We start from the raw sequence: 70773 nt of genomic DNA on the forward strand, positions 1-70773 counted from the left end.
TCTACTGTTGGGAAGTATCTGCAGAAGAAGACTACTGCTTTCAGACCTTCTCTGGGAACCTTCCAGACAAATCTAGGTGTCCACTGTAATAAAATAAAAAAGATGGAGGTTTAAATAATTTGGTGAGACCTGAACTCAATAATATTCAAGTGAGTTGTTCACATGTTCAACTGTGAGTTTAAAAAATATTATTTATCATGCCTAAATAAATGTCATAAAGGGGCTAAACCAAGGATGTCCATCCTTGGCAATTTGAAGACTTGTGGGCTTCAAAACTCCCAGAATTCCCCAGACAGCATGCATGGCCTGACAAATACATTATCTGAAAATTCAGTTACAAGGCAATTTACCTGAGACTCTTGAGTCAAACTGAATTTTCAGACTAAATCTACATCTGCATTTGAATTCTCCCAATTAAATCCCTTCAAATCAATTTGGAGGTTTCCACTTGTATACCAGACAGCTTTTCCAGAATTGACCCAGCAATCCAAATTCAGCTGACTTAGTTCAGTAATTCAGTGTAAATTCAGTAATTTACAGTAATTCAGGCTGAATTAGATTAGGGTTTCAAATTCCCTTTCATTGTTGGACATGATTGATTTGCAAACGAACCGCATAATTCAGACTTAGATTTTCCATGATTTGCACATAGTGTTCAGACTACATGTGAATGTACATCAGCTACTCATTTCTCTTAAATATTTCAAGAGCCCTAATAGAACTGAATGCATACTGTATATTTTTCAGAGAGGATGGAAAATATCTATATTCAAAAATGGACATTTCTGAATAGCCATGATGTTGACATAAGAAGCAGTTACTATTGTGAAGCAATGTAGCTTGCAGCAAAAACAACGCAGAGATCAGGCTGTTCCTTGCAAAAAAAGATAAATTATAACCTTGTATAATTTAGCTTTTCTACTTTGGACAGGTTAAGTATAGAGATTTAAACTTTTATTTTGATAACATGAAAGAGTTTTACCACTGGCTTTCTAGAGAGGAAATAAATAATACCTAAGAATATAGCATATAATTTCAACACAACTGCTGATGGTTATGTACCTGGATTTAAAAATCACCTTCTTTGGATATTCTGTGTCCCTCTAAATAGTAGTTAGTATGCAGTGGTCAAGTGTAAACATTTGAAGTAACGTTCTTCAAGACACGAGGAATATTTCAGAAATGCCCCCCTCCAAATTGATACCCAGTTGTTGAGCTGTGGTTAATCGGTTGGCTGGTTTGCTTTTCTGATATTTTTGCTTTGTTTTCAGTGCTTTCTCCTTGGAGGGAAAAAAAACACACACACACAAAAATCTCTAAATCTGATGGCATTGCATGCATGCTTGTAATTACCATTTTTCATGTCTGGACCAGTGTTACATTTGTGCATGAAGAATCCAAAGCTTTCTTGATTATGATATTGAGCATAGATTCATCAGCAACCACCTGATACAATTTTTCCAGAGATTCTTTTCCTATAGTGTTGAAGTGAGAAAATATCAGAAAAACACAGCACAAAAGGGCCTTTGCTGAAAACCTACGGATTTCCAACAGAATGGTTGTTAGTGTGCTTTGTTTAATGTTTTTACATGGGCTAGAAAGCAAAAGAACCTCAGGGAGGGAGGGAGATGATAGATATATGGTAGAAAATCAGTGTTTTTCAACCTTGACAATTTTAAGGCATGTGGACTTCACCTCCCAGAATTCCACAGCCAGCATTGCTGGCTGTGGAATTCTGGGAGCTGAAGTCCACATGCCTTAAAATTGTCAAGGTTGAGAAACACTGTGTAGATTGATAAATAAATGATGGTTGGCTGGAAAGAGAGAGACAGAGACAGAGACAGAGAGAGACAGACAGAGTTAGACAGACAGACAGACAGACAGACAGACAGACAGACAGACAGACAGACAGAACAGAAATACATGATAAAGCATTAGGGCACATATACAACTCTGACAACTTACAGCTGAATGGGCAAACTAATTCCACTGCAAATTACAATGTTCAGTTGGCCGTGCAATGTTGCAGCCATTAAATAATCAGACTGTATGTCCAAAACTGTCTTGAAGTAGTGAATCATTGGAAGAAGAAGGAATGTTGATTTTTTATTTAAAAAAAAAAAAGGCAAATGCTTTAGTTTGTTCAAGAACATCTGGCAAAAACTATTTAATAAAAAGTTTTGTAATTTAGTCATTTCATTATTAAAGGAAATACTTAGCAATTGGGGGAAATTGTTGATCCTGGAGCAAAAGAAAAAGGAAAAAGAAAAAAGGTGACGTTTGAATCTCACTCTGTTTCTCTTTGACCCGTTGTGTTGCTGAAGTCAGTCTTTCGAGGAACATTTCTTCAGATGAAAGATTCAGGCCCAGAGTTTATGTTAAAAGGTTTTGCCTTCAAAACATTGCCTGACAAGTACCTAATAAATCTTCAAAGCACTTCGTAAGTGGCAAAGAAGTTGTTATCAGGTGAACTGTGTCATGATAAAGGAGGATTAAGGCTCAACCTAACACGAAGATCAAGAAACTCCAGCTCATTCACGAACTTTGCGGCCTCTGGCTTTCTGAAATATGTACTTCTCATCTGTTGCTTTGAGATGAATGAGCGTCTTCGGAAATGAAGGCTACATAGATCTTTCTGACCTGAGGACCGCCATTTTGTCTGGGAAAGGCAAATTGTTATGTTTCTAAGGGATGTTTTTACATGAAGAAAAAGATGAGACCGGAAGACTCTTACACAAATCAAGTCATCAGTCTCTCTAGCTACATTATTGGGCGAGACGTTTAACTAACTAAGGTGACCAACTGTCCTCCTTTAGGGAGGACAGTCCTCCTTTTGTAAGTTCTGTCCTCCCTCGAAAAGTGTCCTCCTGCAGATCCTCCTTTTCAATATTTATTTATTTATTTATTTATTTATTTATTTATTTATTTATGAGACTTATATACCGCTTTAAGTGCAAGCACTCTCTAAGCGGTGCACACCAGTAAGCAATGTATATCTATATATTTACATTGCCCCCAACAATCTGGGTCCTCATTTTACCTACCCCAGAAGGATGGAAGGCTGAGTCAACCTTGATCCAGTGAGATTTGAACCGCTGACCTGCTGAACACAGTCAGCTAAAGTGGCCTGCAGTACTGCACTCTAACTGCTGCGCCACCTCCACTCATTTGAAGACTAATCTGCAGGGCTTTTTTTTTTTTCCTCATAGAATGCTCAGAATGGCATTCCGGCACCTTTTTTTTGATGGTTTTTTTTTCAACTTTTGCATGAGCTGTGCTACTCCCCCTATTGGCTTTCGAAAGCCAATAGGAATTGCTGCTGAGCGCACCAAAACACCCGGCTGGCAAACTTTGCACATGCAAGTTAAGTTGTCTGTATTATTGTTGCAATGAATAAAATGTTTCTTTTATTTATGATATTTTTTCCTTTGATTTATTTGTGTCCTCCTTTTCATTGTAAAAAAGTTTGGTCACCTTAGTTTAACAGAAGAAACACTGCATATATCCTTTTTTACCTTTAGTGTGTGTGTGTGTGTGTGTGTATGTGTATGTAATAAAGGTAAAAAAGGATATATGCAGTATTATCTTCATTTTAGATGTCAGAAGGGTCTCTGTCTCTCTGTGTGTGTCTCTCTCTTTCTCTCTCTCTCCCCCCCCCCCTCTCTCCAATCTTCTGCCCACCTGGCAAGCTGGCTTCCAGCTGTTCTCCAACAGGGTTAGGCAACCTCGGCTCTTTTATGACTCATGGACTTCAACTCCCAGAATTCCTGAGTCAGCACAGCTGGGCTAGCTAGCTCTCTCCTGCCCTTCCTGCTTCCTGCTTCCTGCAGAGATGCAGCAAAGGGAGGAGCTCAGCCCAATAAGCTTTTCAGCTCTTCGGAGAACACTGTGAGTCCACTCTCTTTTTTACACACAAACACACACAAACACCCACACACACACACACACACACACAGAGAGAGAGAGAGAGAGAGAGAGAGAGAGAGAGAGAGAAGCGCAATTGCCTCTCTCTGTCTCTCTCTGCAAAATGGCAGAGGAGGCTGGGAGCCGCAGGGGAAGGCTCAAAGAGCCACATTGCGGCTCCGGAGCCGCAGGTTGCCGACCTGTAGGCTAGGCCATTCTGAGAAAGTTCCTCCCTTCCAGAAGCTCAATTGTCAGGTCTTAAGAGAAGGTCTTTCTTCTGAGCGTCTTCCAGTCACTGGAAGGTGGTATTTAAGAAGGTGGTGAAACTATAGCTCATGGACCAAATTATTCTTAATGGCTGGTTTTCATGTTAGCTTAGCTCAGTGGTTCTCAACCTTTTTAATGCCGCGACCCCCAACTGGTCGTAAGTTGAGGACTACTCAACCGGTCATAAGTCGAGGACGACTCAACGGGTGCAGCACCGTTTGCAGAATGGGACTTTTGGCGGGCTCAGCAGGGCAGAGACAGCCTGGACAATTCCTATTGGCTTTTGAAAGCCAATAGAATTAGAATCTATTCAAGAGAGTCTATTCTATTGGCTTTCAAAAGCCAATAGAATAAAAGGGAGTAGCACAGCTAAGGAAAAGGGGGAAAAAAATGGTGGACTGCGTTGTTTGGCGACCCCCGTGAAATGGTCGTTCGACCCCAAATGGGGTCCCGACCCACAGGTAGAGAATCACTGGCTTAGATGTTAATGAGAGTTGGAATTAATGTTAGAATTAACAGAAAGGCAGCCTATAAATTGAATAATATATTACACGAAGGAGATTTGTCCATTACGGAGAAGGTTTTCAGATTGCCCTGTTGCTGATAAACTGGAAGGGTGACTTTTCCAATATTCTCCAGCTCAGACGGAGGAACACAAACAGCTTAGTCCTGCATAAATAGCAGAGACTTAGTGCATGTTCCAAGGGAGATAATGGTAAAGTATTTTGCCTTTGGGCTAGAAGTGAGTTATGGGGTGGGGGGGGGAGGAGAAGGAGAGGGAGGGGAAAAAAGGAGGGGAAGTTTGCAAAACGATATAGAAATATTTTCTTCAAAGGTCTCTTTAGCCCCCAGGAGTCTGCGACGTTCAGCTAGGTCTTGTTTCACCAACATAATATCAATTTATGAATAGCTAGAGGGCAGATCGCAAATGTACTCGTTTAAGCCAGGGAAGAGATGCTTAATAGCCATTGAAACCACAAACAGCTTGACAACTGTTTGATCAATCAAGATGTCACCTGGAGAGATTAAATGATGCAATTTGTCTTCAAAAAGGACTAGATCATCCAAGAACAATGTGTCTCATTTCATTGTTGAGTTGAGTATTTGGGGAGAAGAAATATTTCCAAGAAGAGATTTCTGGATCTTTCATGGCCACATTTATTAGGCCTGTTGTTGTTTTGTTAGGGGACATTGTGTGAATGCCACGCTCTCCTCTGTTGTATATCTTATAGCCTGGACTTTTGGGCCAACACAGATAGCTTGAAACTCATCTCTACCTTTTATCTGAGAAGCAACCTAGAACTAAGGAGAAATTCCCTGACAGTTAGAACAATTAACCAGTGGAACCACCTGCCTCCAGAAGCAGTGAATGCTCCAACACTGGAGATTTTTAAGAAGAGACTGGACAGCCATTTGTCTGAAATGGTATAGGGTTACCTGCCTGAGCAGGGGGTTGGACTAGAGGACCTCCAAGGTCCCTTCCAACTTTATTATTATTATAACATGGCAACTTCATCAGTTCCCAATCCTAATTATTTGGCCAATGGCGGGGAGGCAGGAAGGAATTCAGCTTCTGCTCCTGATAGTTATCTGCTAAATTAGGCATGAAATACACAACGCCCAATGCCTATTTTTGATTTAGCAATCTGGAGCAAGACCCTCCATTATTATACATCATTATGTTGTTTTTGCTTATACTAGGAGTATCTGTAAAAGAATCTAGAAGGTCAGGATGGAGTCACAGCCCTGTGATTAAAACCATCCCTTTTTTAATGTCTGTTGTTGCACATTTAAAAATGGCCTTTAATTTCGTGGTCACAGCCCTGGCATCTACCAATTTTCTCAGAACTGACTTTATTCAAATTGGAGTAGGGGCTACCATATTGGGCTTCCGTGTGGTCATGATCAAAACTGATCAGTCTATTCCAGGATGAATAATTATTCTCAATTTCCAGAAGGTAAACCAAGAATCTCCTTTGGTTCTTCCTTCTCGCAGGCATTGTCTGCTGCAACTCGAGAGAAAAGGACATCACCCCAAACAGAAAATTAGAGTTTTGATCCTCTGCCAAGCATTTTGTTCTGCCTTTAATCAGGATGCCATCTTTTATCTTCGAATGTCACTATTTGTTATTATTGTTGTTTTAATCCTGTATCAAAACTTTGAACTCTGAGGTGAATTAAGCCTATCAATCATTTAAACGTTCAAGAACGCTTCAAAGACTTGCAAATGAGTGAGAGTCATTTATATTAAATATTATAGCTAGAGCCTGAAAGAGAAAAAGTCGTCAGAGTGACATAGTTAATAAGCTTGAAAACAACAAAGCAATTAAGGGTAAAGAAATATGCGGGCTAGGTCTTTTGAATTGTATAAAGCCAATGCCAAAATCATACATTATTACTGTTTTTGGCCACTCAGCCAGATGTTTAGCCTGGACTGGACATATTGAGTCTTTCCAAAGGATCTGGATAGGCAGATGTTGTTTGGTGCTGTTAAAGGTGTCATTGTAGGATGCAAGCGCTTCCAAGTAAAGCTGCCTTTTGCAACTGACTGATGATGGTTTGGTCAAGGCTGATGGTGTTCAAGTGATGCTCCAGATGTTTTGGTTCTGTTATTATCGTAGTTGGTCGCAGAGTCCACCATGTCTTTAGATTGGATTTGGCAGTTTTGTCCAACCATCTTTCCCAAGGACCTGGACTAGGCAGATGTTGTGTGATGGTTGTTAAAGGTACAATCGTCACACGATGTAAGCGGTTAACATTTTCGCACACTCTTTTTCTATTTTGAACTGTTTGACTCTTCTCACAACAGGAGAAAAAAATATCCTTTTAATCAATAGGCACACGCAACATAAAGAACCGATGATGATACCAATCGTCATTTTCACTACCGCCGGTCTACAGTCTTTGGCAATCTGCATTCCTTGTCTCAAATAAAAGCAAACATATATGAACATCCCAAAGGTGCTTTTTCACAAGACAACTGGACTTGTTTTTTTTCTTTGAAGACGTTTTGCTTCTCACCCGAGAAGCTTCTTCAGCTCTGACTGGATGGTGGGGGAATGGAAAGATTTATACTCCTTGCAGACAGCTGGTCATTTGCCTTATTTTAGAGCAGGGGTAGGCAACCTCGGCTCTTTTATGACTCGTGGACTTCAACTCCCAGAATTCCTGAGCCAGCCATGCTGAGGGAAAAGGGAGAGGTTTCCAAGCTGAGCCATGCTGGCTCAGGAATTCTGGGAGTTGAAGTCCACGAGTCATAAAAGAACCAAGGTTGCCTACCCCTGTTTTAGAGAGTCATTGAGGCCACTTGGATGTTTGTCTGTATCATCGGAAGCTTCTGGATGAGAAGCGAAATGCCTTCAAAGAAAAACAAGAAAGTCCAATTGCCTCGCAAAAAAACATCTTTGGGATAACTATGACCTGGATGACTGGGAATCTCCAGAGACATATATATGGACATTCTTTTTTTCCACTAATAATAATAATAATTGGATGTAGATGTGATGTATCTTTAGGAAGTTTACATAAAATAGTATTATAGAAAATTACTAGAGAAAGTAAAATTTAGAAACATTATACACAATATTAGCATAAAACAAGAAAGGAGGAATTATTATATCTGTCAAAAATAAAATTAAATAAATATACTTGGATGAAAAGGGGTGAATTTTAATGTTGGAAATAGTATTAGAGTAAAAACAGTATTTGCACTAAATAACATGAGAATATTTGTATGATCACCAAGCTTAGCTGGAATTCCGGTCGAGTCTTATAAAAAATATGAGTGTTACTACAATGAATAATGTTGGATTCCTAGTAAGTAGTAGAATATGAAAGAAGGAAAATGTAAATAAGAAACAATGGGGCAATAAGGACAAATATTTCAAAGAAGAAAGAGGGGGGAAATGTAAACAATAGAAGAGTACTGTTACAAACTGCTGTTAACAAAAAAGGATATATTACGTGTGTATGTGTGTAATGTTTGTTGTGTTTTGTTTTGTTTTGTTGGTCTAAAATAATAATAATAATAATAATAATGGCTCTGGCTACAGAATAGGCCATATGTTCTTTTTTTTCCTCCTGCTTCACACCTTTGTGCCCTTTCCTGTTGCCAGGAATATCCACAGAGTATGATCAAGATGGCAACCAAAATGGTGTATTTATAATTCCACCCTTTTTTAAATGTGCGTTTTACCCGTGAGGTGTTCCAATCACCCCCATTGTGACTTCTTGGGTTTGCTGACCATCCCCTGGAAACACTTCTGCCTTAGTTTCCCTCTCCTTCCTGGGACATCACTAAGAGCTCTAACAGGCATTCGTCTCTTTCTATTTTTCTCAGAAAAAACTAAGTTGCTTTCCAAGCCTGAGTTAAGAGAATCATTTGATTTCCTAACCCAGTTAGGAAGTTAACTGAAAGAGCTGCTGTTATCACTGTTAGGTAAGATACATCTGGCATTTTACAGTATTATTTGATGTTCCGCTTGAGCGGTGTGGTAGCCTAGTGGTGAACACACTCGCCTCCTACTCAGAAGGTTGAGAGTTCAATCTTAGGTAGTCGCAAATATTTCTCTCCTAAATCACAAAGAAAAAATATCTACTGTGAACTCCCTATGGGCATCAGGAAGGGTATCTGGCCAGTAAATGCTCAGCTCCATCCTGCCTCTACCCCAAATTAAGGAATTACGTGGCCTTAAAAAGGAACTTTTTAAAAAAAATTAGGTATTGCATTCATGAACCAGCTTCTTCTTCTTTGTCTATCAAAGTACAAATTCTTTTTTTTAAATTATGAAACAAAATTGAAGCGGCCATCAAAAAGGTGCTAAAATTCATGTCTAAGTCAAAGCAATTTATTTTTTTATTTTATTGATGTATTGAATGTATTAACCGCCCAACTCCGATGGGTTTAGGTGGTCCGCATTCATATGTGAAAGGTCTGCGAAGTGAGCAAACCTTTATTTTTCAGGCAAAATACACACGTTTTTCATCTTACCACCTAACCACAACCTCCTCCACCCACACAGTACCAGTCCCCCCCCCCCATGCCATTACTCCTCACCTCTGAACTGGGAAAAACTTAACAGGGTGTCATAATTTAGCAAATCACTTCCTCAAAAGAAGGTCAGAGATTTTATCATTCGATCAATAAGAAGCAACTCACAAATCGTGCCCAATTGATCATTGTAATGTTTCAGGGGAATGTAAGACAGTCAGTAAAACTACATGCACTTAGTCTTAATTGCCCACATTAAAGCAATTATACCCCAAAACTGTCATTGTCTAAGGTTGCAGGAACCATTCTGTCGCATACATCTTTATAAACGTGCATGTAAAAATCATAAGGCCTTAAAATATTGCCAGGCTTATGGAAATAGGACAGGGGCCTCTTTTCCACAAAAAGGAAGAATGTTGAGGGTGTAATCCCAGGAAGAAAGGAAGAACAGAGCAGCCAGACACATAAAATGGACACTTTGGAATAAATCTTCCTTCCTTCCATCAGATAAAAAAAAAAATCACCAGTTCCACAGTATTCAGAACAGGTTTATAACCAGGAATTCTTTTCACAGATTGCAAAAATGCTAATTCTCTTATTTCATTGATGTTCCTTTCTATTTTTCAGTGTCTTGGTCAGCAGTCATTTTTCTGACATGCGTGCCCAGACACTAAAATTCACAAGAATATGCGCTAAATATCAATTAATTTGTCTCTGATCATCCCTTAGCAACTATCTTTCCAAGATTTAAAAAGAATATCCCATATTGCTTGGGGGGGTCATTCTAAAATGTTTTGATTGAGGTGTTAATAATAATAACAATAACAACAATAACAACAACAATAATAATAAAGTTGGAAGAGACCTTGGAGGTCATCTAGTCCAACCCCCTGCTCAGGCAGGAAACCCTACACCATTTTGGACAAATGGCTGTCCAGTTTCTTCTTGAAAACTTCCAGTGTTGGAGCACCCACAACTTCTGGAGGCAAGTTGTTCCATCGGTTAATTGTTCTGTCAGGAAGTTTCTCTTTAGTTCCAGGTTGCTTCTTTCCTTGATTAGTTTCCATTCGTTGCTTCTTGTCCTGCCTTCTGGTGCTTTGGAGAATAGCTTGACTCCCTCTTTTTTGTGGCAGCCCCTGAAATATTGGAACACTGCTATCCTGTCCCCCCTCGTCCTTCTCTTCATTAAACTAGACATACCCAATTCCAGCAACCGTTCCTTGTATGCTTTAGCCTCCAGCCTCCTAATCATCTTTGTTGCTCTTCTCTGCACTCTTTCTAGAGTCTCAGCATCTTTTTTACATTGGGGTGACCAAAACTAGATGCAGTATTCCAAGTGTGGCTTTACCAAGGCATTGTAAAGTGGTATTTAACACTTGATCTGTTAAAGATCAATATTTGCTTATGAGTTTTCAGCATAGAAAGGAACTCGGTTTATTCAATAAAAATATGCTTTTTGTTGCTTATTCTTGCAAATATTGTCTGGGAAGCAAGAGGAGGCATTTTCTGCAGGCAGGTGACAGAAGAATTTTTTCCCCCTTCGCACTTATTTTTGGGTAGAACCATCTTGAGCACAATTTCACCATGTTTGCTATGGATAACAAACTTATTCCAAAAGTTAAAAAAGAAGGAAGGAAGGAAGGAAGGAAGGAAGGAAGGAAGGAAGGAAGGAAGGAAGGAAGGAAGGAAGGAAGGAAAGAGAAGGAAGGAAGGAAGGAAGAAAGGAAGGAAGGAAGGAAGGAAGAGAGGAAGGAAGAAAGGAAGAAAGAAAGAAAGAAAGAAAGAAAGAAAGGAGAGGGAGGGAGGGAAGGAAGGAAGGAAGGAAGAAAGAAGGAAGGAAGAAAGGAAGGAAAGAAAGAGAAAGAAAGAAAAAGAAAGAAGAAGGAAGGAAGGAAGGAAGGAAGGAAGGGAGGATGGAAGGAAGGAAGGAAGGAAGGAAGGAAGGAAGGAAGGAAGGAAGGAAGGAAGGAAGGAAGGAAGGAAGGAAGAAAGATTTGGTCTTAGCTCTTTCCCTAAAGCTCCTGGAGCTGATGTCCAATGGAGAGCAGATATACCAGTCCCCGTTTTTGATAAGCAATGGGCCAATAAATGCATTCATCATCATTTTATGCCTCATCAAACCTTCCCCGGTCCCTCCATGGGACTTATACAAATTAGCCCAGGAAAAAAGGCCCTCGTTTTAGTTTCGCTAGGTAAGTGTTTTCTGATTGCCTTCCTCAACAATAGTTCCCCTGACAAGCTAATAAATCAGGCTTTTCGGGAAGCCGGGGTAGCTTGGCACGAACAAAGATTTCACGGGGTCTTTGCGAGCCGATTTGGTCCAGGGAGGGTCTTCACACCCTCCCCCTCTCCCCCCCCTCTGCTGAAGAGGATGGTCTGAGGACCCCAGACTTTGACTTGATTGCCAGGCAAAAGGAAGGGTTTCAAAGGAGGAACGTTAGGAGGGAGTACCTGTGTGTTTGTGTGGTGTCTGTGTGGTGTCCGTGTGTCTGTGTGTGTTGATGGGCCTCGCCAGGGAGGGGACAAAGAGGTCTCCAGTGCTAGAGAGGACATCCCACGAGGTTCAAAAAGCGTCAGAGAAGGGAGGAAGGAGAGTGTGTTTCTACAGGCAGTCCTCGACTCACCACAGTTTGTTTAGTGACCGTTCCAAGTTACAACTTCGAAGCTGGGGAAAAAAAGGGACTCGTGACCGTTTTACGACCCTTACAGCATCCCCCGTGGTCAGGTGATCAAAATATGGATGCTGGGCCACTGGTGGTCGCGGTGTCCCTGGGGAGGTCATGGGATCCCCTTGTGTCACCTTCTGATCAGCAACGTCAATGGCAGGGGTCTTCCAACTTCGCCCTTTGATGACCGGTGGACTTCAACTCCCAGAATTCCTCAGCCAGGCCTGCGTTATCAAAGGGCCAAGTTAGAAGACCTCTGGTCAATGGGGAAGCCAGATTCACTTAACAACTGTGGCAAGGAAGGTCATAAAATGGAGCAAGACTCACTTAACAAATGTCTCGCTTAGCAACAGAAATTTTGGGACCAGTTGTGGTCATAAGTCAAGCGCTACCTGTCTTTACCCATCCAATACACAAATCCTGTTATTAAATAGGTACTTGAGGCAAAGACTGTCTTTCCCATATATTGTTTCTTCTTCTCCTCTTTCCTTCCTTCTTTCCTTCTCCCCTCCTCCTCCTGCTCCTCCTGCTCCTTGTTTCCTTCCTTCTTTCGTTTCCTCCATCCATTCTTCCTCCATCCTTCCTCCTCCTCTCCCTTCCTTCTTTCCTCCTCCTGCTCCTCCTCTCCTTTCCTTCCTTCCTTCCTTCCTTCCTTCCTTCCTTCCTTCCTTTCCTCCATCCATCCTTCCTCCTCCTCTCCTTTCCTTCCTTCCTTCCTTCCCTTTCCTCCATCCATCCTTCCTCCTCCTCTCCCCTTCCTTCCTTCTTTCCTCCTCCTGCTCCTCCTCTCCTTCTTTCCTTCCTTCCTTCCTTCCTTCCTTTCCTCCATCCATCCTTCCTCCATCCTTCCTCCTCCTGTCCATTCCTTCTTTCCTCCTCCTCCTCCTCCTCCTCCTCTCCTTTCCTTCCTTCCTTCCTTCCCTTTCCTCCATCCATCCTTCCTCCTCCTCTCCCCTTCCTTCCTTCTTTCCTCCTCCTGCTCCTCCTCTCCTTCCTTCCTTCCTTCCTTCCTCCTGGGGTGGGAGATGTTGTCATGAATTGAATGTGGAAGCTTCCACAAAGTAAAGCTTGCAAGTGAATCCAGTTTTCCCCATTGACTTTGCTAGCCAGGGGATGGTTGGGGAGGTCACAGGACCCCTGGGGTGCTACAACTCTCTCGTAAATACATGCCAGTTGCCAAGCAACCGAAGTTGATCACGTGACCTTGAAGCCGTTGCAATGGTCATCGGTATGAGTCAGTTGCCAGGCCTTTGAATGTTGATCACGTGACCATGGGGATGCTGCCAGGGTCCTGAGTGTCAAAAAAAACCGGTCCTCAGTCACTTTTGTTCAGTGCCATCGTAGAGTAACTTCTAATGGTGACTCAACACAAATTGAGGACTACCTCTAATAGAGTTGGAAGGGACCTTGGCGGTCATCTAGTCCAACCCCCTGCTCAGGCAGGAAACCCTATCCCATTTCAGACAAACGGTTGGCCAATCTCTTCTTAAAAACTTCCAGTGTTGGAGCGTTCACAACTTCTGGAGGCAGATCCTTCCACTGGCTAATTGTTCTCGCCTTCAGGAAAGTTCTTCTTAGTTCTAGTTGTAAGTACCTCTTGTGGGGCCCATTGTAACTTGCCACACTTACTTGGACACAGGTCCCGTAGTGTCTTCCGTCACATCTCTAAGGCCTTGCTGGGGCACAAGGTTGTCAGTTGAACAAAACCTGGACAATGTCTTTCCTTATTGATGCTCCACCCACAGCTCTTGTGGCCCCATCCTCCACTCACTCCTCGGAGCCCAAGGCTGCCCAGCCTTCTGGGCTGTGACCTGTTGTGGTCCCTCTGCTTGCTCTTTGTGCCAATTCTGGGGCAGGGGGGGCAAGGACGGAACATTGCTTTGCCTAGCAACCTCTCCCAATTGCCCCCTCCAACTCATTTCAGCGGGGTGGGTGGGGTGGTGGGGAGAGCAGGAGAGGGCTCCCCCCCCCCCCAGCAAGCAGCACCTCAGCCAATTTTCTACAGCCGCTGCTGCGCTGTGAAATATACCCAGGGTTAGCCATGTGGACAGGTGAGGGGCACTTACATAAATCTAGAGGCTGCTATTGTCAGAAGTAACAGATTACCAGGCCAAGTCATAATAGAGACTGTATTTAATCTGTGATCAATTGATTGCTGCCCTGTTCCCGGCTGTTTTAGAATGGAGTTTTTACATTTTCCTTGGCTGGTTTCCGCAGGGGGGGGGGAAGCCTCCAGAGGTTGGGGCTGTTCTTATTGGTCTCCCCAAAATTGTTGCCTTTTAAACAAGATCTTCCCTTCCTCTTCTTTGATGGCGGGGGGGGTCGGGGGTCGGTAAGAGAGGAGGGGAGGGAGAAGCAACTTAGCCGTAAATCATGGCCCTTAATCAGCTGCCACCAGCCCAACACGCAGGCTTTGGCATTCAGCCGGCAAATATTGGCCGGGTCTAGGGCTGGGAGGGGGCGACGAGCGGGGTGGGGGGGGGGAGAGAGAGAGAGACTGGCTGAGCAGTCGAAATGGAGTTTTGTATCAATCACCATCTGTTCGGGTTTTCCAACACCAGAATGTACAACATGGAAGAGCAAGGTTGGGGGGGAGATGAGAATTAATTAGAGGGGGGAGGGGGGCAGGAGAGGGATGGGAGTGGGTAGATTGAGCAGGGAAGTCCAATAAAACAGCCGTCCTCTCCCCCCCCCCGGAGTCGCTGCATTAACTAGAGGGCCGTTGGCCAAAGAGGCGGGGGGGGGAGAAGGGGGGGTTGGGAAGAGACCCCGGCCGTCTGGATTTTGCAAGAGCTGCTGGTTTTTTCCTGCCCCGGGATATATCTTTTTAAAGGGGGGGGGGAGGAGAGAAGGAGGATAGTGAGAATTAGGGTGCAAATCCAAAAGCTCTCTTGGAAGGGTCCCCGGGTGGAAACTCTTAAAAAGGGTCAGCCGGCCCGTGGGGGTTTACTCCCGGTGTCAACCCTGCCGCGTTCACGGAGTGTACACTAGCTGGAAATCCGCGTTGGGTCCCGGATAAGCAGAGGAGAATTCCAGCCAGCATGTTGGGGGAATGGCAGAGAAATATCTATCGGATGGTCCGCGAGCGAGCGGGCGGGCGTCGGTATGACAGAGGTGCGATTTACAGGTACCCCCATCTGTAATGCCTGCCCCAAAGCCCTCGTTCTCTGTTGGCTTGGGTGTGGCCCTCGCTTTATCCAGAGGTCAGCTTTAAGCCGCGCGGCCTCTCCGGACGGGGGAGAGTTTTCGGTTTTATTTCCGGACCCGTTGAGAAAAGTGGACGTTTATATTGGCATTTGGCCGAGGCGGGAAGGTGGAGAGAGAACGCAGGGGAGGGAGGGAAGGAAGGAAGGAAGGAAGGAAGGAGGGAGGGAAGAAGGAAAGGAAGGAAGGTCTTCATAAGGAAAGGAAGAAAGGAAGGAGAGAAAGAGAGAGAGGGAGAGGAAGAAAGGAAGGAGGGAGAGAGAGAGAGAGAAAGAGAGGAAGGAAGCAGGGAGGGAGGGAAGAAGGAAAGGAAGGAAGGTCTTCATAAGGAAAGGAAGGAAGAAAGGAAGGAGAGAAAGAGAGAGAGAGAGGAAGGAAGAAAGGAAGGAGGGAGGGAGAGAGAGAGAAAGAGAGGAAGGAAGGAAGGAAGGAAGCAGGGAGGGAGGGAGGGAAGAAGGAAAGGAAGGAAGGAAGGAGGAAGAGAGAGAGAGAAAGGAAGGAAGTAGGGAGGGAGGGAGGGAAGAAAGAAGGAAGGAGAGAAAGGGAGAGAGGAAGGAAGGAAGGCGGGGGGGGGAGAGAGAGAGAAAGAGAGGAAGGAAGGAAGCAGGGAGAGAGGGAGGGAAGAAGGAAAGGAAGGAAGGTCTTCATAAGGAAAGGAAGGAAGGAGGGAGAGAAAGAGAGAGAGAAAGGAAGGAAGGAAGGAAGGAAGGAAGGAAGGAAGGAAGGAAGGAAGGAAGGAAGGAAGGAAGGAAGGAAGGAATTCCGCTGGATTTGGGCCCATTCTCAGTTCAGTTGTCCTACATATGTATGGACCCACAGGTTCCCTCATTTTCAGCTCCTGGCCAATGCTGTTTCCAAAATATTTGGACATCCCCAAAACATTGGGAAATACTACTATATACCTCCACTTTCTTACTCCCCCTCCACCCCTCTTTTCTTCCACCCCTCGCCCCGCCACCTCGTTTCTCTAGCAAAGGAGAAAAGGGGAGTGGAAGAGGAGGAGGAGGGGGACCGTCAAGAGCCCCCTAAACTGAGGCTAAAAGTTCTTTCGGCGGTGAGCGGATAAACCAGGCGCTGAGCGCTCTTCTGCCGCCGCCGCCGCAATTCGCCTTCTGGAAACTCAGCGCTGGAGACCAGCCTGAACACTAAACTAATAATAACCGATGAGTAAGTGGGTAGATGGGTCAGTGGAATGGGGGCGGGGCGGAGTTTCTGTTACAAGAGGAAGGGGGGGCTGCGTCGGAGCCACGACTCAGAAAGCACTTTGTGGTTATTAGGTTTATTATCGGTATCAATGCAATGATTTTCCCAAAGACATTCCCGGGTGTGGCTCCGAATTTCGCCTTTTTCTCGCCCCCACCACCACCTTTCCTTTTTCGCGCACTGGTTTCTCTTACTCCGGAGTCTGATCGATCCATTGACTGAACGATTGATTAAACTTCTGCGCCGCCCGCCTCGCCCAAGCGGCTCTCCAGGCGACTTACAGCCGCCAGTCAATGCAATGATGAATAATAGCTGGGGGGTTTGGTCCGTTCAAAGCCCCATCAGGCCTGGCAGTTCCAGAAGAGTCAAGTTCTGCAGATTGGGGCCCGGGGGGGGGGGAAGGGAGTCACCAGATACTGCTGGACTACAAAGCCCATCGCTCCACCCATTCTCCACAAAAGGGACGAGAAGAGAGTTTCCATCCAGTAACGGACTGGGCCCAAGAAGTGACATTTCCAATTTAGCCAGGCGTGAGATTCTGGGACTGTTCAGTCTGGACCATACATAATTCTGGGAGTAGGATTTATTTCTGGTAGAAGATGGCCAGGAAGTGGGTAAATTCGTGAGGCGGCTACTATTTCATCTGCTATTACTACAACTCGAAGGAGTCTTTAAGGAGAAGTTTGGGATTGCAGTTTGCTTCGAGCTAAGTTCTCGGAAAGAAAGTCGGTTTGGGGAGAAGATTGGGTTGTCACTGGAGAGAAAGTCGGTGTCAACGCGCGGCCGTTTCCAATTCTGCCTGTCCACGAATTCCTCTCGAAACGGGAACGAAGACTGAAAGGAGGAGAACGGAACAGCTGCGAAACGGCGCGAGAATCCACCTTTGCTTTCCTGTAAGTCAGGGGTTCTCAACCTTGGCAACTTTAAGACTTGTGGACTTCAACTCCCAGAATTCCTCAGCTAAGGAATTCTGGGAGTTGAAGTCCACAAGTCTTAAAGTTGCCAAGGTTGAGAACCCCTGCTGTAAGTGATAGCAGGACAGACCCCTTCGCAAAGGGATGCGCGTCTCTCTAAAGAAACATCCCGACGAGCACGGAATGCTAGCAAAGAAAAATAGCTCCTTTTTTTTTTTTTTTTTTTTGCTGGAGTCTGGGGGTTCTCCCGGGTTTTGTAGCCCGGATCTGCTATTCCTAACAAACCCGACTTTCTGTTCTGGAGATGTTTGTACGTCTTGTCGGGTCGGAACGATTGCAACGCTGCGCTTCCTTACTCGGAAATAAATCCGGATGAAAAGGAGCGTAGTCGGGACGGAAGCGTTGCGTTTCGGGAAAAGGGGGAATCATCTGTGAAGCCGTGGTTCCCCCCCCCCCGGGACGGAGATTTGTAGGCTGCCTTCTAAAAGCACCACCCTCCCCCCCGGGGGGGGGTTTCTTTGCCATCCGGAATTCCTCATCCGCGCAGTTTTAAGAATTTTGAAGCGACTTTTAACTTTTTTATTTTTCCGGGCCCATGGAAAGAAATAAATAAACCATAGTATTCCCCCCCCCTTCGTCTCTTAAAAGCAGGAGAGAAAATGTGTGGGGTTACTCCAGAGTAAAAACGCAGTTCAGGAGACTGCCCGGTCCTGCAAACCCCCCCCCCTTCTAGAATTAAACAAAATGACCGACTGGTATTTATACAAAGATCTACTCCGGATTTCACCCCTTCAACTTCCAGTGGCGCCGACTCCTCGGAAAAGGGGTGTAAAATTGCCATTTGAAGGATTTTTGCAACCAGTTAAGAGCTGCTGCTGGTTCGGCACGGGGTCCTCCCTCCCGTCAAAGGTCGGGAAAGGATTTAAAAAAAAATTAAAATTCATTTACAGTTTTAAAGGAAGTTCGGGGGAACTTGGAAGCGAACATTTGCTAGGCCTGGGTTTGTTTTCCTGTAATGGATTAGAGGAAAGAGACTCCCTTGGGGTCCTTGTCGGGGTGCGGGGGCTAGGCACCCCCCTAGCCGTTCAATTTTTCTGGATGCTGGGGAGCCCAGTGGTCGCGGCAAATCCTACGGGTTAGGTGCGCTCGGCAGACGAATGCGGGGTTGCTTCTGCGTGCCGTGGGAACTGGACACTGCACGCTCGCTCTCTCTGCCTCTCGGAGGCCGAAGGCAGGCAGCCGTTTATTAATAGACCAGGTCTGGCTAGAGGGAAAAGTTTTTGTCCTGACCACGGGGTCTTCCAGCTCATGCCCACCCCCCACTCCCCACCCACCCCCTTCCCAGGCAGCTGCAAGAGTCATATGTTTCTCTCTCCTGCAGGGCGTGATTTTATGTTTGTTTTAAGGCTTAGTTCCTGGCTGGCGTTGTTTAAGGCAAGGCTGGGACTCTAATCTGGGGTTGAAAGTGGAGGGGGAAGAGACAAAGCGGCAGTGCTGCGTTCTTCCAGCTTGGCAGGTCGAAGATTTGCGGACTTCAAGCCATCCCCACGTTGGCTGGACCATTCCCCCCTCCTACGCTGGCTGAGAAATGGTGGGAGTTGAAGTCCAGGCACCTTAAAAGTCGCCAAGCGTAAAGAACACGGGGGGGGGGGGAGAGAGGACAACAGCACAAATGGGGAAGGAAGTCCCACTGAGTTGAACTGGGTTTCAAGACAGCTTGTTCTGTCTAGGACAGGGGTAGGCAACCTTGGCTCTTTTATGAGAGCCAAGGTTGCCTACCCCTGGTCTAGGAGATAGTAATCGGGCTAGTCTAGCTGGGAAGCTAGGCAGGAATGGGCTTAAAGGAGTCAACGCATCTTAATGAGAGATCAGTAGCAAACGTTGAGGTTGTCCACCAGGCTAGGAAGTCAAGAAAACGTTGTGGATAAAAGGAACAGCAAAACTCTTTGTGCAGTCTCCATGAAATTACCAGGAACTGTCATGCATGAAAGTTCAGGTCCACACGTGCAGGTTCAATTAAACTGGTTTATTGTCACTTGTGCCTATGCCTGGGAATCTTCTCAACTAACAGTTAGCACCTGCTTGGAGTTAGATAAAGAATACAAGGGAGATTGGACTTAATCCACTTTTGGCTACGCAGGGATTCTAGGCTGATCGCTCTTTTAACGCCGCCCCCAGGTTCAGCCACTCCTGCAGGAGATGAGCTGACAAGGCTGTCCACAGGATGAGTCAAAATGGCCCCGCCATTATATGATCAAAGCTCCACCCCTTTTTAATGAGTGTGGCTATAGAAAAAGATGGGGCCTTTGGTTGCATGGATGCGCCTGGCTGCCATCTCAACTTTTTCTACTGTTCCTTGGGAACAACTCTCTGAGCTTGACTGGAAGACTCCTGGGAACTCAGGCTGTCACGTGAAGCCACAATATGAGTCATTTTCTGAAGCTTGGCTTGTTCATATGAATGTCTTGAGTTGTGTTTCTTAAAACCAGGCCTGGTCTTTTGTGTGAACACCACCTTCCGTGCCATGGATCAGCTCACCCACTTTTAACCTATAGAAATATAGCATAGTGATTAATGTATTGGCTTAGAATAGTGTGTGGACCCAGAAGCTTGGGCTGAGTTAACTGTAGTTTAGGCAGACATGGAGAAAGTTATCAGAATCCAGCCTCTGCATCGTTGATTGGATGGAACGACAGGAAACAATATCTCCAGGGGGATGGATGGATTCCCACCAGCTAAAGAGACAAGTCTTTAATAGCTGGCTTCATATAAACTAAGCCATATTGTGGTTGGTTTGTTTTAGCCCGCTGTGGGAGTCCAGCCTATATTTGGACCAAAATAAAAGAAGTCTGCCAAATCTGAAGTGGCAGAGGATCCCTGAGTTACTTGGGAAACCACCAAACTTACCGATCCAAAAAAAGTTCTCAAAAGTGGCCTTTTGATTTGTGTAGAGAGGGGTGAAATAGAGACAATGAAAGCTCAGGCTTGGTTTCCACATTCTTTTATTTTATTCATTTTTAAACCACTGGAGCACAGGTTGCCTTTTCAAAACAAAAAACGATGAAGCCACTTACAGAAGAGGGAGGGAGGGAAGGAAGGAAGGAAGGAAGGAAGGAAGGAAGGAAGGAAGGAAGGAAGGAAGGAAGGAAGGAAGGAGAGAAGGGGAGGATAGAGGAAGGAAGGAAAAGAGGAGGGAGGGAGGGAGGGAGGGAAGAAGGAAAGAGAGAAGGGGGATGACAGAGGAGGGGAAGGAGAAAGGAAGGAAGGAAGGAAGGGAGGGAAGGAGGAAGGAAGGAAGGAAGGAAGGAAGGAAGGAAGGAGAGAAGGGGAGGATAGAGAAAGGAAGGAAAAGAGGAGGGAGGGAGGGAAGAAGGAAAGAGGAGAGAAGGGGGATGACAGAGGAAGGGAAGGAGGAAGGAAGGAAGGAAGGAAGGAAGGAAGGAAGGAAGGAAGGAAGGAAGGAAGGAAGGAAGGAAGGAAGGAAGGATCTAAAATTTAAAAACAATTTTACAATCAGTGGTGGAGGAAAACATTCCTAGGACTGCCATTTTAAGCATTCTGGGTTGCATTGAAATGGGGCTCAAATTGAAGATTGGCGTTGACTGACAGCTCTCACCTGGAAATGTGGCAAGCAGGTTTACTGTAAATTTGGACTCTTTCATTTTCTCCTCACCAGGAAATAATTGTCCCCGCACCCCCCCCCCCAGTTAAGTCTCACTGTCCCGATTTTCATTTAATTTCTCTGTCCCCCCTTCCTTCCAGCTGATGCAATCTCCTTGGCACTGCAGGAGTATTAAACTAGTTAAGTGGAGTCCGCAGATGGCAGTTTTCTGGCTGACTTGCTGTGGCTCAAAAACAAAATCAAATCAGACCTGGTTGGGGCTTGGACAGAGGAGTCCCCCCCCCCAAAAAAAGAACCCCAGCAGTGTAAGCTAGAGGCAAGCTTTGAAAACTATCCCGGACGCTTACAGACAGTCCATAAAACCAGGTGTGGGAATGGAATTGCGAGGACCTTACAAAGTGGGAAAGCACAGGCTGGTACATTACTGTCGGAGCATGTATAGCTGACTTTTTGCACACTCGGGGTTCCTGGGAGTGCTCCCCTTTCTTTTACTGTGCAAACCTTGTTCTCTAATTTTATTTTTCTTCTCTCTGCCCCTCAAGTCAGGCCAATCTTTAACCAGTTCTCCATCCGTTTCCCTCCCTTCCTTTCCATGCAAAAGTAAAGTAAAAAAGCTGCCTGCCAGTTAACCAAACAATCTACCTTCCTTCCTTCCTTCTTTCCTCCCTCCCTCCCTCCCTCCCTCCCTCCCTCCCTTCCTTCCTTCCTTCCTTCCTTCCTTCCTTCCTCTTTTCTCCCTTTCTTTCACTATTTCTTTCTCTCTTTCCTCCTTTCTTTCTTTCTCTCTTTCCTCCTTTCCTCCTTTCTTTCTTTCTTTTTCCTGGGGGAGGCCACAAAGGCTGAAACATGCTGAGTGCCCTAGAGAAAAGGGGAAGGGTCGCTCTTGGGAGTAACACTCCAAAAGAAAACAGCTGGGCTGAATTTCTAGCACCCAAAATTAATTAACCGCCCCATTGTGGGATTTGGTGGCTCAATGCAAGCCCCTCTTGCTTACTCCCCCCTCTGCGTCTAGCTGGGGCGCTTTCTCCTTCCTTCCTTCCTTCCTTCCTTCCTTCCTTCCTTCCTTCCTTCCTTCCTTCCTTCCTTCCTTCCTTCCTTTCATACATTGTCAATTTATTTCCTTTGCAACGGGAAGAGGGAGAAGGGCTGATAGAACAGATTCGGTCTCCTAAACGTGCGTATTTAGGGCTTGAGAAGAAGCGCGTCTAAGCCCCCTCGTCTCCAAAGGGTGAATAACTTTATCTGATTCTTCTCCTGACCAACCACTTTTTCTCCCTTGCAGGGTGTTTGTGCCAAAGTTTTCTGAAAAATTAAAAAAAAAAAAGGGGGGGGGGAGGAGCCGTGGAGAAAAGGGGTCAATTGGATCAGACGTTAACCCAAAAGAAAGAAGGGCAGACGGCCCACCAGATGTCCTTGCTAAAAAAAAAGGGGGGGGGCAGATAAACGGAGATTTGGGAGCGTGTGGAAGTCCTTTCCGTGTCTTGAGACAATTTAGGTTGGTTCCAGGGACCTCCCGTTTGGGGGGGGGGGACTGGTGTGTGTGTGTGTGTGTGTGTGTTAAGGAAAAGGACAGAAAAGGCTCGAGAAAGTTTCTCTCCCCCCCCCATCAGTTTCTTAATTCGAATTAAACTAGATTGGTTTTCCTCTAGGCCGCCCACTGCGTGACGCCACCGCAACTGATGCCTGCAACCGGTGGGTTAATTGCCGCACAACAAGACACCCACATACACACCCTTTTGTGATTTCAACAACCCCACCCGGGAGAACGGGAAGTTTTCTTGGGGTAGCTTTCCTGGAGGCGGGGGAGGAGGGGAACAAGCGGGTGGCTGCGCGCTGACTCTACGCGAGCCGGCCCAATCCAAAGAAAGCCCCAAGTGTTGCGTTCACACGAGACGAGACCACCCTCCCCAGCCCCGTCCGTCCGACCCCTGAGCCAACAGCGTCTGAGCCACGCTTGGGTCAGCAGGAAGGAAAGGGGTGGGATGTAAAAAGAAGTCGTTGGGTTACTTTATACTTGGGAACAGACCACACCGGATTCTTCCTCCTGCAGGGTTAACACCCTTCTCCCCTGCTGAGGAAGCCTCTCTTCCTGGAAAACATTGCCTCGTTCACACAACGCCCAAGATCCTCTTGAATGGATCCGTTTGGGACGCTCTGCAGACTGGGCAGCAAGCTTCAGCCCCATCAAGGCTGGGCCTGAGCAGGTTTAGCCAGAGAGAGAACAGAGATGGTGGGCTGCTCGTAACTTGGTTAAGCAGGTTGTGTGAAGCTTTGGGGATTCTAGGTTATTAAACCTGGTTCATCTGGTGTGAGAGAGCCAATTTGGTGTACTGGTTGAAGCCTGTTAGAAACTGGGAGCCCCGTGTAGTAACTTCCTTGGTTCGAATGCCAGAGATTCTGCTTGTTAAAAGAAAGCATTTCACTCCTTACTTACTGTAAGGCTCTGAGCATGCTGTGTACACGTGTGTCACCCGGACACGGAAGGATGTTTAGGAGATCGTGGGTACCAATTCACTCACCTCCTGAAGCGAGAAGAAGTTCCTTCTGTCGCTCCAGTGTTAGAGAATCCACCTGGAAACTAACTCAGACCTGTGGGAACTCAGAAAATTGAGCCAACTGAATCCCAGATTAAGCCATGTTATCAATGAACACCTTTTGGGAAGAGAGACGCTGACCCACTGAATCACACACAACACTCCAACCCATTTTTCAATTGGCGTCTGGTGTGAATTAGTAGCAGATCGGCCCTTGAATTCTCCGGATTAAATTTTCTTTTCTCAGAGAAGAAAGATGGAAAAAGGGAGGGAGGGAGGAACAGGAAGGAAGGAAAGAAAGGGAGTGAAAATGTCTGTACAGATTGCTTGGTTTTAAAGGCATCTAAAAGCCAAATAGGATTATATAACTCACTTTTTCTTCCCTTTCCCACTAACGTCCCCCCTAAAGCTGCCATTTTAATTGATTCCTTTCTTAAAACGTGTTATCAATCCTCATGAACTCAAAGGATCAAGAATTTTTGCTCTGCCATGCCTGAAGGAGGGTGTTTGGGGTTTTTTTAAGGCTGGTGTGCATTTCTGATTGGCTGTGTGATTGTTCAAGAAGTTTACAGTTGTCGTTTGCCCAGTTCTTCCTGAAGCCAAGAACAGCATTTTCATGCCAATGCTTTTCCACACCCAAAGGCAAACACGGTCTTCAGAAAGAGTTGCAAAAGCAGGTTGCTCTGTTACTTTTTTGTTCCAGGAAAGAACTACTAGAAGATTCTTTTTCTTGTATTATCCTAGTTGGTTTCAAGATTGCAGCAATAGCCAAGGATGTTTGCATTGGCTAGGCATACTTGTCCAGCAATCCCTCTTGTTCAAATTCATGAAAGGTGTGATCAAAACCCAGCCTTTACATCTCTAAACATCTGCCTAAGCTTTAAATGGCAAATTAATACAAATTCCCAAACTCAAGCATCTTACTCTGGCAATTTATTTGATTTATTTTTTTAAATGAAAACTGTGATGGGAAGAGGGTCCCCATAAGCCTAAAACAGATTGGGCAAATCCTTTTTTTTCAATTCAAAGGGGCTGTGCGGTCAACTCTTCCCTGAAAGTAACATGTGAGTAAAACTTGGGGAGAATCAGAGGAAAGTGACCCATGCTATCAGCATGACCCAGGCCTGCTGACACTATATATATATAGAAGAGAGAGTTAAGAAACTCAAAATAGCTATTCCAGTTCTCCCTTTATTCTTCCTTAGCAATCTAATATATATATATATATGTGTGTAGGTCTTTGGTTATTCGGGTTTTCTCCCGCGTAAAATTGGAGGTGTCTTGGCTTCCCTTCTTGCCTCAGCAACTTTTGAGTTTTCTTCCACTTCTTCTTCTTCTTCTTTTTTTTTGGTATGCTTAAAACTTTTTCCCTTCTGCCCCGCTGCTTGTGCATTTGAGAAAGATAAAACGAAGTTTTCAGCTTCGTGCTTCGAGTGCTTCGTGCTCCCTCCTCGAAGCACGAAGCTGAAAACACCAGCCTGAAGAATTTTACGCGGGAGAAATATATATATATTGTGTATTCTGTTGGGAAAGCAAAATTGTGCCCTTTAAAGGAATGTATTCCCCTTTGTCTGCCATCCTCCAGGATAGAAGGAATTAACACCAGCTCACAATAATTGCACAAAACGTAGCTAGTCCTTCATTTACATCCATTTGTTTAGTGACTGAAGTTATAAGGACACTGGAAAATGTGACTAAAGTGGTGGTTTTTCACACTTACAATTGCTGCAGCGTCCCCATGGTCACCTGATCAAAATTTGTGCTAGCAACTGGCATGTACTTGCGACGGTTGCAGTGTCCTGTGGTCCTGTGACCATTTTTTGCTGAAAGAAAAGTCGTAAAATGGGGCAAAACTCACTTAAGCACTGTCTCCCTTAGCAATCGAAATTTGGGGACGTAAATCAGTTGTGGGCGTAAGTCGAGGACTCCCTGTAATATAATAATGCCTTAGTAACTCCCAGTTGTCTTCCTGTTCTCAGCCTCAGTGACCCCTGTCAGCAAACCGGAGTGACTTCAGATTTGAGATTCAGTGAAGCTCACCCTGAGGAGCATTGATTCGGATGGGATCCAACTTCCTGCTGATTTCCCAATGGACTTTGCTTGTTGGAAGCTGACTGGACGTTGCAAGTTGTGGAGGTTAGTCTTTACTTAACAACAGATCCAGATCCCAGCCAGGCCTGTTTGTGAGTAACCAATCCCAAATGTTGCCTTTTAGAGTTAGGTCCATGTGCCCTTAGGGAACGTTTGGGGATCTTGTGATCTTACTAAGGATGTCGCTTCCATCCTCCTCGACCTGCTGGCTGGGCCTGGTGGGGGTTGGAGTCCCAGCAGGTTTTCCCTTGTAAAAACCCCTCGGTGCTTTCCCCAATTCTAGGAAAACTCTGCTCGGATAGTCTATCTTTCTCTGCAGACTGAAATCTCCCCCCCCCCCAACACACACAAAAAGAAACTCTCAGGCAGCAAGGTCAGTCACCATGGATTATGGGAGTCAAGGTCCAAAGTAACAGCAGGGCGGCTAGTTTGTTGGGACTGCAGCTCCCATCATCCCTTGCCATTACATCGGTCATTTTGGAAAAGGTAATCCAATCAGAAGAGGCTGTGTTGCTAAGAGACGGGGGACTTGTGAGCCTTTTCAAACCCTAACAGCCATGGCAGTCATTTGATCCCCTCTCATATCAAGGGGTCTCTCCAGAGCAGCCTACCTCCCCGGGACGTTGTGAAGATGGCCTGGTCAATGGAGGGGACAAAGAGCATGCAAGAACCACAACGATTGAAAGTGGAGCTGTGTGCAACCAGATCTGGAGCTTTTTATCCAGAAATCCCTCCCACAAATTCTCTCAGATCCATTGCTGTTATGTTAAAAAAAAAAAAAAATGACCTCCCCACTCCAGGTTTTACCCGGGAGCCGTGATCTGCCACCCTCTCATTCCAGGGCGATCCTTCCACCTTCTCTAGAACTTGTCAACAAGCAACTTTCCTCTGGCATCTAAACTCTGTTGGGCCAGAGAACCCTCAGTGCATTTGCAGTCAACTCCCAGGCTAGTTGTGCCTAGCCTGAGAGCAATCCCTGCCCCTGTGGTTAAATGGTGGCTTAGTGAGCTGTGCAGTCCCAGCAAATGGAATGTTGTACAATATCTGGTTTATGAAAGATTATCCAGAGAGAGAGAGAGGGAGGGAGGGAGGAAGGAAGGAAGGAAGGAAGGAAGGAAGGAATAAAAGAGGAAAGGAGGGAGGGAGGGAGGGAGGAATGAAGGAAGAAAGGGGAAGCGATGAAGAGAAGGAGGGTGAAACGACAGGGAAGAGATGAAGAAAGGGGAAAAAGGAGGGAGGGAGGGAGGGAGGGAGAGAGAGAGGAAGGAAGGAAGGAAGGGGAAGGGATGAAGAAAGGAGGGAAGGAGGGAGGGAGGGAGGAAGGAAGGAAGGAAGGGGAAGGGATGAAGAGAAGGAGGGTGAAAGGATGGGGAAGGAAGGAAGGAAGGAAGGAAGGAAGGAAGGAAGGAAGGAAGGAAGGAAGGAAGGAAGGAAGGAAGTCTTCTTAAAGGTTGGGGAAGGGGCAGGATAATCAATCCAGTAAGAGTTACTATGCTCAGAACAACAGATCTTGCTTTTTCTCACCTGAAGCAAACCACAACCCGGGCCTTCATTTACTCGAGAGTAAGAGTCTGACCAGTTACCAAGTCAAGGCATTTGCTTGCTTCAAAGAAAGCAGCCAACATAAACTCCCCTCTGCTCTCCCCAAGACCGGCATCCAAAAACACTCCCAAGCAGCGCCATTTCCATCCTATCCCAAAGGCCCGGCTGGCCTAAAGTCAGGCTGAGCCTATTCAAAGGTGCAAGTTGGACAGGATCCAAAACAGCCCTTGACTCGGATGTCAAATCCACTGCACCCAACTCCAGAGCATGAGTCCTCCATCCTAAACCCCTTCCACAGATTACTTTAGGCATCCCCATCCCGTGTTGCCACCCACCCCAAGAAGGCAGCGGCTGGAAAAGTAGATTGGACCACTTTTTTACATGAAAGTCCCATTCAAGTTCCATAAAGTAAATAAAACAGACCTAGAAAAAGCCTCACACTCTTTGGGGGGTGGTTAAGTGGAACTCTTGGGATGCGAACCTCACCATTAAAGAGAAAAATCAACTCGTACATGACTTTCGTTTATGGGAAACTCCCAACTTGTCCTAGAAACGCTTCAAACCCAGGAGTTTGAGCTGAACGGGTTCCATTTTCTGGACTGGATTTCTTTGATTTTAAAACTAAACAGAACCCTTTGTCCCAGATCAGATGGGTTTGGAAGCTGACATCAAAATGAGTCAGTCTCCCCTGCCTCTGACCCCACCGCTTCCTCTACCTTTTGGCAAAGAAAGGAGAGTCCGTCTGTCTTTTTCCCCTTCTCTCTCTCTTTCTCTCTCTCTTTTTAAAAAAGCATATTTCAACTGCCCTCTCCCGAGTTAAGGAAAGAGGCCAGGAGCCATTGGGGAAGCTGCACAAGTCACCCAAGCGGGTCTAACCTGCAAGGCCTCCTTGCCTTCCTTTAAAAAAAAAAGAGAAGAAACTGACAGGTAGTCCTTGATTTACGACCACAACGGAGCCACAATTTCTGTCACTAAGCGAGACCTCAGCTCAGTGAGTTTTTGCCCCATTTTAAGGCCTTTCTTGCCCCAGTTGTTAAGCAAATCGCCACAATTAAGTTAGTCACACGGTTGCTAAGCGGGATCTGGCTTGACTGCTAAGTGGGATCTAGCTTGGTTGCTGAGCGGGATCTGGCTTGGTTGCTAAGGAGGATCTGGCTTGGTTGCTAAGGAGGATCTGGCTTGGTTGCTGGGTGGGATCTGGCTTGGTTGCTAAGGGGGATCTGGCTTGGTTGCTAAGGGGGATCTGGCTTGGTTGCTGGGTGGGATCTGGCTTGGTTGCTGGGTGGAATCTGGCTTGGTTGCTAAGGGGGATCTGGCTTGGTTGCTAAGGGGGATCTGGCTTGGCTGTTAAGGAGGATCTGGCTTGGTTGCTTGGAGGATCTGGCTTGGTTGCTTGGAGGATCTGGCTTGGTTGCTGGGTGGGATCTGGCTTGGTTGCTAAGGGAGATCTGGCTTGGTTGCTGAGTGGGATCTGGCTTGGCTGTTAAGGAGGATCTGGCTTGGTTGCTTGGAGGATCTGGCTTGGTTGTTAAGTGGGATCTAGCTTGGTTGCTGAGCGGGATGTGGCTTGGTTGCTAAGTAGGATCTGGCTTCCCCATTGACATGGTTTCTCAGAAGGTCGCCAAAGGAGATCACGTGACTCCCCCAGGACACTGCAGTCATCATAAAAAGGAGCCAGTTGTCTGAATGCAGATCATGTGACCGGAGGGGGCTGGTCACATGATCCTTAAGTATGGAAAACAGTCATGAGTGACTTATTTTCAGTGCCGTTGTAACTTTGAACGGTCACTAAACAAACTGTTGTAAGTCAAGGACTAGTATTATATGCATAGGGCTTGTTGTTGTTGTTGTTTTTGGCAGGCTTTCAAACCATTTGATCCAGAGCCTACATGCACGCGCGCACGTGTGTGCACACACACACACACAGAGAGTTTGGAAACCGACTTCTTTCATGGTCTGATGAAGCTCAGGAAAAGCTCCGCAGATGTTGGGTTGGAAATCCATAAACAGCAACAATCTGGGGAATCCCCGGATAGAGAATTAAAGCTTTAAAAACTGTAGAAAACCCTGAATTTCAAACTGCGGAAAGTCACAAAAAGAGGGGCTGGAACAAAACTTCATTTTGCCTGGAAAAATGTCTATGGAGAGTCTCCGTCATCCAGGTCAGTGTTGTCCCAAAGCTGCTTCCCCCCCCCCCGCAACTGGACTTTCTTGTTTTTCTTTGAAGACGTTTCGCTTCTCCTCCAAGAAGCTTCTCCCGCTCTGACTGGGGAAGGAGGATGCAAGGAGTCCAAATCTTGCCGTTCCCCACCATCCAGTCGGAGCGGAAGAAGCTTCGTGAAGGAGAAGCGAAACGGGAACGATTCAGAAATCTTTGTATTGCCGTTTCGGAAAACGTCGCTGCGCCGCTTCTTTCTGCCCAGGGACGGAAGGCCCATAGGCGGCGGTGTTGCCTTCCTAAACTGGATTTCAGGCCCTTTGCTCCGGGTTTTCAGCCCTTTTCTAAACGTTGGGAAACCCGAGCCGTGATGTCAACCGCTAAAGGAGAATTTCTGCAGCTCAGGGTTGAAATGAGGGGGTCCGCGATGGTCTCTGAGCCTGCTGCTTTTCTTGCAGACGTTTCATGACCCAAACCGAGTAACTTCAACAGGGCACCGGCGTGTGAAATGCCACCTCGTTTGGGTCAAGAACTTGACAACCAACTTACTTGGAGGTAAATTGAAGCCCCAAGGAACCTCCAAAAGTCATCGCCTCCGAGGTTGCGAGCACTGGGCCCCCGAAATGTCGTTCTGGGGTGCCCGAACCGTTTCGCCCTTTCTAATTTGCCCCGTCTAAATTCGGATTGGAGTTCGCTTATTGCGAAGGGACCCACTTTGCGTCTCTTTGCGGATACTGTGCCGATATGCTCAAGGTGGGCTTTTTTTGTAGCCCCCTCCCCGCGTCTTAATCCCGTCGCTCCCTTTTCGTAAAGCCTTCCTTTCTTTTTAACCCAATCTGCGGTTTTTTTCCCCCGTTTGAAAAATCAACTTGCCTGGCTCTTTGGCGCCGAATCAAACCTTATAAACGTCTTTATCCCGTTTTAGACTCGAGTGCTGGGTTAAGAAAGGAGAAAAGGTTGGACAGCTATTTGTCCGAGGTGGTGCAAAGATTCTTTCCTTGGGCAACGGGTTGGACTAGTGGATCTCCGAGGTCCCTTTCAACCCTACGGTTCTCTGTCTATATTTAGTGGCTTCTGCCCGACGAAGACGCTAAAATGTAAGCAGTGCAGTTTGTAGTTTTGCCTGCTTACCAACCCAGGGTCAGTGCTAGCAGGTGGCACGAACTTCACGCTTACTTCTTTATTTTCCCGTGGATCAGAAGTGAAACATAGCGTGTCTGTCAAGTCGCCTCGCCAACGGTGACTTCTTAACCCGTGTTCAGGTTGACGTGTACGGTGGGAATCTTTCCAATTAGTACGTCTCTCTCCTGATATTGTTCACTGCTTGTAAAGGCCAAAACTTCAAGCCTCACCCATCCTCACAGGTCCAAAATGTTGAAACAGCCTCGCCGCCTTTTAAAACTATTCTGCTCTGCGATAAACTCCACTAAATCTACTTTTTCCCCCTGGTTTTATAATGAAAGGACATTTTCTTCTTCGGCTCCTGGGTCCTGCGTTCACACGTCGCGTCTGCCACTCGAGAGACTGTCTCGCTTTGTGACAATCGCGCCCCAATTTCATCCGGACCAAACTTAACCGCCCCGGTGATTTATTAGAAATTTTCTGAAGATTTGCTTTCGGGAGACCCCGAGGCGCTCCAAAGCATTTCAACAGGGAAGCAAAACTCTTCAGAAAAACCTAAATTGCAGGGGGGGGGGGAGAAGCAGATCCTAATTTGATAGATTTTGGGCGGTTTCAGGCCAAGAGGAGAAATGCGATCGGCGGGATGAAGTGTCCCCGTATTTTTACGCACTACAAAACCCATCTCCAAAAGATCAGTAATCTCCCCAAAACACTTAATGCGGTTGTTAGATGTAGGCAAGGGGGCGTCGTGCTAATTAAGTTTTCATTGGGGGAGGAAGTCCATAAGAGGGAGATAATAAATCCTTTGCAGCAATTCTTGTGAAGCTTCGATTAAACAAAGCGGACCCAGGCCACGAAGACCAGAAAGGAAGTGAGTTTATTGCCATAGAAAGACGGCGCATTTAAGAGACAATTTGGTCTAGTAGTAGTTTAAGGCATCAGTCTAGAAAGCGGGAGATCCTGGATTCGAGTCTCGCTTTAGCCATGAAAGCCAGCTGGGGGAATCTTGGGCCAGTCACTCTCGCTCTGCCCAACTCCCCTCCCAAGGGTTGTTGTGGCGGGGAAAACAGGAGGAGGAGGAGAAGGGTGTGTTGGATAGTTCAACGCCTTGAGTTATTTGTAAAAATAATGATACAGGCGTGATACAAATCAAAACACACATTCAACGCAGACGGCTAATAGGAGCTATTTAATACCCATCTTATTGTATGCAAAAGCGTCCTCGGCTTTCCTGACTATCTCCAATCTTGCCCTCCGGGCTTTGGAATAGTTTTTCCCCGAATTTGGAAAGGAAGGGTACACCCACTCCATTCCATACCGGGACAAGCAACCGCGAAGTTAAACGAGCTTCCTTTTGCAACAGCCTTCGCATTCAAACGCGCGCCGGTATTCTCTCTCTCTCTATATATATATTAAATTTATTTTAAACAGCTTGACTTTGGGCTCCCAAGGTGTTCGTCTGAATTGCCACTGGACGCAGGTCACCCCCCCCCCCTCGTTCCTTCGGAGAAAGGCGGCGTTTCCCTCCTTTAAACGAAGAAAGCAAAGCCATCCGATTCGTTTGGGACGAAACCGAATTCTGTATGTTTCCTTTGGCTACTGACTCCCCCCTCCCCTCCCCCCGCGTCTTTTCTCAACTTTTTAGACAACCGATTTGGCCCTCGCTTTGCGGTCCTTCTTTAAATTTTTATAAACAGATCAGAATGATCTGGACAACGCCGCTCCTGTGCAGCTCCAACTAGTGTAAAATTTCTTTAAAAGCCGGTTTGCAGGGTTGAAATCGCTCTGCGTTCCCACACTACTTTAACTCGGGGTTCACTGAATCCCGGTTGACTCAGATCGTCCGAGGAAGAGGAGGAGCTGGACCCGAACGTAACCTTCAGCGCTTCGGCCCCACAACGTTTGAGGTTGAACCTGGGGGTGGGGGTGGGGGGAGGGAATTGCAAGTCCCTGCGTCGTGGGAACCCGACCCGGCGTTGTGCTGGTGTGACAAATGGCTTCACAGCCACCCTGAGAGTCAGGGAAAGAGCGGGTGGGACGCATGGGGTAGTTTGAACAGTTGAATAGCCGAGGCTCAGCTAATTAACAGCTCATTAGGCGGGTCGGGGGGAACCGTTTGAAGCCACCGCGGAGCATTTACCCGTCTAAGATAAGCGCGCAAACGCCAAGTCGACGCGCGAAGGATCTCAACTAGCCAAGGGACCTCCGTGCTCCCCAGAAACGCCCCAGAGCTACGAAAGGGGCGACTAAAGTTGCCAGGAACTAACAACCGCCCAACCCTCCTTGCACAAGAGCGGCCGTTGCTTCCTGGGTCACTTTTTTTTTGGGGGGGGGGGTGCGGAAATCCATTGTGGATCCTAAAGCAGGGAGGCGGGGACGAAGGCCCGAAGGCACCCGATCCTCTGCTTCTTTACTCCAAGGGAACGGGGGTTATTTTACACGCGCGCCACACTCACACGCCAGGAGTCGCGCTAACCTAAGCTAGGACCATTTAGACAGCTAACCGCGACGGCGTTCGGACGTATTTTCCACAGCGAGGGTGTTGCCTCGTCTCCTTCTACACGCGAACCCAAGACAAACTTCAGACCCGGCCGCCAGGCGTTCAATGGAGGTTTACTCGCAAGTAAAGCGGCGTCTCTCAGGCCCCCGCCTTAAGGGAAAGAAGCACAGTTCTATTGCCTTAAGAATAGATCCCAGTAGAATTAACCGAGGCTGGGATCAGCCTCTACTGGGATCTATTTGCAAGGGCCATGATTCCTCTTCCTTCTGTTTCTTTGGGGCCCCAGCCGGACGCCTTAATACACAAGATCACCCCATCTTCTGAAAGAAAATCTTCTTTTCCTTTCTCCCCCCCCTCTCTCCTTCCTTCCTTCCTTCCTTCCTTCCTTCCTTCCTTCCTTCCTTCCTTCCTTCCTTCCTTCCTTCCCTTTTTCTCTTGTTTCCAGGAAAAGAACGAATGGTTTTCAGCCTTCCTTCTAAACTCAGGAAGGAGGAAGCATTTGTGGTCTCCAAGAAACATTTGCTATTTAAATGGTCTGCGGGGGAGGCGGACGGGGAGGAAAACAGGCCCACAAATAGAGGAGTCAAACCAGGCCATAAAACAACCCGGACTTCATTTTTGATCACCTCTCAACATAATATTCGATATTGTAAAGACGGTCGTCCAGGCTTGCGTTTGGTCTTTTTCCTTCCCTTCAGTGAAATAAATAGATAAAGCCTCTGAGAAGGCCTGGGGATTGCCCTCAAAGGGGTTTTGGGGAGGGGCCGCATAAAGCCTGGAGGTTCCGACCTGCGCCCCTCTCAGAAAAAAAAAAGGGAGCCGAAGAGCCGAAAGGCAACTGGGGGCCTCAGATGATCTTGCACTGTGTGTGTGTGTGTGTGTGTGTGAGAGAGAGAGAGTTTAAATAAGAACCGAAGGGGTTAATGTTTGCCCTGTTCAAAACGATTAAATAAATCGGAGATTTATCTTTCGGATCTTCCAGTCTCAACCTGCCGTTGGAGAGAACTGGATGGCAAAGGCGCTTCTTTTTAGTTCCATTATTTCGGGGGCAGGGGACATTTGTGTGTGTGTGTGTGTGTGTGTGTGTGTGTGTGTGTGTGTGTGTGTGTGTGTGTGTGTGTGTAACCTGGGCTCTGTCTCCCTTGCACGGAGTCGGAAGGGCTCCGTTTGAAATTCGGTACAAGTCTGACACCTACCTGTGAATTTGGGAAGCGGTCCAAGGCGACCCTACTCACCCTCCATTTGCTCGCACTCATCTGCGCGCCCCCCCCCCCGCAGAAGTCCCCGTCCGCGCCTGGGGCGGAATGGAGCTAATGGGGCGGAGGGCGCAATCGTTTTAGCCTCTCCCCCCCCCCCGATTTTGCAAAGTTGAGCCGGACCCCAGAGGGGGAAAGAAAGAGAGAGAAGGCCGCCCCGAGCAAGGAAAGGAACGGCGCTCCAGCCCACGCGGGCACCGATTCACACAACCTCGCGGCTCCTCCGTGTATTCTAGCGCAGGGAAACCACTCGAGAGAAATCGGCTGTAAAATCGAATCTCCTTCGCGGGCAAAAGGCTCCTCAGAAGCGGCGGCTTCTTTCGTTTTTAGCCCCTCTTACAGCGCTTCTTTCCTCTCCCCCCCAACCCCCCCAACGACCCCCAAATTTAGGCAGGGGGCCGGCGTCCCGAAGCGAGCACCCCCGTCGGTTCCCAAGAAGCGATTCACCCTCAAAATCTTGCCCAGATCGTATCAGAAGTCGAAATCTGAGGCTGGGCCACCGCGTTCACACGACCAAAACGGTAGTAGCCCCCAGGCCGTTTCAAATGATGCGGCTTTTTTTTGGGGGGGGGGCTATCATTTCAAATTGAAATCAGCACAATTTGAAGAGTCCTTTGGCCTGTGTAAAATCCGCCCAGGTGAAATATCTCTCAAAACCGTCACTGGCCCCTTACACGCATACACCCCCCCACACACACCCCCAAAAATCCATTACTTGGGCAACTTTCCCCAAATCTGGGACTACAAACACCCCCAACTTTACTTTCCGGCTACTGGCAATAATGATAATTTTTCGCGTTCTCATCGTGAACAAGGTGGAAGAATTCATTAGAATATTTTCTTTATTCGTTCCCCCCCCCTTTTTTTTTTCTTTCTTTGTTGCATTCGGATTGCCACCACCACCCCCCCAATGGTCGGTATTTCTTTTCAAAATGTATTTTTTTTCCTCCATTTTAATGCATATAAAAATAAATCTATGGTTTGACTTCACACTGGACTGAGGGGCGTCTGTGATTTATATACCCCATAGCACAGCCTGACTAGCTTTCCGCATGGAAAGCTATTAATTTCAGATAATATTCGGCTACTAATAATTCAATATGCAGATAGATACACAAACACACAGGCGCGTATATAAAACAATTCGGGAGAAGTCACCAACGCAACGTGTGTGTGTGTGTGTATGTGTATATATCTATATTTATAGATAACTATATTATAGAGGACCAAAAAGCGACATGGTGGCTGTACAAGTGGTTGCATTTCATAATTTACTTCAAAGATACCGTATAACCGATTTAAATACAAAAAAAGCTACATTAAATATACAGAATAAGATTTCATACAAATAGTCTCTGGTTTCTCCCCCCCCCCCGCGTGCGAGAGTTTCTCCACATACCCATCACGTCTTGCAAGTTCTGTGTAAGACTTCTAAAAGCTGCGTTTTCAAATAAATTATAAAGCTGATTGGGAAACCGGCCAGAACTTTCTCTTTTTTATATTCTTTCTTTCTTTCTTTCTTTCTTTCTTTCTTTCTTTCTTTCTTTCTTTCTTTCTTTCTTTCTTTCTTTCTTTCTTTCTTTCTTTCTCTTTCTTTCTTTCTTTCTTTCTTTCTTTCTCACACTCTCTTTCGTTCGCTCTCTCTCTCTTTCACCCTTTCTTCCCCCTCCCCCATTTTGGCAGTGGATGGAGGGCAAAAAAGAAAAAAAAAAACACCCAATCAAGACCGGGGTCGATTGGAAAGAAACGTCGAAAAATCGCCCCCGATTTTTTAAAAAAAGAAAAAAAAATGGAAAGGGAAAAAAAAAGAAGAAATCGCCGAAAGAGCGGCGGAAAGGGGTGGGGGGCGGTGGGGGCGAATGGGGGTGCAACTTTCTCTCCCCTCGAATCCAGGGCGGGCCCGACCCCCCCCCCCCAAAGTCCCCAAAAGTCCCGGAGCTGAGCTCAAGCCGGAGATTAAATGTGCGACGTACCTTTTTTGAGTTCGTAAGGCGACTCTTTGCTGAGCTCGTAGTGGCTCTGGCTTCGGAGCACTTTCGCGTCTTTCGCCAAGCTTTCGGCTCTGTTCAAAAGGCTCTGGTTTAATCCGTTAAAGTGGGGGCCGGGGGCGCCGGCCGGGGGGGCCGCCGCGTTGCCGTGAAGGTGTCCGAAGGAAGCGTAGTTCGTGTAGCCGGGGTAAAAGGGGCTGGTGGCGTAGTAAAGGGGTCGCGGGAGCACCGAGGCGGCGCCGTTGGGGAAGGGGCAGGGGGGGCCGGCGGCGGCAGAAGAAGAAGAAGGCGAGCGCGCCGTCGGGGACTGGGCCGCCGGCCCGCTGAAGCCCGAAGGCGTTTGCGGGGGGGTCTCGCCGCTGCCCCCCGCTTCCTTGCCTTTGTCCACGGAGGTGGCGATCTCCGCCAGGGACCACAGCTTGGGCTTGGAAAGAGCCCCCGGGCCGGCCGCCTGCGGAGGCGCCTGGGGCGTGTGGATGACCGAGGTGGCGTGGCTGGGGGGCAGGTCCGTCGAAGGGGGTCTGTACTGGGCGGGAGGAGGAAGAGGAGGAGGAGGAGGAGGAGGAGGAGGAGGAGGGGGCGGCGGGGGGTCCTCGGCCCCGGCCTGCAAGAGCTGCTGGTGGTGAGCCTGGAGAAGCAGCCGGCCGGCCGAGCCGCAGTGCGCCAAAGGCGGTGAAGCGGCGCCGGCGGCTTCTTTCCGAAGCGTCTGCTCGGGGCTTTCTTTACAATCCGAGTCGCTGGAGGTCCCGTCGGCTTCTTTGCCCCCTCCGACGCCTTTCGAGTCTGCGGAGGAGAAAAATCCGGAGAAACGGCCCGGAGCCGTCCTCAGTCTGCGGCTTCAGTGCTTCGCCTTCACACAACCCCTGAACCTGACACCTGAAGACGGGCCTCTTGTCTGCTTCCCTCCCTCTCCCCCACATCCTCCCCCCCACCCCCCACCCAGCAGACCGGCCGAGAAAGGTTGATCCCCCCCCCCCCAGAGGCCGGGTTGGCAGAACCGGCTAAGCCGTCTAAGTTATCTCCCCTGGGAAAAAAAAAAACAAACCCAAGTTTCTCAACCCCAAGTTTCTCGGTCGTGTGAATGAGGCCCCTCACTCGACCTGCTGGAGCGGACCGTGAGAATACAGAAAGCCCCCAGGCCTCTTTCCTGGGCTTACTAAAAGCTGTTCCAGGACAGGCCTTGCGCCTTTCAAGGGACCAGAGGCCTAGCATTCTCAGCCCCCTCCAGAGGACCCCGACCACTAAGTGGGGAGACCCACCACCCCACGCTTCTATACACACGCACACACACGCGCACACACACAGGTCCCCACCTTGGAGAGGAAACGGTCCTCTCCAAGGCCTCCAAGCGCGGAAACCAACCCAGCTGCGTTTGGGGTCAGGGGCAGAGGGTGGCGTCTCTTACCGTGCTGGCCCGTCTCGGGGTCGCCCTTCTCCTCCAGTTTGGTGGGGTCTTCGACGTCGTTCTTCTCCAGATCGATGTTCTCCTCTTCCTCCTCGTCCTCGCTGCGGTTCCTCGGCGTCCAGGTCATCTTGTTCTCCTTCTTGAGGCGGCGGCGGGCGTTGGCGAACCAGGTGGAGACCTGGGTGAGGGTCATCTTGGTGATGATGGCCAGCATGATCTTCTCGCCCTTGGTCGGGTAGGGGTTCTTGCGGTGCTCGCTCAGCCAGGCCTTCAGCGTGGCCGTGGCGTCCCGCGTGGCGTTCTTGCGGTAAGCCGGGTCCCCGTAAGGGTAGGAGCCCAGGGGGGCGGCGTAGGGGTGGTACCCCAAGGACCCCGCCATGCCGGGGCTGTGGTCGTAGGGCGAGGCCTGCAAGAAACGAGAAGGAGAAGGGAGGAAGAGGAGCAGAAGCAAGGCCGAGGAGGGAGAAGGGGTTTTCCCCCCCCCCGCGCCTTGCCCCAAAGCCCCACCGCTTGGGATGGATAATATTACGACCTCTGTTTTTAAGGGACCTTTTCTCCTGCCCACCACCCACCCTCCCCTTCCACTCCAATAATAACAATAACTATAACAACGACCCACACGGGAAATAATAATAGCAACTCAGAAACCGGCCTAAAAGGAAACAAAACACACAAAAAAAACCTTGATAAGGTCCATCACGCGGGTCGCCGGAACGTCTGAACGCAGGCAGAGAAGAGCCCGCTCGCCCCTAACAGCATTTTTGACACCTTTGCTACAGCTTTCCTGACCCCCGCCCCCCCCCACACAAACTCACCCGCCGCCCCGACTTCCCTCTACGCCGGATTATCCGCCTGTAAACAGCAACAAATTACACCCCGCCTCTCCCCCCCCTTTAATTAAAGGCACCCTTTCGCCCAAACTCTCCCGTCCAGGTTTTGTTTTCATTTACCCCCCCCACCACCAACCCACCACCACTGGGGAGCTGGTGGCAATCAAGTGGAAAGGGGGGGGGGGCGAAAAGGAATCCTTGCAGAAGAAAAAGGACGAAGAGGAAAAAGTCCGGGCTCAGCTACGTCTGGTTTGAAAGCCCAGCTAAATCGGATTCAAACGGAGTGGGGGTTCGCTCCCCCCCCCCCGAGGCCTAAGGCGGTTGCCTTAAAAAATGGATTTGGGTTGTGCGCAGCCCAGGAAAGGCAGGCAGCGCCGGAGGCAGGTCCGCAGGGCGAAGAGAAACGCGGGGGGGTTTTTTTTTTTTTTTTTTTTTTTTTTTTTTTTTTTTTTGCTTTATTTCTCTGTCTTCGTCTCGTGCAAAAAAAAAAAAAAAATTCCCGGGTACACTTCGGCAGTGACCCCCTAACTCAGAGCAGTATAAGTGGCTTCGCAAATCTCCCCCCACACACACCTTTTAAAAAAAACCACTATATTTTAATACGAGTGAGGCGGTGCTGATTTGTTTACCGACCTGATGCTGCGGGAATCTTGGATTTAACAGCAGCAGAAGCTGAGAAAGGGCGAGGGGCGAAATCTGACCGGTTCCCCCCCCCCTCCGCCGCCTCCCCCCCCTCGTCCCCTTCTCGGCAGCCAAACTGATGGGCATCTAAACTGCTTGACCTGACTTGAATTCAAAGGAGGTCAGGGGGATGGGAGCGGGTGGTGGGAGCGCCGTGTTCCGACGTGCACGTACAAAAAATAAAGTGATGGGGTGGGAATCTCTGAAAAGCTAACCAGGCGGCACCCTAAATTTAATTTCTTTCTTTCTTTCTCTCGCTTTCTCTCTCTCTCTCTCTTTCCATTTTTTTCTTTCTCTTTCTCCATTTCTTTCTCTCTCTATCTCCACTTTCTTTTTCTCTTTTTCTTTTTCTTTCTCTTTTTTCTTTCTCTTTCTTTCTCTCTCCACTTTCTCTTTCTTTCTTTTTTCTTTCTTTTTCTCTTCTTTCTTTCTTTCGTTCTTTATTTATTTTTCTCTTCTTTCTTTCTTTCTCTTTCTTTTTCTCCGATTTGCCAAAAAACCCCTTCCCCCCCTTCCCCCTTTAGCTTCTAACCCGACCGAGCCGGGCGCTCAGCTTCTCAACCCAGCCGACCCGCTTCGCCTACGGGTTCCCCTCGTACTCTCGAATAAACGGGCTGATGCAGCCAAGAACTGCTTAGGCTTTTGCGGGAGGCGAACCGGCAGCATTTTCCCCCTTGAGGGGGTCTCCCGTTAAGGGGAGAATTGCCCCCATTTGAGACGAAGCAGGACCGGACGCCCCTTGTCTTCGGCTATTAGAAGCCGGTGGGCCCGAGACTTCGTAAGGAAAGGCCCGGAGCCTCCAGACTGCCGGCTTGCCTTCTCTCCGTTCCCGGCGTCCTTTCCCTGCAGCCAGAGCCGTTTCTGCAAGGCCCCCAAGGAAAGCCCGAGCTCCGGGCGTCTTCTCCGCCTCCCCTTGGCTCCTGACTCCGGGGGTCCCTTCTCGCCCAAGCCCCCTGCCCACTCCTGCCTCCTTCCAGCCTGCGCCGAGGAAGGAAGGAAGGAAGGAAGGAAGGAAGGAAGGAAGGAAGGAAGGAAGGAAGGAAGGAAGGAAGGAAGGAAGGAAGGAAGAAGAAAGAAAGAAAGGAAGGAAGAAAGAAAGGAAGGAAAGAAGGAAGGAAAGAAGGAAGGAAAAAAGGAAGGAAGGAAGGAAGGAAGGGAAGGAAGGGAACGAAGGAAGGAAGGAGGAATAAAGGAAGAGAGAAAGAAAGGAAGGAAGGAGGAAGAGAGAAAGGAAGGAAGGAAGGAAGGAAGGAAGGAAGGAAGGAAGGAAGGAAGGAAGGAAGGAAGGAAGGAAGGAAGGAAGGAAGGAGCGGGCGTTCTTACCACGTAGGAGGAGAAGGCAGCCGCGGCCGCCGCCGCCGCCGCCGGGTCTGTGCCGTACTGGAGGTGCGAGTTGTAGCCGGGCGAGGGAGCGCTGAAGGCGGTGGAGCCGGCGTAGGGGGAAAAAGCCGAGCCGGACGGCGATCTGCCCAGCTCATCCGTCCGCGGACCGGAGATCACGCTGGTGCTGTAGGCAGGGCAAGAGTAGAGGGCCAGCGAGGCGGACGGCTGGTACAAGTAACCCTGAGGATACGACATGGCCGGAAGCTGCTGGCAGAGCTCCGCCGGCCAGCCAGCCCCAGCCAGCCCCAGCCAGCCCCGCAGCAGCCGCCGCCGCCGCCAAAGCGCAGCGCCGCTCCGAGCTTCGGGTCTTGGGCGCTCGGGTCTTGGGCTCTCTGCGGAGCGCGTCGTCGGCGGGCGCCTCTGCCAACGGGGGGCGGACGGGCGGAGAAGCCCCTCTTCGCCGCCGCCCCTTCGCAGCGGCTCTGGCTGGAGTCTCCGGCGCGCGGCACCTTTCGCCCCCCCCTCGCCCCCGTTCTCCTCCTCTTCCTCCTCCTCCTCTTCCTCCTCCTCCTCCTCCTTTGCAGGCGTCTTCTTCTCCTCGCTCCCTCCGCTGGACGAGGAAAGGGGCGCTTTCTCCTCTCGGGCTCCCGGCTCGCTCCTTCTCTCTCTCGCCTGGCTGCTTGACCGCCCACCCGCCGCCCCCCTTCCCTGTGCGCGCTCCGCCAAAGGTCCTGCCAAGACGCGAAGTTGGAAACTGAGGATTCTGACGCCTCCGACGCAACGCGCCCGGGCTCCGCCTTCCGCGGGGGGGGGATGTTGGTGGAGCGAGAGACGGCGATGGGGGGGGGGAAGAGAAGGAAAGAGGGAGGGAGAGGCGGGGAGTGGAGGTGGAGAAGAAGGGAAGGGAGAAGAAAAAGTAAAAGAAACCCGAAGGGGCTGATTGGAGCTGGGCTGGCCAAAGCCAAGCAGCTAAACGCCCCCTTCCCCTCTTCTCTCTCTCCCCCTCCCCCCCTCTCTTCTCTCTCTCTCTCTCTCTCTCTCTCTCTCTCTGTCTCCCGCCCCCCCCTCTTCTCTTTCCGGCTCAATTGCGCCGGCCTCTGGCAATCAACAGCCAAGCTGTTTAGCAAAGATCACCTCCAACTTTCTTCATTTGCTAAATACACCATCAGCGCAATTTCTCTTTTGATTTATGGCAAGGCGCTTGCAGGCTGGGTCCTCGCTCGCTCGCTCGCTCGCTAGCTCGCTCTCGCAGGCTGGCCTGCCCTGGAATGCGAATGCGCTCGCTTGATGAAAAAGACTTAGAGGAAGGAAGGAAGGAAGGAAGGAAGGAAGGAAGGAAGGAAGGAAGGAAGGAAGGAAGGAAGGAAGGAAGGAAGGAAGGAAGGAAGGGAAGGAAGGAAGGAAGGAAGGAAGGAAAAAGAAGAAAGGAAGGAAGGAAAGAAGGAAGGAGGAGGGAGGGGGGAAGGAGGGGGAAAGGAGGAAGGAAAAGGAGGGAGGGAGGAAAGAAGGAAGGAAGGAAGGAAGGAAGGAAGGAAAAAGAAGAAAGGAAGGAAGGAAAGAAAGAAGGAAGGAAGGAAGGAAAAAGAAGAAAGGAAGGAAGGAAAGAAAGAAGGAAAGAAGGAAGGAGAAGGAGGGAGGGAGGAAGGAGGGAGGAAAGAAGGAAGGAAAAGGAGGGAGGGAGGAAGGAAGGAGGGAGGAAAGAAGGAAGGAGAAGGAGAGAGGAAGGAAGGGAGGGAGGAGGGAGGAAAGAAGGAAGGAAGAAGACGAAGGGAGGAAGGAAATTTCGAATAAGCAAATCTGAGAATAAGGAAGTTAAAAAGAAGTCCAAATAAATCAAAAGCCATCTGTCGAAGAAGAGGTGGGGAAAAAAAAGAGTTTTTCTAAACTTGGCATTGCTTTGCTGTCCTACCTGCCTCACAGCTTCTTACTAATGTCTGTTATTGTTGTTATTATCATTATAGATATTTTCCCACGAAACATTTTCCCCCTCCATAAATGATCCGCCTGTAGGGCGGTAAGAAAGGGGTAGAAAGCTACCCCCCCTTTCTTACTCCAGAGGAATCCAATTCTTATTTGCTCTATTCCCTTCTCTCTTTCCTTCCTCAAGCACCGCGGCCGCAGAAGACCCGGCCTGGGGAGTGAGCACCTTAAAATTACAGCTCAGTTATGGAGATGGGCCAGGTGGACTTAAAGTTCCTCCTGTCTACCTTTTTAGGGTTGCTGGGAAGGTATTCTGGCCTCGGAGCCTTTCCCGGGATCCTTCTGTTTGAAACGAAACGACTCTTACCCGTTTCATCGCTGCCTTGCTTCCAATAACATAGCCAATCACAAACCATCACTCGAAACCGAATTATGGATTAGGCGCTTAACTAACTCTCTGGTTTGAATTTGCACATCTGGACCAACCCGGCTGCCTAAAGTTCTCTCCCTCTTCCGTTTCTCTTAAGAGGTCGTGAGAAGGGAAAAGAACCTGCGACCCCGTGTTTCTGCCACCCGGGGCCCACGCCAGGGTCGGTTGTTCCTCTTGCCGAGGTAGGCGGGGGGGGGGGAAGGCGAAAAAATCTCGCCACGCAGCAGCGCCCGTTTGCCAAAGGGGTCCCGAGAGAAAGGCGAGCCGCCCACCCCGCCCGCTTGTTGTGACAGTAGCAGAAGGGTTCGGGTTGGTTTCTGTCCCCTCGGCAGGGAAGGAGAAAAAAAAAAGGGGGGGGGGAGACCCAGGAAAAGCCGCGGAGGGCGGCGGAGAGAGAACGAGACTGCGGGAACGGCCTGCTGGGCGATGCTTGGCCAGAGCATCCCACGGGGGGGGGGAGAAAAGACAAGAAAAAGAAATAATAATAATCCAGGTATCTTTCCTTTTCCCCACCCCCACTTAAACCCCATAAAAGGGTAGTGGCCAAAGCAGATTAAAACCAGATGGAGCTGAGAAAGTCCACGCTGGTCGCAGAATGTAATCTCCTTTGATTCTAGCAGATATCTATTACCCAGTAGGATCGCGCCCTGTTCTCTCTCTCACTCTCTCTCTCTCTCTCTCTCTCTCCCTCCCTCCCCCCCCCTCTCTCTCTCTCCTCCCCCCCTTCCTTCCCGCTCCCTTTTGCAGAAGAAAAAGTAAAAGAAACCCGAAGGGGCTGATTGGAGCTGTGCTGGCCATGCAGCTAAACGCCCCCTTCCACTCTTCTCTCTCTCTCTCTCTCTCTCCCTTCCTTCCCTCTCCTTCTTGCAGGAGAGGCATTTCTGATATCTTTCTGCCCCCACGAAAACGGATGCGTCTTTCCAACCCTCGACCACCTCCGCCTTCTGCGCTTCCGAAGTTTCCCTTTCAGCCTAAGGAACGACCCCTGAGCCCACCCTCACAAATGAAAGGCCACTCCCTATGCCCGCGCGGGGCCACCTTAGTTGCAAAGCGGCCGAGAACCAGCCTGCAAAGCTAGCCTGTTTGACGAAGGGGGCTTCTTGGCTGGGACCAGACATCCCCCCCCCCCAAGCCCGGTGGGTGAGTGGGCGGGCGAAGTCTCCTTTAGGCGACCTCTAAGCTTTCTTTGGGGAGAGGTGGAGGAGCGCGAGGTCTGCGCCCGGCAGCAGTCATATGTCCTGGCTCAACAGCTCGGCTCGCCCCTGTACGGAGGCTCTGGGGGGCGCTTAAGTCTCTGCGAAACTTTCTGGCCAGGTTCGATTCAGCAGGTCGGGATTTGTTTATTTATTTTGCTTCCTTTAGTCAGAAGGGCGTAAGGGAGAGAGAGAAAGAGAGAGAGAAAGAGAGAGAGAGAAGGAAGGAAGGAAGGAAGGAAAGAAAAGAAAGAAAGAAAGAAAGAAGAAAGGAAAGAAAGAAAGAAAGAAAGAAAGAAAGAAAGAAAGAAAGAAAGAAAGAAAGAAAGAAAGAGACACACACACAGGGAGATGAGCTGAATGCTAAGGAAGACAAAATTCCCAGGAGGCAGAGAAAGAGGTTAGTTAACAAGAAGAAGTATAGTAGAATCGACTGGGAACCGAATTTGGGGTTCGTCGTATTTTTCCACCAAGCGTGTGTCCGCCGTTCTTACCCGGGGAGAAGCTGGGATCTTCGGATAAAGCTAATTTTGGACGCCTCCATCCATCCATCCATCCATCCACCCATCCACCCACCCCGGACGTTCAAGCGATTTTAGAAACTTCTCCGCCAGGTGAGGCTGGCGATGAATTACGTTAGCAGGATCGATCCCCGCCAAACTGGCCTTATTTGGGGGGGGGGGAGATCGTTCTTAATTCTCAAGTCCTCGGACCGGAATGATGTCTCGTTACATCCTAATTTTTAAAACCGCCGCCCCATTTTCTTGCTAAAGAGAACAGCGGCTTGAGGCTAAGATGCCGAACCGGCCTGCTTTTCCACGGACAAGCAGTTTCGTTGGCTAAGCCGGAGCCCGGGTTTTTACTCCCGAGTAAAGCAAGCACGGAGGCTACCTGTAAGGAAGGATGCACAAGTTGGGCTCCATCAAAAAGTTTCAGTTGGGAGTGTACCGGATTTATTCGGAAGTGAGTTCCGTGGCATTTAATAAGCTCTCTCCAGTTTTTCCCCTCGCTTCCCACCTTCCATTTCTCTTTTCCCCCCCTCGGGGGCGGGGGGGCTGCACATAATTGTCCAATTACGACCCCCCAAGCAGCGGCAGTGTCGGTCTCCTCCTCATCCAAATTAAAGAAAAACAAACAAACCAACCTGAGGCTACCAAATTCTTGGACCTAGGATGACATTTTGAAACCCCATCACCACCACCAAATTCTAGATATTCAATCTCTCCGATCAAAACTTTCCCGAGGGGGGGGGGAATGGTTAGCTCTCCCAGGATGGTTTTGTCATTCTTCTGGATCAAAGAAAGAGAGAGAAAGGAAAGAGACAGAAGAGAAAGGATCGGAGTGCTTGATGGACCTCCCAGCCCAGGCAACTAACGGATGCAGGGCGACCAAATCTCCAGAGAGGTTTTTCTCTCCCCCCCCCCCGTTGCATATTTATTGATTCCTCTTCCTTTCTCTGATCGCAGCCTCTAATTCCTTTTTATGTGCTTGAAGGGTGCACATTTCTGGCTGGAGAAGAGTAATACTAATACTAGTAATTATAACAGATTCTAAGGCCTTTGGATCAGCCTGAATTGATCCTATGCTCTCAGCATTTGCTAAACATAGAGAAAGAAAAAAAGAAAGAAAGAAAGGAAAGAGAAAGACAGAAAGAAAGAAAGAGAGAGAAAGAAAAAGACAGAAAGAAAGACAGAAGGAAAGAAAGAAAGAAAGAAAGAAAGAAAGAGAAAGACAGAAAGAGAAAGAAAGAAAGAAAAAGAGAAAGAAAGAGAGAGAGAAAAGAAAGAAAGAAAGAGAGAGAGAAAAAGACAAAAAGAAAGAAAGAAAGACAGAAGGAAAGAAAGAAAGAAAGAAAGAAAGAGAAAGACAGAAAGAGAAAGAAAGAAAGAGAGAAAAGAAAGAAAGAGAAAGACAGAAAGAAAAAGACAGAAAGAAAGAGAGAGAAAGAAAGAAAAAGACAGAAAGAAAGACAGAAAGACAGAAGGAAAGAAAGAAAGAGAGAAAGACAGAAAGAGAAAGAAAGAAAGAAAAAGAGAAAGAAAGAAAGAAAGAGAGAGAGAGAGAGAGAAAGACAAAGACAGAAAGAAAGAAAGAAAGAAAGAAAGAAAGAAAGAAAGAAAGAAGAGGGAGGGAAGAGGTTAGAGGAAGAAAGGAGGGAGAGGAAGGAAGAAAGAAGGAAAGGAAAGGAAGGAAAAAGAAAAAAGAAAGAAGGAAGGAAAGAAAGAGGAGGAAAGGAGGAGGATAGAGGAAGGAAGGAGAAGAGAAGGAGGGAAAAGACAGGAAGGGAGGAAAGTGAAAAGCAAGGAAGAAGGAAGGAAAGAAGGAAAGAGAAAAAAGGAAGGAAGAAGGAAGGAAAGGAGGAGGAAGGAATGAAAAAAGGGGAGGAGGAAGAGAAGGAGGTGGAGGAAAAGAAGGAAGACAATACTAAAAAATATCTAATGATCTGAATAGGCGCATCCTGAAAATGATAGGCAAGGTTTGGGAACAGAGAGCATCCCCCCCCCCCAAGAATAGGGCTCCCTAAACTCAACTACTGAGGCAAGGCCAGATGCCCAGGCCAGTTCTAGACTGGACATCCAGATAGGGGTCCCAAGAAACTCTCCCAGACTTCTCTCTATCATTTAGGCAAAACCCTAAACCAGTGATGGCAAAACTTTAAGAGACCTACGGCCCAAACTGCAACCCAAAACCCACTTATGCATCTTCGGGTGCCGGGTGGGTGTGGCCCATTGGCTGGGTATGGCTAATTGGATGGGTGTGACCCATTCGGTGAGCGTGGCTGCAGTGGTAACGGCAGACTGGGTGGGACTAAAAAGTTCAATCAATCAATTCCAACTTTGCAAGATCTCCCCCCCCCCCCCCGCAAGAAGTTGAAATTGATTGATTGATTGAGCCTTTTTTTTTTTGCACACGGAGGCGGAGGCCTAAAGCGAAAAGCTTTTATAAAACCCAGCTGAAGGCCTGGGACTGGGGCGACGGTGCGCGTGCCCACAGAGAGGGCTCTGAGTGCCGCCTCTGGCACCTGTGCCATAGGTTCACCACCACTGCCCTAAACCTCCTGGCCTATCAGACCCGCCCTGGGGTTGAATCAGAACCAGAATTAGACCAAAACCAAGAATCAGCCACTGGAGCTCAGGGCACGATTTGAGGCTAGCCCAAGCCCCTTAGCCCAGGCTACCTTGCAGGCGGTGGGTTGTGGTGTCATTGTGAGGGAAGCGAAAATGCTAGGCAGGAAAGCGTTTAAGAAAGAAACCATAGTTTCTGTTGAGTTTCCAATCCAATTCCCGCTTCTCTTTATATTTTGAGGTGTTTCAAATTATAATTCCCTATAGATACGGTAGCCCTTTGTAGCTGGCTCAGTTCTGAAAATCATTTGCTGAGTGATGACATGCACCTAACCAGAACTAAGAGAACCCCTGGATTTGTGTTACCGAAATGTTGCTGTTGTCTGCAAGCATCACAGGAACTTAAATCAATGGGCACTCCGTCCTGGATCATATACCCTGGATCATAAATCCTGGAATAAAATATTTGCACTGCAGGTGCCACTAATTTTAAAAACCTTTATTGTCCCGTGGGGCCAAGGGGTGCCAGGCAATGCCACAACACTTTCACTATTAACATCTAAAGTTTTATTATTGATTATAATTAAAGCAATGAGCCCAGCATTAAAGTAAGGCAACCCCACCAGAAGCTTCCTTAGATTTTGAACTAGAACAGCTACCCTATTGTGACTCTATGGCACCATGTTATGGTGATTTTTATCATGGTTTTACCCCAGTTTAATATTTTATCTTGTCCGTTGTGATGTCCACACTCTTCACCTACATGGATATGCCGATGTTTTATTTAAACCTATATTCGTGTCTGTGCATATAATGTGTTTTATTAGTGTTACATATCAGTGATTGCTGTAGACCAGTGGTTCTCCACTTGTGGGTCGGGACCCCATTTGGGGTCGAACGACCATTTCATGGGGGTCGCCAAACAACGCAGTCCGCCATTTCCCCCCCCCCCCTTTTCCTTAGCTATGCTACTCCCTTTTATTCTATTGGCTTTTGAAAGCCAATAGAATAGACTCTCTTGAATAGAGTCTAATTTTATTGGCTTTCAAAAGCCAATAGGAACTGTCCAGGCTGTCTCTGCCCTGCTGAGCCCGCCAAAAGTCCCATTCTGCAAACGGTGCTGCACCAGTTGAGTAGTCCTCGACTTACGACCGGTTGAGTAGTCCTCAACTTATGACAGGTTGGGGGGTCACGGCATTAAAAAAGTTGAGAACCACTGCTGTAGACGCTGTATGCTAATAAAATAAAATAAAATAAAATAATTTCCATTTCCAAAACCTTGCCAAGAAATCTGCAGAGACTTATCCAGGCAGTTACCAGGAATCAATATTGACTCAAAGGCAGGAAATAATGCATTCAAAATCCGCATTACAAGCCCCTGCCATTTTCACGTAAAAAGGCGGAGGGGGGGGGGACGACTGAGTCATTGTTGTTGTTGTTATTATTAATAATACTTTTTGGAAGAATGAATAAACTGGGGGGAACAAACTCAGCGGGTGGCCACTGGTCTTAAGAGCAGCTGCCAGGTTTCAGGACTACATTACCCACAGGCCTCTCTGCTGGGCGGGTCTCCCTCGCTCCCTTCTCAGCCCGCTCATTGGCCACCGCCGCCCGAACGGCCCTTTCCGATTGGGTCGTCAGCTGCCACTCGGGGTGGCCCCGGCAACGGTGGGCAGGGCGGAACCCGAGGGAGCTTGCGACGAAGGTGGCTTCTCCTCTTCTCCTCCCTCTTTTTTTCTTTCCTTTTCTTTTCTTTCTTCCCCCCCCTCTGCTGCGCTCCGGGGCTGGCGCTTCTCGGAGCGGCCAGGTGAGCCCCTGTGCAGGACAGGCCACCTCTAGGGGGAGGAGCAGAGCCGTGCACGCCGCTTGTGCAACGCTGGGCTCGGGGAAGCCTCCCGACCCCCGCCTCGCTTTTGCAGCGCCTCGCTCCCCCTCCCCACATCTCCCCCTCCCCAACTGGCCCGCGTTGCGAAAGGAGTTTCTTTGCGTCTGGATCGGGGCTTTGCAAAGGGCAAATAGCGGATGGCAGCGGCGGCTATTCGGATGTGACTTTTTCTTTTGGTCCTTTTTTTTTTTTTTTGGCCTTTCTTGTCGTTTTCTCCTTCCTTCCTTCCTTCCTTCCTTCCTTCCTTCCTTCCTTCCTTCCTTCCTTCCTTCCATCTTTCCCTGCTTCCTTCCTTGCTTGCTTCCTTGCTTGCTTGCTTGCTTCCTTCCCTGCTCCCTTCCTTCCTTCCTTCCTTCCTTCCTTCCTTCCTTCCTTCCTTCCTTCCCTGCTTCCTTCCTTCCTTCCTTCCTTCCTTGCTTGCTTCCTTCCTTCCTTCCCTGCTCCCTTCCTTCCTTCCTTCCTTCCTTCCTTCCTTGCTTCCTTCCTTCCTTCTTTCCTTCCTTCCTTCCCTGCTTCCTTTCTTCCTTCCTTCCTTCCTTGCTTGCTTGCTTGCTTCCTTCCTTCCTTCCTCCCTCTATCATCCCCTTCTCTCTTTTCTTCCTTCCTCCCGCCCTTCTCTTTCTCCTTCCTTCCTCTATCCACCCCTTCCTTACTTTCTCCATCCCTCCCTTCCTTCTCTTTCTCCTTCCTTCCTCTATCCTCTCCTTCCTTCCTCCCTCCCTCCCTTCCTTCTCTTCCTTCCTTCCTCCCTCTCTTCCTCCCTCCCTTCCTTCTCTCTTTTTTCCTTCTTCCCTCCTTCTTTCTCTCTTTTCTTCCTTCTCTCTCTCTCTCTCTCCCTCTTCCTCCCTTTTCTTTTTGCTTCGCCCTCTAAAGAAAGCCTGTTTCCTTTGCCATCTGCAGTCCGGGGGCTGCTCGCGGCGGCGGCTGGAGCGCTCCGCACATGCTCCGCGTTGGAGGGTTTCCTTCGCTTCTCGGCTGCTTGAACCGGCAAGAGGCAGGAGAGGGTCAAGCAGGTTTCTCACCCAGCTCTCTCTCCCGGCAGCCTGGCGAGAGCTACGCAAAGTGCAGGCAGGCGGGTAAGTCCGCTGGAGTTGCTGAGCCCCGGAGGACAATTAATGGGCGCGCTTTCCAGGGCCCCCTCCGAGGCTGAAACCGTGCTTACCTGGTGTCTAGACGCAGGTGGGTGGGTTTTGTAGGGCGGGGGGGGGTGGCGTTGTAGGCAATGCCAGGGGAGATGGCTGTAGATTATTCTGAAAGGAGAGTTTCCAAATAGGTTTGCATGTCTGTGTCTGTATGTGTTGTGTGTGTGGTTTGTAAATGCACACTGGGATAGGTGGGAATCTGTTTGGGCAGATTTCTTCCTGACAGTGAGAACAATTAACCAGTGGAACAGCCTGCCTCCAGGAGCGGTGAATGTTCCAACACTGGAAGTTTTTAAGAAGAGAGTGGACAGCCATTTGTCTGAAATGGTATAGGGTTTCCTGCCTGAGCAGGGGGTTGGACTAGATGACCTCCAAGCCCCTTTCCATTATTATTATTATTATTATTATTATTATTATTATTATTAGCCACAGTTGTAGAGAGCCCAAGTCAGCCAAATGTGTCCACATGGGAGCACATTTCTTTGCATCGTCTATGGAAACTCTCAATCATTCAGCTCATGGTTGTTCCAAAAAAGAGGCAACTGGACTTTCTTGGGGGTTTATTCTTCCCCCTCAAAAACGTTTCGCATCTCATCCAAAAAACTTCTTCTTCTCATCCAAGACACTTCTTGAACCGAAGAAGCTTCTTGGATGAGAAGCGAAAAGCTTTGAAGGGAAAAAAAAAACGCAAGAAAGTTCAGTTGCCTTTTGGAAAAGCGACTTTGGCACATTTCTTCGCATTGGTCTTTTGAATGCATGCTCTTAGCTGGGTCAGTGCATGGTGTGAAGCGATGGTTGGGCTATAGTTAGCTCTCGGTCTAACTGAGGACTGTGTTTAAATGTTGTTGGCTTTTTAAAAGAAATCTCGGTTGGCTCGTTGTAGGCAATTAATATTTAAGTCACGGTTTCTAGAGTGCAAGAAGTGGGTCTGTCCGACGTACAACTTGAAAGCCGAATTCATCACATCTTTGCATGGAAGTGCCCACCCAGCCTTCATGGTTTGACACAAGAAACTGCGTACAAAGTCAGTTGTGCTTGTGTAATATAAAAACACAGCTGTAATGGATGAGAAAGAGAAATAAGTAGAAATGTTCTCCATCTACTTCTAGAGAATCTGTACTGCTGAAAAAAATGCATTTATGTGGCGGATGAAATATTTCCTAAAAGTTTGGATTATAAAGTACAGTACTTTATTCTCTGCAAACAGTAGATGTAATAAGGGGAAATGAGGGCTGTACATTTGGTGTAGGGTCTCTCGATTGATCAGGGGGTTGGACTAGAAGACCTCCTAGCTCCCTTTCAACTCTGTTATTCTGTATGTTGAACTCTGTTTTTATTCCTAGGTTTTGCATTTTTTTTCCCCTGCAGAAAATCATAATTTCTTCCCTTTCTTCTTACTCGCTATCTTTTAAGACTAAGTCCGCGGTCTAGATGTTTACAAAAACATCTAGTTTATGCCAGAAGAGCTTTTGCCTCCCACAAGCAATAGAATAAAATCACCATCCTAAAATTTTTTTTAGAAAAATCACAGCTGACTGTGATTTGCTTGTAAAGCTGCCTGGGTCAGAATAACATCCGTAAACTCAGATGAGTTATTGTCAACTCAAAAAGCCCCCTGAATTCTGAACGTTATTGATCAATTTAGCATTGCAGATTAACACACAGGCTTACCCAGAGAAAATGTATTAGTATATAATTGCCACAGCTATTGCGCATAGATAGTGTATACTTGCAATATCCTCATGACATTTACAAGTCTACAATTCCCAAATTAAGTGGCTAATGAAATGGTTAAATTAAATCAAATTTCCAGATCCTTAAGCAGGGAGGGTTTTTTTTTCCGGAGATTTCCCTCCCCCCCCCCAAGTGTCTGAGAGAATGTGATCCTTCATTTCGAAGAAATCTGTTGTTTAAAAGAAAGCTAAATTTCACATCCTGTAAAAAGATTGTGTAGATTTCATTTTGGGAAACACGCACAAAATGGCACGCTTACAGAAATGCACCCGTTTTCTTGGCCTTCTTACACACTCGATCCACACAGGTGTGCCCTTTGATCAGTTTTTAAAAGGCAAGTGGTACAATGATTTGTCATTTATTTTATTTTATTTTTTAAAAAAATCTTCCCCTTTCTTTTCACTTCCCATCTCCAAAGGGCTTCTGTCAAAATTCACAGCACCGTGTCCGGGTCAGTAAATTAGAAATCCGTTTGCAATATTTTTAACATGTTGAATGCCTGAGATATTGCAAATCCGTTTGCAATATTTTTAACATGTTGAATGCCTGAGATATTGCAAATCCGTTTGCAATATTTTTAACATGTTGAATGACGGAGAGACACGCAGGGAGACAGAAATTTCAGTGACTACCTTAATTTATTTCTTGCAGGTCTTCCTTTCTTGCAGCAGAACGTAGGAACACGTCAGGAGTGTTTGCGTTTACTTGAAGACTTGGGAAAAGGTAAGAGAATTATTGTGTGATAACTTTGTTTGGGTGCTCTTTGTTTAAATGAAGAAATGGTTACGTAACTCAGTCACTCAGGCTCTGGAATGAAGTGTGTCAGGAACAGGAGTGTGCGTATCCAGCTAGCCCTTGACTTAAACAACAGTTCGTTTAGTGACCGTTCAGAGTTACAACGGCATTGAAAAAAAGGTGGCCGATGATCTTTTTTTCACAGTTACGACCTTTGACAGCATCCCCCCCCCGGGTCACGTGATCAAAATTCCGACGCTTGGCAACCGATTCCTATTTATGACGGTCGCAGCGTCCCGGGATCTGCTGGCAGACAAAGACAATGGGGAGGCCGGATTCACTTAACAACCTGGCTACTAACTTATGAACTGCAGCGATTCATTCCAGAACGGTGGCAAGAAAAGTCGTAAAAACGGGCAAAACTCACTTTTTTAAAAAAAAAAACACGTCTCGCTTAGCAACAGAAATGTTGGGCTCCGTTCAGCTCATAAGTCGAGGACCCCCTGTATAAACTTCCTTTGCCCCTTTGCTTTGCCACCGATTTCCTCACATCCTGGAAGTCCAACTTTTGAAAGCCCTGTAGATAATTTTTTGAAGTTGTTTTTAGTCAAAGCTTCCCTCACTGGGGTTGTCTGTCACCTCTGTTTTGCATCAAACTGCAAAATGCATTTATTAAGAATCTCTCTTTCTCTCTCTCTCTCTCTCTCTCTCTCTCTCTTTTATGCTTTATCTGCACATTGATAGATTGTGCATGTCCAGGCTGGAGTGAGACGTTCTTGGGAAGGCAATGTATTTTTTAAACATAAAAAAAAAACAACCCACACACACACACACAGAGAAAGGACGCAAATCTAATCTCCTTTCTGTGGGTCTGTTGGGCTCCAGTTGATTAAAGGAAAAGATGAAATTGGGTGGGAGGTTTTCTCCTGCTAGATGCCATAGGTTGCTTCGACAGATAACTTTGAAAACCGTGAAAGAACCATAACATCATGCTTGATAAGTTTTCTTTCCTCGGAGTAGAGGAGGTGGAAATTGGTTGTGGTTTTGAATGTGTGCATCTTTTCTCACTGGGAACACCCCCCCCCTTTTTTTTTGGCAAACTTTTTCAGGGTAGCGCTGGCTTCTTCACAACAGAGGTTGGCCAAATATTATATAGGTAGACCTTGGCGCCAGAATTTCCATTGCTAATGAAGGTGATTATTAATAGCAAGACCTTTATACAACTTCACAGTGCTTAACAGCCCTCACTAAGCAAATGTCTATGGAGATTCTCCATCATCCAGGTCATGGTTGTCCCAAAGGTGATTTTTCCTTCATTTTTCCTTGAAGACATTTCACTTCTCATCCAAGAAACTTCTTCAGCTCTGACTGGATGGTGGGGAATGGAAGGATTTATACTCCTTGCAGACAGCTGGTCATTTGCCTTCTTCTAGAGAGTCCTTGAGGCCACCTGGAGGCTTATCTGTGTCTTCAGGGTCACCTGAGTGGTGCAAATGGGTGTGGAGCCTTCTTGGAACTGTTAAAAAGACGGTGTTGTAGACTGGAGATAGATGATGTCTACAACACCGTCCTTTCAGCAGTTCCAAGAAAGCTCTACACCCATTTGCACCACTCAGATGAACTTGAGGACACAGATAAACCTCCAAATGGCCCCAACGACTCTCTAAAAGAAGGCAAATGACCAGCTGTCTGCAAGGAGTATAAATCCTTCCACTCTCCCACCATCCAGTCAGAGCTGAAGAAGCTTTCTTGGATGAGAAGCAAAACGTCTTCAAAGAAAAAACAAGAACGTCCAGTTGCCTCTTGAAAAAGCACCTTTGAGACCCTCTCTAAGCAATTTACAGAGTTAGCCTATTGCCCCCCCTCCCCTAACAATCTGGGTCCCCATTTTACCAACCTCGGAAGGGTGGGAGGCTGAGTCAAACTTTGAGTCCCATCCAGATCGAACTCCGGACTGTGGGCAGAGCTTTTGCCTGCAACACTGCATTCTAACCATTGCGCCACCAGGCTTAAGTGACTTGCGCCTGGTTTGACGACCTTTCTTTCTGCCACAGTGGTTAAGCAAATCACTGCGGTGCAGCTTTCTTCATTGGCTTTGCTTGTGGGAAGCTGGCTGGGGACCATTTGACCACCCTGGGATATTGCCATCCTCTGGAATATGTACCAGTTGCCAGGCATCCAAATTTTATTCATGTCAGTACAGAGACGCTGCGACAATCCTAAGCATGAAGATTGATCGAAAGTCACCTTTTTCAGTGCTGTTGCAACTTGGAAGAGTCGCTGCACGAATAAGCCGGAAGTTGAGGACTACCTGTTTTGAAAAAAAATATGTCTTTCTGTGGCTCCCCACGCTTAGCGTTCCTGCATAGCCATCCTTCCTCTCTCTAGGCATGGGAAAAGTAGAGAGGACTATCTCAGGATGTTGATACAGTCCCAGCATCATCTTGTCTACTACAACAAAGAGGTGTGTGAATTTTCCCCTCTGCCCTATGGCCACCCAGGGCGTTAATAGCTTCCTTGAAGGCTGAACTCATGTCTTCTAGTCTTCTTCTTGCCAGCTGCCATCTCTTGGTTTCCACCATGACGTGCCTTTAATTTGACAGACATGCATTTTGAGTAGGGTGCCCCAAATGTTGAGTTGCGATCCAGAGATGCTGAGGTTGCGTCGAGGACTATGTTTGTACTGGAAGGACCAAATCTCTTTCTCCCTCAGGAGGCAAACCCTGTCTAGACTGTCTCACCCCAGATGGCTCCTCATTTAGGAAGCTGTCTTCCTTGACACAAATCTTCCCCACAAACAGAAAAAAAAAAACAACCAGATCTCGGGGAGATGCCTAAACGTGACCGTTTTATGAATATTAATTGTCTGCAGGGTGGTAGCGCTGATATTTGCTGTGCCCTAAATTTCTTTGATGGCCTTTTCTGATGCTCCCCATAGATAGTTGGATGCTGTTCTCAGGATAGAAAATGGCATTCAGCATTTGTTTTATCCATGAGGTGACCCAGGGCTGAATGTCCCATCATTCATTGCACAAAAATATCTTTGGCAGCCATACTGGTTTTTGACTTTCCTGTTGACTCTCATGAGGAAATACCTGGAAGGACCATCTCTAAGGAATCTTTCAAATCGAGAAGGAGATCAACAAGGAGGCTGCAGAGGGATGGAAGAACATATCCATTGAAATGATGGATGGATACCGGTAGATAGATAGATAGATAGATAGATAGATAGATAGATAGATAGATAGATAGATAGATAGATAGAGACAGACAGACAGATAGATAGATAGATAGATGAATGATATATTGATATAGATAGATAGATATAGTGATAAATAGAGATAGAGATAGATAGATGATAGATAGATAGAGACAGATAAAGATAGATTATAGACAGGTAGATGATAGAGATAGATGATAGAGATAGATAGATAATAGATAGATGAATGATATATTGATCTATCTATCTATCTATCTATCTATCTATCTATCTATCTATCTATCTATCTATCTATCTATCTATAGAGATAGATAGATAGATAGATAGATAGATAGATAGATAGATAGATAGATAGAGTGCTTTTTTTGAAAGAAAAAAAAAGGTGCCAGAACTCACACACATCATACAACCCGCCATACAAGGTTCCATCCAAAAAAGGTGCCGGAACTCCGTTCTGGGCGTTCTATGACAAAAAGAAGCGATAGATAGATAGATAGATAGATAGATAGATAGATAGATAGATAGATAGACAGACAGATTGATAGTGATAAATAGATATAGAGATAGATAGATAGATAGATAGATAGATAGATAGATAGATAGATATTGACAGACAGACACACATTCTTCTGATTCCCAGCAAAAGAATAAATCTAGAAACGCAACCCCAAAGGATTCTACGCAAGCTCTAAGACACCCCAAGAATAAGAGAGACAATACAGAATCTTCTTTCACAGGGGAAGAAAAATTCCAGGAGATGAAGAAGGTATGTTTTGGCACACTATATGGAGGAATCAATTACTCATTTTGACTTGGCAAAGGCATTAAGCCGTTAACGTTCCAAGAATCGCTCTATCAGACGCTAGCACCAATAGGCAGTTTAAAATACCTCGAAACGAGTACAGATAATAATTAAGAGGTATCTGGGTGGTGGTGACTTGGTTTAGTTTAGTTTAGTTTTGTTTTTTTGGCTGAAAGACCGCAGAGTTGGCATCGGCGATGTCTCCTTAGGAATGTCATTGCTGACGTTGGACTGTTGAAAGCCTTTCTTCTCCAAGGAGAAGAACACACGAGGTACCGTATCTCAAAAATGATCTGAGCAAATTAGGCCACCGAGCTGCAGTCAATTTAAACAAACATGCCCAAGGGGGGGAGGGGGTTGAAATTCAGTACAAAATCTCAGGATAATAACATCTAAACCAACAACAAATGATCACGGGAGGAATAGTGGTATTCCAAATCTTGGAGAAATGAGCCTGACAGGAGCTATGACTTTAGACAATTGCAAATGAATTCTTTAAGATGAATTTAGGAAGGTTCTCTTTGGGTACAAAATTCCACAGTCTGGGTGTGGCAAAGGAGAAGACTTTATTTTAAGTTCTTATGGACCCTGGTTCTCCCCAGAAACTTGCTTGCTTTAAAGGTCGGCTTTGCAAAGGGAAACCCCCGGGGCTCAACGATATTGAAATCAAGGTAGTAGATTATGAATAAGAAAATATTTTTTCAGTGTCTGCGATTTTAGGAAAGTAAGACTATAACAAAAAAGATGTTGGGACTCTAGAAAGAGTACAGAGAAGAGCAACAAAGATGATTAGGGGACTGGAGGATAAAACATATAAGGAACGGTTGCTGGAATTGGGTATGTCTAATTTAATGAAAAGAAGGACAAGGAGTGACATGATAGCAATTCTTCCAGTATTTGAGAGAAAGCACCAGAAGGCAGGAGAAGAAGCAACGGATGTAAATTAACCAAGGAGAAAACCACCTGGAACTAAGGAGAAATTTCCAGAAAGTGAGAACAATTAATCAGTGGAACAACCTGCCTCCAGAAGGTGTGGGTACTCCAACACTGGAGGCTTTTAGGAAGAGACTGGACAGCCATTGGTCTGAAATGATATAAGGTTTCCTGCCTGAGCAGGGGGTTGGACTAGATGACCTCCAAGATCCCTTCCAACATTATTATTATCATCATCATCATCATCATCTATTTTAGAATGAGTTTGGAAACAAATGAGAAACCAAGACAACGAAAATTAACGAAGGTGTTCTCTATTATCATTAAAGAGATCGTGGTAAGAAGTTTAGGTAGAGATTAACTTTTGGGGCAGTATTTATCTTTTTCAATCTTTCACAGATCTCTTTCAGATCATTGGGAGGTGTTTGTGTATTTCTATTGTTTTAACCGGAAGAAAATATACTCGTCTGGACGAGTTGTTTCAATTACACAGAGTTTAAAGACGTAGGTATAAGTCTCCTGTCCAAACGCTCCATTTTACATTGAAGAATTATCTCTCTATCATTTGACTTCTCAATGGAAGACCTCAGAACCACTCATCTGATCTTTTTCAGATAGAGAAGCTTGGCTAACCAGAAAACGTTCACACTAAGGGATGCTGATTAACCCAAGAAAGGAGAAATATAGTTTAGTCCCTAAAAGTTAGGTGGTTATAATAAATTTATAATGAGGATAATAATAAAGTGCTGTGGTAATAGTTCTGAAGCATTTGACTTTGCTAGAAGTTTCAAAACAATGCTCCAACACTGGAGGTTTTTAAGAAAGGATTGGACAGCCATTTATCTGAAATTGTAGAGGATTTCTTGCTTGAGCAGGGGGTTGGACTAGATGACCTCCAAGGTCTCTTCCAACTCTGTTATTTTGTTTTTCTGCTGCCTGTCACTGTTTTGTCCACATTCACTGTATTTTGGAAAAGAGGGCAAGGCTGCTGTTAATATAGTTTTTATTAAATTTGATTAGTTTTAAATTCAATATTATTAAACAATTTAATGTTATTTAGTATTAAATTTAAAATCCTTAAATGCTATTAAATTTAATCCAGTTTAGTATTAAATGTCACTCAGGCTATTTATTTTTTTAAAGTAATGTCTTTAAAAAAAATCTATCTTTTAACTTGGCCTTGTCAAGGGCTTCTGCTGATTTCGTTTACTATTTTACAGTAAATGATATTTTAAGCATCAGTATAGTGTTTGTATAATAATGATAATTTCTTAATGGTACCATATTTTGGTATAATAAAGGCAAAATAATACATTAGTACAGTCCCAGCTGACTGGTTGTTAGGCAGGGGGAAATAGAATTTTAATTTCTCCTAGCATTTTGTTAAAATGTGGAAATAAAAGTGGCCAGAATTATGGGTTCACTCATTATTTTTTAATTTCTCTTCTCTTCTCTTCTGTTCTCTTCTCTTCTCCTCTTCTCTCCTCTTCTCTTCTCTTCTGTTCTCTTCTCTTCTTCTCTTCTCTTCTCTTCTTTTCTCTTCCCTTCCCTTCCCTTCATCTTCATCTTCTGTCTTTTCTCCTCTCTTCATCTTCATCTTCTCCTCTCTGTCTTTTCTCCTCTCCTCTCCTTTCTCCTCTTCTCTCCTCTTCATCTTCTCTTCTCTGCTCTATCTCTTCTCTTCTCTTCCCTCTTCCCTTCCCTTCCCTTCCCTTCTCTTCTCTTCATCTTCATCTTCTCTCTGTCTTTTCTCCTCTTCTCTTCTCTTCTCTTCTCTTCTCTCTTCCAGAGAGTCTAGCAAGGCTGAGTTGAATTCTCTATGGAAATAGCATCAGAGAGCCTGTCAAATGGATGGAAACAGATAAAAAACATGGTTTATGTTGAAGGCAAGGCAGTCACCTAATGCTTTTTAGCATTGTTTAGTATTCAGCTTCCTAATGGAGGCCAAGCAGGCTTTGTTTATTTATTGATTCTACTTTTTTCTTTTTTTATATATATATCTTTTTCTGTTAAAAAAAATACAACCAATATTTAAAACAACCGCTTCAAAAATGCAAGAAAAAGAAAGGACCCCCCCCCAAACAGAATAAGAATGATAAAGAAATAAAATGCATCACATACATCCAAACAATTCTAATTCATAATCTCCAAATACCCATCCTGGTGACACTGAGATTTTCTTTGTGAAATGAAAAGATGTAGATATTAAATTATTAAGAACCTGTGAGGTCCTGGGCATGGTGTTATGCTCGCCCCCTTTAATATGTGCTCGCAAACATTAGCAAGAAGGAAAGCTTTAAGGCACAGCATGGCGCCTGCCATTTTGTGTGTTTGTTGATTAGACTTGAATGGCGCCCATGCTGGGTGGCTTACAAACATTTTGGGATACCTCTGGAAGGACAGACTGAAGAAATTCTCTCTCTCTCTCTCTCTCTCTCTCTCTCTCTCTCTCTCTCTCTCTCTCTCTCATCTGTCTGCCTGCCTGTCTATCTCTATCATATTTATATGGCTGCCTATCTCACAAAACGTGACTCTGGGTGGCGTGCAATAAAAATAACCATAAAGAGACAAGATTGAAAATAAACATTCCACAATTTAACCATTCATATTATTTTTAAAAAGCTGAGAGAAAGCTTTAGGAGCTCTGAGCAATGAAGCCACCCCATTAAATTAACATTTCCTTGACACCCCAAAGGCCGTGGACACAATCATGTTTTGAAGAACTTCTGAGAAGACATCAAGTGACACTAGTCTCACTTCAGGGATGGGGGTGTTGATCCATGGGGGGGGGGAGAAACAGCAGAAAAGACCCATCTGCAGGGTCCCATCAGTGGTGGCTCCTTAGCAGACGGGGCCTTCAGAATACTTCTTCTGCTGGACCACCTTCCCATCTTCTTTATAGCCCTCAACTTTAAACTCTGCTAGTGTTCCAGTGCCTGATGCAAACTTGTTTGGGTGAAATGTGACACCCCCAGAGCAAACCTGAGTTAGGATTTTTTTCTCTCCCCCCCTTTTTTTTCTGCCTCTCTGTCTGTCTGTCTGTCTGTCTGTCTGTCTCTCTTCAGAGTCCACTTTGGGTTCAGGCAGAGTCTGCAGATTGGAAGCAGCTTACGAAGCGAAGGTAAAACACTGGATTGCCCCAATGTGAATGCCAGCACGCCCGTTGGTGTCTGTGTCCACCCTGCAAGTTTGATTACATTACGGAGCACAATCCATCTTCAGAGGCGAATTTATAGGGAATCCAATCATTATTGATTGGCGGGAAGCTGGGAGCTGCAGCCGAGAGACCATAACCCCAATTGGACCACATTGACTTAATCCTGCAAGCGTTTTGTAGCCGCTACACTTTGTTTCTGTAGCTAAAGCTATTGCCTCTACCCACTTTGCAGCTGTGAGTGATGGAGACAGTAGCCAGGCCTTGCTAAGTGTTTAAATGATGACACCATTATTTCCTCTCTCTCCCCCCCCCACCTCATCCTTTCTTCTCCAAAACGTGAGATTCCAGGCAAGAATTACACACCTGTTCTCTCATCTCGATTCTGCTGGTGATGGGGGGGGGGGGAAGAGAGAGACGATGATTGATTTGCTTGTGACAGATTGCAGGAAACAACCATTGATTTTTCAATATTTTTACCTTAAAATTATTTACAGTTGTAACCATGGGGATGCCTTTCTATAGGCTGTCGGTTTCTGAAAGAGGCTTAGATAATATTCCCTACTCCCTGACAAGACAAATTACTTGTAATGACTGCAGTAGCTGAAGGGTATACTTTTATTTTAAAATATGTCAATACCTGCAGTGACTAAACGAATATTGATTCAGCATAATGAAGCCTGTGTAACACGAAAATGAGATCTTCAAAGGAAGGAGAGAAGGGGAGAGTCCTCCCCTCCTTCCTTCCTTCCTTCCTTCCTTCCTTCCTTCCTTCCTTCCTTCCTTCCTTCCTTCCTTCCTTCCTTCCTTCTCTTCCCCCCCCCCTTCCTTTCTTAGCTGGTAGCAAAGAAGCTTTCTAGTCTTTGTGGCCATCTGTCGAAAATATGCAACGTTATAAGCATTTTCATCAATAAACAATGGAGGCAGTTAGGCCTTTGCAAAGAGCCAAGGAATCTTCTTCTAAGTTAGTCATCTGAGCTATAAACAAAAGGGAAAAAACAAAGAGTTTATGGGGAAATCTTCAAAGGTTGGAATCTTGGGGGGGGGGGATGGAGGGAAATGATCAAAGAATTGAAGGCTCGATCAGATGCTCTCGAATTTATTCTCAGGAATCTCTCTCCAAGTACTTCTGCGGAAGCTGCATGCTGAGTTTGCAATTCTGGGCTCTCCATCCACAATGGATTTGGAGAAGGACACACGGGAAGAGTTTGAGCTGGTGGGACCAGGGCTGCTTCCAAATCATGGATCCAAGCAGGACTGATGAGTGGTCAGCACTGGGACAAAGCTCAAGACCCTCACGAACCTCTGGATGATGGTAAGGAATCAAAACATGACCCACATTTTTGTGAAGCTTGCTTCCTTTCTAGCATGAATGACCCCAGACGCATTTCTTGGAAATATTCTTACAGCTGTGATACAGAAGGAAGGTAAAGATCTATATTCTTATGTTATGTGCAGGCGAGATCTCAAAAGTCTTTTATTTCTGGGGGAATGTCATTGGTGGAAAATTAAGGATGACTGCAAAGATTATGTAGCAGGAAAACCTACATTTTAGCTTTCCATAGTACCATAATAGCTGTGATGCATGCTCCTGTGATGTTTATGACTTAATTTTATAAGTGCCCGTGGAGTATTTGGGGGATAACATCTTTTAGAATTCCTGCATTGTATTAAATGGTCTGGGGTGCTGTTTGCAAGCTAATAATGTAAGATTGGGATTCAGCTATCACCTCAATTTCAAACGCTTTAAAAAGTTGGAACAAGTTTTCAGCAATTCAAGCATGTCCAATATCTCTTTGATTAAAGGTTTAGTGAAGGGTTTTTAGTGTGTGTTGTGTGCCTGCATGTATACGTATAAATGTATGTAACAAGTTTATTAGTAGGAAAAAGAACCAAATTGCGAGCGATCATAATTACTGCGAAACTGATGCAGACTGAAGATTGAGGCTTTTTTTCCATTTTAAACTGAACGCATAATAAAACCAAAGTCGTGTCTGTTTTCTTTCTGCTAGAGATGGCAGGATATTTTTTTTCTTTCACGCAATCCCATTTTGTGCGCATTTGTTATGCTTACTCCACCCTGATCTGCACAAAACATAGATGTGTGTGTTTGTAGGTGTGTAGGTATTTCTCTTTGTCTTTCTTTTCTGATAAAAAGAAAGAAAGAAAAAGGTTCCGTGATTTATTTGCCTTTTTGCAAATAAATACACCTATCTCGGCCTCTCCTTTCTAAATGAATTCATTTTATTCCGTTCTTCTAAGACGAGCTTCGTTTTCTAGCTCGGCTGATGTCCTTGGGATGCTGGGAACAGCTGGAACTGGAGATTTTCGTACATAATTCACAAACAGTGGAAGCTTCCCGCCTCCTATTTATTTACTGGGTGCACGAATTTCATTTCCAGCTTGGTTCAGGTTGCTTTCATTTGATCTCTTTGCCATTCTGACCTGCCGTATTTTATGGGGGTGTCCTTTTGAAGGCCACTTCTTTCAGTTGTGTGGCTCAGCGTGAAAGAAAACGGACGTCAACTGAGACAAGGCAGCCAAGTGCCTGTCCTGAGTGGGTTATTCAGAGGTCTAGGAACCAACTCCCCTCACCAGGGTGCCTAGATCCAGGATGGGGTGTGATTTATAATCTGCGTTCTTCCTATCTAGTCTCATCAGCTGCTGGATCAGTGGTGGCGAACTTATGGCACGCGTGCCAGAGGCGGCACTCAGAGCCCTCCCTGTGGGCATGCACGCCGTCATCCCAGCCCCCCCCATGGCCCCCTCCTCACCAGCAGCCCCCCCAGAGGAGAGTCACCCCAGGCACGGCCTGTGCAGAGCAGCACAGCCAAGGACATGGCAGCCGGGCAGCGGGGACTAGACTCCACCCTCACGCACCATCACGTACAGATGATGCTGCGGGGCGCAGACAGAGGGCGTGGCTGCCATGACGCTGCTGGGCTGCCTGGGTGATCTGCTGTGACGGGCTGTGGAGGTGGTGGGTGGCCCTGGAGGCAGGAGACGCGAGGACGGGGCAGGGGCGAGGCGGTTTTTGGGCACTTGGTCTCTAAAAGGTTCACCATCACTGAGCTAGGTGTCGGTGGTGTCACGAGTTTGTTGACTTCACGCCTCTCCTTTTGTGATTCCTCCATAGCAGCAGTTCTCAACCTGTGGGTCGGGACCCCATTTGGGGTCAAACAACCATTTCACAGGGGTCGCCAAACAACGCAGTCCGCCATTTTTTCCCCCTTTTCCTTAGCTGTGCTCCTCCCTTTTCTTCTATTGGCTTTTGAAAGCCAATAGAATAGACTCTCTTGAATAGAGTCTAATTCTATTGGCTTTCCAAAGCCAATAGGAATTGTCCAGGCTGTCTCTGCCCTGCTGAACCCGCCAAAAGTCCCATTCTGCAAATGGTGCTGCACCAGTTGAGTAGTCCTCGACTTACGACCGGTTGAGTAGTCCTCGACTTATGACCGGTTGGGGTTCACGGCCTTAAAAAGATTGAGAACCACTGCTCCATAGCGTTTTTTAAAATTGCAGCCCCGTAGAAATAACGGTCAGCAATTCCGTGTCCCCAATTGCCAAATCGGAATCAAATGTGGATGCTGCTGAAGTCAAAGAGTCTCCAATTGCCACACACATTGTTTATTTTTAATCCCTGTCCTGCCAGGAAAAAAGGTCTGAAATATGCTTGTTCCTCCGGCTTCTTAATCTACTATGTGTGGCTCTGGGACAATCATGTAGTTATCCCAAATTAAGGCCGCATAACGGGAGCCTAATGCATTTTATATATATATATATATATATATATATATATATATATATATATATATATATATATATATATATATATATATATATATATATATATATATTTATTTAGGAGAGTCTGCCATAAGGTCAGCAACTCAAATCATACCTCTGCAAGCACATAATGACCAGGCATTAGAGTGCAGGATTGCCGTGGTGTTTGTTCAATACTCAAGATAGAAAACAAAATGTAAACTTGGAGTAGACAGAATCCATTTTTTTTTATGGCGATATAAATACTCCAAATAATAGGTTGGTTTTGACTAGACTTCCTGGCTCTACAATGATTGCTGTATTCGGTGCAAATATTTCTAGATCCCAAACAGTCTCTCCTTCTGGGTTGTTTCGAAGTTCCTCTTTTTCACCGCAACTTACAAAAAAAACATTTTGGCCGAAGCCCACAAGTTTACCTTGTCAACCCGGGCTATAAATTGCCCCGGCTGAACCCTTCCAATTTTGGTGTGCGGCGGCAAACAAAAATGTAATGTGTTTATTAAGGAAGGGGATGGGATGTCAGCAACAAGTCTTCCTTGTTTTGGGACATCAGAAGTGCTTTCCTGGAGCTGACCCAAGGATTTTCCAGCTCGTCCTTGGTGCCAACAGCAAACAGCCAGATGCCTCCTGAATTCTGTAGTAGGACATGATGACGGTTCCACTGATTTATTCCCAGGAACTTTAAAAAAAAAAAAAGACTTTATTTTCCAATTAGCTCCCGAGACCATTGCTTTGAACCAGCTTAGATCTTAAGGTTGTCTCATAATAATAATAAAGTTGGAAGGGACCTTGGAGGTCATCTAGTCCAGCCCCCTGCTCAGGCAGGAAACCCTATACCATTTCAGACAAATGGCTGTCCAGTCTCTTCTTAAAGACTTTCAGTGTTGGAGCATTAACAACTTCTGGAGGCAGGTTGTTCCACCGGTTGATTGTTCTCCCTGTCAGGAAATGTCTCCTTAGTTCCAGGTTGCTTCTCTCCTTGATTAGTTTCCATCCATTGTTTCTTGTCCTGCCTACAGATCCTTTGAAGAATAGCTTGACTCCCTCTTCTTTGGGGCAGCCCCTGAGATACTGGAACACTGCTATCATGTCCCCCCTCGTCCTTCTCTTCATTAAACTAGACATACCCAATTCCAGCAACCATTCCTTATATGTTTTAGCCTCCAGTCCCCTAATCATCTTTGTTGCTCTTCTCTGTACTCTTTCTAGAGTCTCAACATCTTTTTTACATTGTGGTGACCAAAACTGGATGCAGTATTCCAAGTGTGGCCTTACCAAGGCCTTGTAAAGTGGTATTAACACTTCACATGATCTTGATTCTATAGTCTTCATTGATCCTAACCAACTTCACTCACTAAGATCGGTATGGTTGGCCTGTTCTAGAAGGAAAGTCTTCTTAGTGGTAGACTTCTATCTGCTGGACTTCATTTTTTTTTTAAAAAAAAATCAAGGACATGAAGCCAGGAAAATTATGGAATATAAGTACGGGTAGTCCTCGACTTACAACAGTTCAAAGTCACAACAACACTGAAAAAAAGGAGATTCATGACTGTTTTTCACACTTATGACCATCGCAGCGACCCCCCCATGGTCACGTGATCAAAGTTTAGACATTTGGCAACTGGTTCATATTTATGACGGTCGCAGTGTTCTGGGATCACGTGATCCCCTTTTGCGACTCTCTGACAAGCAAAGTCAATGGGAGAAGCCAGATTCACTTAACGACCATGCTACTAACTTAAGAACTGCAAGGATTTGCTTAACAACGGTGGGAAAAAAAGCTCATGCTATGGGGCAAAATTCACTTAATAACTGTCTTGCTTAGCAAGAGAAATGTTGGGCTCAGCTGTGGCAATAAGCCGAGGACAAGCTGCAACTTATATGAACGTTAAATGTTTAAGCTTGATTGTGCCCATTTCTTTGCCCTGAATACTGATCAAACCCTGAAAGATGTTCTCTGCCTTAGAGGAGCATTCCATCTGCTATAGATCTTCACTGAAACTGTGTTTTCTCTCGTTTTTCATGGAAATGTTTATTGGCATACAAATATTTCTGCATTTGTTTTAAAGCTTTGCTTCTTATCTTCCTTTTTACTGCAGACGTCTTATTTACAAATAGATTTTGATTTTATCCTTTTCCCTTTAGGTAACGCGACTTGAAGGATATTTGGTATTGTAAGCTGTCACAGGGAAGTTACATCTTGAATAATGTAAAACGGATATTTGGGGGTTTTTTTAAGTTTATTTTTTTAAAAAATTAAACATGCTTAGTAGTACCCATTGATAGACTTTTGCAACTTGATTGGCTGCAAAGAGATAATGGAATTTAAAAACAGGAAATTCTTTTAACAATAATCAGACTGGCATCTTCAAAGGTTATAGCAGCCATTTTGCATTTTTAAGCTCCTCCCCCCCAAATTTGAACTCCAAGTGATGTGCATTAAAATGCTGCTTTCAGATATTCCATATACTTCCGTTGCAGATCAGTGTTTACTCTCCTTGTTCAACCAAACACCTTTGGCGACATAATGTTTGACATTGTAAAGAAGTTTGCAACACTAGTGTTTAATTCCTTTGCACGCACTGCGTGCAAAATATAGACTTTGTCCCTGAAGTATAATCCAGCAAGCCAGGAATGACCATATTTAACTCTATTTGGAAAGAACAAGGTAAGATTATTCTAGCAAACTGTCTACAAATATTTCTTTATTGATATATTTATATACTGTATAATAGAGGTATATATCTATCTGTCATTGCCATCATCTTTCTCTCTCTCTTTCTATTATCTTTCTCTCTTTCTCTAGCATCTCTCTCTACCTCCAGTAACATATTCTCTCTAGCTATCTCTTCCTTCCTTCCTTCCTTCCTTCCTTCCTTCCTTCCTTCTTTCTTTCTTTCTTTCTTTCTTTCTTTCTTTCTTTCTTTCTTTCTTTCTCTCTCTCTTTCTTTCTATTATCTTTCTCTCTTTCTCTAGTATCTCTCTCTACCTCCAGTAACATATTCTCTCTAGCTATCTCTTCCTTCCTTCCTTCCTTCCTTCCTTCCTTCCTTCCTTCCTTCCTTCCTTCCTTCCTTCCTTCCTTCTTTCTTTCTTTCTTTCTTTCTTTCTTTCTTTCTTTCTTTCTTTCTTTCTTTCTTTCCTATATAAAGTATAGGTTCCCATGTACAGGTAATCCCCGGCTTACGATCACAATTGATAAGTGAGACATTTGTTCAGTGAGTTTTCCCTCGTTTTACGACCTTTCTTGCCACCGTTGTTCAGCGAATCACTGCAGCTGATAAGTTTGTAACCGGTTGTTAAGTGAATCCGGCTTGTCCATTGTCTTTGTTTGTCAGAAGGTTGCAAAAGGGGATCACACTGCCACCGTCATAAATATGAGTCAGTGGTCCAGCATCTGATTTTGAATCATGTGATCCTGGGGATGTTGCAATGGTCATAAGTGTGAAAAACGGCCATAAGTCACTTTTTTCAGTGCCGTGAAAACTTTGAACGGCCACTAAACAATCTGTTGTAAGTTAGTCTCAATTTTTATGGGATCATCAAGTATGTTATGTCCGAGAGTATTCTGGCCTGTCACCACAGGCTGATGTGCCTCTTGTGTTCCTGTCTTGAGTTTCTTCTTTGACTAATTAGATTCTTGTAAACATTTTCAGCGTGTGAAACGCTCTTTTCCATCCCTGTGCACCTCCTTAAATTGAGCCTGTAACTCTTAGGATAGTCCCTTGGTGCGACAGCCCTTTTTTAAAAAAAATAATAGTATAACAAGGAGCAGAACTAGCATATCTGTTAATTTTTTCAAACCATTTTTATCTCGCACAAATTAGCCTGGGTCTTGGAGGGCAAACTGACAAGAGGTTATGGGTAAACTGTGTATTTAATTAATTGAAAAGAAAAAAAAAAGAGAGAGAGACTTTGAGGGCTCTTGCCGTTGTTATTAAAAAGTCGAATCCGTGTTGTTGCCAGTCCTCAACTATAATTAGCACCAGGGGGAATTAAATATTTAGCATTAGTAATGTTAACCACGCGAAGGACACAAATTTCTATTTTTGTAATGAAAGCAACGCGGCGTAAGCCCAAACGCCAAAGCCGACAGCTGTGACAACCCAAACAGCTTGGGATATTTCAATAAGACACTTCATCGGACAGCTAGACTTGCTGGGTTATTATATGGAAAAGATATGTGAGCAGAAATCCTCACCGGAAGACTGTTATCCAAGTATTTAAACCCGCTTGCCGTGCCTCACAGTTGAGCCAACGTTGCGTGGTGAGGACTTGAAACATAGCAGGGGTTTTTTTTTTTTCTCCAACTGCCCTTTTTTAATTTTTTTTTAAAAAATCAGCTTTTAAAAATATATATTTGTGTGAGTGTACTTTTTCCCCCAAGGGAGTGTGGATGAATGGATAAGAACATAGAGATTTGTTTCTTTTAAGTTTAATTACATTTTAAGCATCAGTGCTTTTGGTAAAACAACATGAGTTTGGCTGTGAGGCTTTAATGAGCTACAGTTGGCAAACGGGTCCAGGGAAAGCCAAAGGCATTTATCCACTAAATGAATGGGATAAAAGGAGCCGTGCTTCGCTTAAGCCCAGTCTGAGGGCTGAGCCAAGCTTAAACCCTTGCTTTAGAACTGAGTCTCCTCTCAGTTTTCCGTTTTGTTTTTTAACTCGGTCATGCCGAGACCTGAAACAGCTGCCTGTTGAATTTATTCGGAATTTGTTGTCTTACCATCTTACAGCAGACTCAGCTATGGGTGGATTTAGGATGCCCTAAGCACAATTTTCTCAATATGTCTTTATCGTTGAAATATTTCTTTCTGGTCAGCCAGTCGGGGAAACGAAAGCTGAACAGTGGGCTCATCCAGGGCTTGCTTTGTTCTTGTTGTGAACAACAGCAACAAAAAAATATCCTCAAATATCTCTCAGTCCAGACATGCACCCCAAGTCTTTCTGAAGACGCTCTGTTGTCTGTAATCGTTATGGTGTGATGTGTAAGGACCCAATTTTGGGGATATTATCTAAAAACTGCTCTCTATTTTCAAGGCCAGTTTCTTGGATAAGTGACACCCCCAAGTGTTCTGTTGGACCATCTGCTTTTTCTAACTTCACAACAGCAGTTCAGATGAGGCCTTCCAGGTAATAATTTTAGTGGCATGGGTAAAATGTTTCCATGTGTTAATGTCAATTTTTTTTCTTTTCTTGTTCTTGTTCTTCTTGTTCTTGTTCTTCTTCTTGTTGTTGTTGGTCTTCTTCTTCTTCTTCCTCCTCCTCCTCCTCCTCCTCCTCCTTCTTCTATCTTTTGAATAGTGTGCGCTTATACCTAAATACATACAGGTAAGTCCTCAGGTTACAAGGGCAGTTGGGACCTAGAATTGCTGTCGCTAAGCATTGTGGTTGCGAAGCGTGAGATCACACGATCCCATCTCTTGACGATAGCCATCCCAGCAATCTTGGTTGCTCTCCTAACCACAGAATCACGAGTGTTAAGTGAGAACCACATATCCTACCTTGGGCACGAGGCCAGCTGGGTGACCTTGGGCCAGTCACTCCCTCTCAGCCCTAGGAAGGAAACAATGGCAAACCACTTATGAAATCTTCTCAACAAAACTGCAGGGACTGGTCCAGGCTGTCTATGAGAATCAGACATGACGGGATGGAAGGGAAAAAAATTCTTTGTTTGAAAATCATTTTTTTTCTCTCTCTCAGCTATCATATCTATCTATCTATCTATCTATCTATCTATCTATCTATCTATCTATCTATCTATCTATCTATCTATCTATCTGCAGTATTTATCCATGTAGCTATGTATCGATAATCTATCATCTTTGCTCTATCATGTCTGTCTGTCTGTCTGTCTGTCTATGTATCTATCTATGTATCTATCTATGTATCTATCTATCTATCTATCTATCTATCTATCTATCTATCTATCTATCTATCTGCAGTATTTATCTATCCATGTAGCTATGTATTGATAATCTATCATCTTTGCTCTATCATGTCTGTCTGTCTGTCTGTCTAGCTAGCTAGCTAGCTAGCTATCTGCAGTATTTATCTATCCATGTAGCTATGTATCGATAATCTATCATCTTTGCTCTATCATGTCTGTCTGTCTGTCTATTTATCTGGAAGGAGATGGGGGAAAATACAGTTGTTACCCAGAATATCAAAAAGATTAGGGCCATTGGAAAAAAATTACAAAGAAAAGTCACAGTCTGTCAACAAAGATTTCAGAATTTCAAAGCATTCAACCCCAAACTTAAAATAAAAGGAGGGATAGTTTGCATCCATGTCTCAGCAGCAACCTGATATATTATCTACTTTGACCTGCAAAGCTTGAAACAGAGATCTGACATTACAAGTGTCTCAGATCCTTTTAATCTGAGATGCCAGAAATGAAGTCTAAGACTTTGTGACCTTAATATCCCACTATAAAGGTTTGTGGTGGAAGTTGCCTTAATTCTTTGTGTGAGACCTGTAGGATTGGGGACATTTGTGGAAATCATCACCACCACAACAAATCTAGGACATATGTTAGGGCCTATTAGAGTTCTAGATATTTCTAAATTCCT

At 46.1% G+C, this 70773-nt stretch overlaps 1 protein-coding gene across 1 annotated transcript; it reads right to left on the bottom strand.

Annotated features, from left to right (window-relative positions):
- Window positions 1–35217: 35217 nt before the first annotated feature.
- On the bottom strand, window positions 35218–40961 carry IRX5 (iroquois homeobox 5). The gene is made up of 3 exons (XM_039352379.1): window positions 40200–40961; window positions 37366–37771; window positions 35218–36743 (listed from the first exon to the last, which is right to left on the bottom strand). Exons 1-3 carry the CDS (start codon window positions 40452–40454, stop codon window positions 35929–35931), a joined length of 1476 nt encoding a protein of 491 aa, XP_039208313.1. The 5' UTR covers window positions 40455–40961; the 3' UTR covers window positions 35218–35928.
- Window positions 40962–70773: the final 29812 nt, after the last annotated feature.

The sequence above is a fragment of the Crotalus tigris genome, unplaced genomic scaffold (assembly GCF_016545835.1).
Source record: "Crotalus tigris isolate CLP2741 ecotype Arizona unplaced genomic scaffold, ASM1654583v1 scf7180000018432.44079421565:4894166, whole genome shotgun sequence".
Classification (NCBI taxonomy): Eukaryota; Metazoa; Chordata; class Lepidosauria; order Squamata; family Viperidae; genus Crotalus; species Crotalus tigris.

Excerpts from the sequence above, each read along its gene's own strand:
- IRX5 (XM_039352379.1), bottom strand. The coding sequence starts at position 40,454 with ATGTCGTATCCTCAGGGTTACTTGTACCAGCCGTCCGCCTCGCTGGCC. Across the intron at positions 37,772-40,199 it reads CTGCCTTCTCCTCCTACGTG|GCCTCGCCCTACGACCACAG; the intron begins GTAAGAACGCCC and ends CGTTTCTTGCAG. Across the intron at positions 36,744-37,365 it reads CCCCGAGACGGGCCAGCACG|ACTCGAAAGGCGTCGGAGGG; the intron begins GTAAGAGACGCC and ends TCTCCTCCGCAG.